Raw genomic sequence first — 72089 nt, 5'->3', positions numbered from 1 at the left:
AGTGAAATCTGTAAGTTGTCACAGCCAGGGAGTTCATGCCCCTCCCTGCCAGACACAATCCCAAGGGAGGAGGGACCATCAGTGCTGGGAACCAGGAGGGAGAACTGCAGTTGCAGCACTGATTAAAAAACTCAGACTGCTGAACAAAAACTCCAACCCTAGATCAACTGAGACCAGACACCAGAGAATCTGAGAGCAGTCAGACCAGTAAAGAGAAGATAGTGCTAGCAAAAAGAGCAAAAACAACAACAAAATAAAAACAGAGACCTTTGGAGGTGGGGTGAATATAATATGGAGAAGGGCCAGGCTCAAACAGATTCAGGCACATATGGAAATCCAGGGAGCCATGGCCCTTCTCTGAAAAGCTGGTTTCTCTGCTTTCTTGGTTGTTCCTTAATCCCCCTCAACTCCTTGTCTTTTAGCATTTGAATAGCCCATAAGAACTTCAAGGACCATAAATAGTCCATACTGGGCCCTTCTTTTTCTTGTCTCTTTTTTCCTTTTTTTTTTTTTATCTTTTTCTCTCTTTTTCTTAAATAACTATCCTAAGACACCCATCACAGAAAGCCTCAAAGACTTGCAATTTGGGCCCAGGCAAAAGCAGAGCTAAGATAGCTTTGGGGGACAAAGCCATAAGACTAGAGGCAGAGAAAATTTGCTAAACACCATAACTTCCCAAGAGAAAGGGGAATGGCACAGCTCCAGGGGCAGGCCTCCTTCAGGGAACACAGACACCAGGGGTTGGAATTCAGAAAACTGCTTCAGCAAGCCACCCTTCTAACAGGGTCAGAGTCACCAGGAGAACTATAGGCTTGATACCTACTCACAATCATACTGATTGGGGAGCTGCAGGATGACATGTGTCACTTGCTGCACAGCATAGGGAAAGAACTGAGTCTAGAGGCCTCACAGGGAGGTCTCATTCCCAAGGAAACTCCATACAGTCCTCCTGAGACCTTGGCCTCTCTGGACAGGTAAAACCTGTCTGGGCTTGACCATACCTGAGAAGACTCTCAGACAAAAAGGCTTCATAAAGGCATGTCAAGAAACAGAAAAAGAAGAGGGAGAAACTCCAGTCAACTAAATAGAACCTAAGCTAGAGGCCTAGAATAAGTTGCATAAAACACCAGAGGTTAGAGAACAAACCCAACCAACAAGAAAACCCTAGATAAAAGAGAGATAGCAAGCTCCAGAATAAACTAATCAAGAAAGTTAGATACCTAGACAGTGCAATATAATGAGCCATACTAGAAAACATGAAAATATGGGCCAGCCAAAGAAACAAACTAATAGTTTAATTGAGATACAGGAGTTGAGACAACTAATGTTAAATCAATTCAATGAATTAAAGGAAGAACTGATTCAGGATATTTTAACAAATCTCTGAAATCAATTAAAAAAACAAGTCAATGACCTAAGGAAGACATAGTAAAACAGATAAAGGATATAAGGAAGACACTGGATGACCATAAAGAAGAACTCATAAACATGATAACACAAATGGCATGAAATAATGGAGGAGATGAAAAATACAAAACAGGGATACAAGAGTAGTTTTGAGCAAGTAGAAGAAAGGATCAGTGAATTGGAAGACCAGACATTTGAATTCATACACACAAAAGAACAGATGGTAAAGAGAATGAAAAAATATGAGCAGGATCTTAGGGAGCTGAGTGACAACATGAAGTGCACTAATATATGTGTTATGGGTGTCCCAGAGGGAGAAGAGAGGAGAAAAGGGGCAAAAGAATAATAGAAGAAATAATCACTGAAAATTTCCCAACTCTTATGAAAGGCAGAAAATTACAGATTGAGGAAGTACAGCAAACACCAAATAGAAAAGACCCCAATAGACCTACCCAAAGACATTTACTGATCAGATTGTCCAAGGTGAAAGACAAAGAAAGAATTCCAAAAGCAGCTAGAGGAAAGCAATCCATCAAAAATAAGGGAAGTTCAATAAGACCATGTACAGATTTCTCTTCAGAAATCATGGGGGTGGGGAGACAGTGGTATGAGATATTTAAGATACTGAAAGAGAAGAACTGCCAACCAAGAATTCTATATATGGCAAAACTACCCTTCAAAAATGAGGGGGAGATTAAAATATTTTCAGACAAACAGACATTGATAGACTTTTTAAATAAGAGATGGGTGACCCAAGAAATACTAAATGGAGTGCTACAGGATGTTATGAAATGACAGGAGAAAGAGGTCTGGAGAAGAGTGTAGAAATGAAGATTATCAGGAAGGGTAAACAGAGAGAGGGGAAAAAATAAGACATGACATATAAAATCCAAAAGACAAGCTGATAGAAGAGAGTATTGCTCTTACAGTAATAACACTAAATGTTAATGGATTAAACTCTCAAATAAAAACACACAGACTGGCAGAATGCATTAGAAAACATGATCCATCATTATGCTGTCTACAAGAAACTCCCCTTAGACACAAGGATAAAAATAGGCTGAAAATTAAAGTTTGTAAAAAGATATTTCTAACAAACAGCAACCAGATAAAAGCAGGAGTAGCTATATTAATATCAGACACAGTAGAATTCAAAAGTAAAACAAATAAAAGAGACAAAGAAGGACATTATATATTAATAAAAGGGTCAATTAATCAAGAAAATGTAACAATCATAAATATTTGTGCACCAAGCCAGAGTGCCCCAAAATTCATGAGACAAACACGGAGAACACTGAAGGGAGATCTATATAACTCCAATTAATAGTTGAAGACTTCAATACACTGCTTTAATCAATGGATAGAACTAGATAAAGGATCAATATGGAAACAGATGTTGAATTGTATGATAAATGAACAAGACTTGACAGATATTTATAGAACATTACATCACAAAAGAGCAGGATACACATTTCTCTCCAGTGTTCATGGAACATTCTCTAGGATAGACCATATGTTGGGTCACAAAGCAAGACTCAACAAATTTAAAAATATTGATATTATAAAAAATACTTTCTCAGATCAAATAGAATGAAGTTGGAAATAAATAACAGCAGAAGATTGTAAAATTCACAAATATATGGAGGCTAAACAACACAGTCTTAGAAAACCAGTGGGTAAAGGAAGAAATTACAAGAGAAATAAGTAAATACCTTGAGGCAAATGACAATGTTAACACAACAAATCAAAAATTATGGGATGCAGCAAAGGCAGTGCTATTAGGGAAATTTATTGTCATAAATGCTTATAGTAACAGAGAAGAGAGAGCAAATTTGAGGAATTTATTGTCCACATGGAGGAACTAGAGAAAGAACAGCAAACAAACTCCAAAATGAATGGAAGGAAAGAAATGAAGATTAGAGCAGAAATAAATGAAATTGAGAGCAGGAAAACAATAGAGAGAATCAACAAACAGAGGCTGGTTCTTTAAGAAAATCAACCAAATTGAGGGACCATGAACTAGGCTAACAAGAAAAAAGTAAACAGATGCAAATAAATGTAATCAGAAATGGGAAAGAAAACATAACTACATAAGTAATGACCCTTCAGAAATAAAGGAGATAATGAGAAAATACTATGAACAACTATATGCTAACAAACTAGACAACTTATGTGAAATAGACCATTTCCTAGAAAACATAAACAACAAACATTGACCTGAGAAGAAATATACAACCACAACAAACAAATCACAAGTAAAGTAATAGTTATCAAAATGCTCCCAGAAAAGAAAAGCCCGTGACCAGATGGGTTCACATGTGAATTCTACCAAGCATTCCAGAAAGAATTAATATGAATCCTGCTCAAACTCTTCAAAAAAATTGAAGAGGAGGGAAAACTAGCTAACTCATTCTATGACGCCAACCTCATCCTAAACCAAAACAAGACAAAGATACTATAAAAAAAGAAAATTATACACCAATCTCTTTAATGAATATAGATGCAAAAATCCTCAACAAAATACTTGCAAGCTGAATCCAGTGACATGTTAAAAGAATTACACACCATGACCAAGTGGGGTTTATTCCAGGTAAGAAAGTCTGTTTCAACACAAGAAAATCAATTAATGTAATATACCACATCAACAAATCAAGGCAAAAGAAACACATGATTGATGCAGAAAAGGAATTTTACAAAATTCCAATTCCTTTCCTGAAGGAAACACTTCAAAGGCTAGGAATAGAAGGGAATTTTCTCAATATGATAAAGACAATATATGAAAAGCCTGCAGCTAATGTACTCAGTGTGGAGAGACTGAAAGCTTTCCCTGTAAGATCAGGAACAAGACAGGGATGCCCACTGTCACCATTGTTATTCAACATTGTGCTGGAAGATCCAGCTAGAACAATTATGCAAGAAGAAGAAATAAAAGGCATCCAAACTGACAGGAAGAAGTAAAACTTTCAATGTTTGCAGATGACATAATTCTATATGTAGAAAACCCAGAAAAATCTTCAGCAAAGCTATTAGAGCAAATCAATGAATACAGCAACGTTGAAGGCTAAAAGATAAACATGCAAAAATCTGTAGTGTTCTTATACACAAGTAATGTGCAACAAGAGGAAGAAATAAAACAAAAAATCCCATTTACAATAGTAACCAAAGGAATCAAGTGTTTAGAAATAAACTTAATGAAGGCCCAAAAAACATATATAAAGAAAACTACAAGAAATTATAAAAGAAAATGAACAAGCCATAAAAAAAAAAAATGGGAGAACATACCATGTTCATAGATTGGAAGACTAAATATAATTAAGATGTCAACTCTACTTAAACTGATTTATAGATTCAATGAAATACAAATCAAAATCCCAAAAACTAACTTTGCAGAAATAGAAAAACCAATAACAAAATTTATTTGGAAGGGCAAGGTGCCCTGAATAGCCAAAGGTATTTTGAGGAAGAGGAACAAAGTGGGAATTCTCACACTGCCTGACTTTGAAGCATATTACAAAGCTACAGTGCTCAAAACAGCATGGTACTCCATAAGGACAAATATACTGACCAATGGAATCAAATTGAGTGTTCAGAAATAGATCCTTGCATATACAGGCAATTGATCTTTGATAAGGGTGTCAAGCCAAAGCAACTGGAACAGAGCAGCCTCTTCAGTAAATTGTGGATAACTGGATATCCATTTCCAAAAGAATTAAAGAGGACCCCTATATCACACCTTATACAAAATTAACTTAAAATTGATCAAAGACCTAAACATAAGCACTAAGACCATAAAACTCTTAGAGGAAAATGTAGGCAATATCTTAAAGATCTTGTGATAAGAGTTGTTTTCCTAGACCTTACACCCAAAGCATGAGCAACCAAAGAACAAATAGAGAAATGGGATCTACTCAAAATCAAACAATTTTTTACATAAAAGGACTTTGTTAACAAAGTAAAAAGGCAGCCTACACAATGGGAGACAATGTTTGGAAACCACATGGCAGATAAGAGTTTAATATCTGAAATACATAAAGTGATCCTACACCTCAACAACAGGAAGACAACCAAATTACATAATGGGCAAAAGGTATGGACAGACACTTTTCTGAAGAGGAATTGCAAATGGCTTTAAAACATGAAGAAATGCTCAACTTCACTGGATATTAGGGATATGCAAATAAAAACCACAGTGAGATATCATCTCATACCTACCAGACTGGCTGTTATCCAAAAAACAGAAAACTACAAGTGCTGGAGAGGATGTGAAGAAAGAGGACAACTATACATTGTTGGTGGGAATGTAGAAATGTGCAACCACTCTGGAAGACAGTGTGGAAGTTCCTCAGGAAGCCAAGTGTAGATTTGCCATATGATCCACCTATTCCATTTCTAGGTATATACTCAAAGGAACTGAAAGTTAAGACACAAATGGACATTTGTAAATCTGTTTATTGTAGTGTTATTCATGATTTACAAGAGACGGAAGTATCCCAAATGTTCATCAGTAGAAGAGTGGATAAACACACTGTGGTATATACAAGTGATGGAATATTATGCAGCTGTAATGCAGAACAAAGAGATCAAACATATAATAACATGGATGAATCTTGAGAACATTATGTTGAGTGATGTTAGCCAGAAACAAAAGGACAAATACTGTATGGTCTCACTAATATGAACTAACATTAATGAGCAAGCTTTGAGAATTAAAAGCTGATAACACAGGCTGCCAGGACATAGAAAGAAGGTAGAGATCAGGCATTTGATGCTGAAGGACTACAGAATGTTCAACAGGATTCATTGTATAGATCCAGAAACAGCATAATATTGTATGATGATAGCACCATATTGTAAGTACACTGAACATAGATGACTGTGAATAACACTGAAAGTGGTGGTATAGGGGAATATATGCGACTAGAGATAAAGATTGATGATGAATACTGGGACTGTGTAACTTGGCAAAATCTGGAGTGGCCAATGACTCTTACTAAATGTACAAATATAAAAATATTCTCACATGTGGGAGAACAAATGAATGTCAACCATGCAGAGTGTTTTAAAAGGGATGGTATTTGGGGAAGGCATAATCAAAGCAACCTGGGGTCTATGGTCAAAAGTAACATTGTCATATGCTTCCATTAAATGTAACAAAGGCAATATACCAAAATTAAATGTTCATAAGAAGGGGATATAAGGGAGGGATATGGGATTCTTGGTAGTGGTGTTGTTTTGGTCTTTTCTATTATATTGTATGGTATCACATTTTATTTTTCTTTTATCTTTTTTATTATTCACCAATTTTTTTCATAGTAATCAATATGTTCAAGTGCTATGTTGATAAATACATAACTGTATGATGATACCATGAACAACTGATTGTACACTCTGGATAATTATATGGTATGTGAATATATTTCTTGTAAATTGTAGGAAAAAATTATAAATAAGTTTAAAAGTGCTGGAGCAAACATGGAGAGAGTGATGTACCTATTTACTGTTGATTTGGAGGCAGAATGGTTTAGCCTTTCTGGAGGTCAGTGTTGTGGTCCCAAAAGAATCTATGTATGTGGGGGCCATAAGGTTCTGCAACATTATGGGGTATGTACCTGGAAGATCTAAGAGCAGAGACATGAATGGAAATTTGCACATTGTTGTTTATTGAGGCATTATTGAAGATTTGCAGTGGGTGGAGGTGACCTAAGGGTACATGGACTGAAGAACAGAATGGTGAACTGTGTTGTATGCATACAATGGAATCTTGAGCAACTATGAGGAGTGAAGTGTGAGACATGCAATGAGGTGAATGGATCCTGTAGACCACATTTTAAGTGAAGTAAGACAGAAACAAAGGCAAACAATATAACATCTCAACAATATGTAATTACTACAATGTGTAAACTCAGAATTGAATCTTAGAGCACAGCCTAACAGGGAAATGATTATTGTAATGTTCCCTAGATTGAAAGCTCTTACAGCAGCAAAATCTATTCCTGAATTGTAATGGCTGTCTCCAAACTCTGAGATGTTGATCCCTTTGTGTATAACCTGATTTTTCTCTGGAACGTTGGATATCTGTGTGATGCCTGAAACTCAGAGCTATTGCTTGGCAGATATGAATGTCAGCATTAATGCATACAGCAACTGTTAAAAAAATAAAAGCTGATAAAGAACCCAGACTTCTATTAGAGATATGAATGAAGCACATCTCTTTAAGACTAGGGCAAATGGGGCCAAAGGATAAAGATTGAACTAACAGTGTGTTAAAAGTTCAACTTCCATATGAGACAAAGGGAAGAGATGTTTATCTGGTGTAGGATCTATATTTTCTGAACAATGTAACTTCTACAATTTGTTCAAACAGAAAAGTTACATGGAACTTTGAATAGGTAGTGAGATATGGTAGATCTGTAAAAGATTGAAATAGCAGCACATCCCAAAGTAATTTGGGCAGAGAACAAAAATATATATGTGGACATTCTTCTATATTTTTATTTTTTCTTCTTATTCTGATTCTTTCTGGTATAAGGAAAATGTTCAAAAATAGATTAGGGTGATGAATGCACAACTATATGGTACTGTGAACAGTTATTGTACTCCATGGATGATTTTATGATACATTAATATATCTAAAAAAACTGAATATATATATATATAAATATATATATATGTATACACACACACACACACACACACACACACACACACACACCTGAGGAGTTGGGGGTGTTATGGTGCCTGTGAGTTAAAGTACGAGACAGCCAAACCGAATTTAAAGAGCCTTTATTAGCCAGCCGGTGACTGCTCACTGTCACTCCACGCAGGGAGTTCAGTAAGCAGCCCTGACCTGAGTGTGCTTGAGACTTATATAGGCAGAAACCACATCCTGAAAATGCAAGCAAGCTATTTTGACAGAAGCAGAGTTGGCAGTTAGTTATTGATTGCTTAAGATCTTTAGCAAGGTTGAGAAATTTTCTCAAGGTTGGCACAATGGTTGATTGTTGAAACAGTTACGCTTGGCTAATGCGTACAATCGTAAGTCTCACTCCCTAAAATGGTACAGTTTCACTCCCTTCTTCTCAGGGCTTAATGCTTACACAACATTTTTTACTTTGCAGTCACTGCCGTTTGAGGGGGAGGGGACCTTCCTCTTAACAGATTAAGGGGAGGGGGCCCACTTCATTCCCCACTGGTTTTTAGGGAGAATCAAATCATTGTTTCTTTTGAAGGTAAGTGTTGATTTTATGCTTTGAATGCACCATTGGACAAATTTAACTAAACTTTTTATAACACAGGGGCTTATGATTAAGGCTAACATGAGAAGAGCCAGGGGTCTGACAATTGCTGATATTAAGGTAGTTAACTATGGAGATTGAGAAAATATACTTTCAAAACAATTTGCCTCCTTTTTCCTTTGCTTTTTTCTATTCTGTAGTTTTTTTTGGAGTTGGCTTCATGCTTTGCCTAAGGCTAAACAGAGCCCTCCCTGCTTTAAGAATAGAAGGTAGAGTCCCCTCTGATTCTGGAGCACTACTTCTGCTTAAGAGCTTAAGGACCCTTAAATTTAATAATGTTCTTTTTTAAGGTTTTTAGATTCTGGTTAATTTGGGCACTAAGGGTTTGAAAATGCTGATTTCCTGTAATGAGCGCCATGGTTCCTACTGTGGCTACTCCGACCACCCTAAGTTTGATGAGCACCGGTACTAACACAGGTTCTTCTTGCTTGACTCATTTGAGGTTAGTCAGCCTGAGATGTTTCCTACCTCCCTCACCAGAGTAGTAGTATACCTGGAGAAGGGCATGAGTGAGAATGCACAGCCCTGGAGCTTTAGGTTGCATAAGTGTGGGGGGGGGTATAAGCATGGAGTTAACCTCATTGTACAGGCAAAACATGTTTCTTTAGGTACTGCTAAGTAGTGTTTGTAATGACTAGAAGAGCTGTCACTGAAAATGGTTACAGAGGCACAAGAATTAACTTAAGGAGAAGTAGATAGAGGGAATTGAGGGGACTGGTTTGAATAATGAATAACACTTCAGGGTTGTATCCTGACACATATAGGTGCAATCCCCATGTTTTTCCCCCCAACCATTGGGAATTTTCCCAAAACTGCTGTGGTTCAAAAGTAACAGGGTTACAGTTTCTAATTACACAACTCTTAATAGGAGCTTTTGGCCTTTTATTCCTTGTGACACTTAGCAGATGGTCTACATTTTTTCATGGGCTATAGTTTCACAACTCCACCTTTTACAGAAGTACTCACCCTCCTCCCCACATGGTGAGGTACCTTTCTCTGTGGTACCTTCCTGTGGGCAGATATAATATTGGCTATGCAGCAGCCCCTCTTCTAGGGATAACTCACCACAGCCATAGACTGTCACCTCTGGTGGTTCCCCCTCCCTCCCTTTTGGCAACATCCAGGTTTTTTTAAAGAGATTACATAGGTTAAAGACAAATTTAGGGCTGCCGGGGGTGCTGACCTGGCTGACTATTGTTCCATTAATGGTACAAGTTAACTGCCATCTATAATTAGTGGCTTGATGGGGTTTTTTGGCAGCTAATATTGACACCAGAGTTAGTATTATGGTGTACTTTGTAGCTGAAGCTTTAGGGGATTTGAGGTCTTCTGGATGGATCATCCTCTATTCTGGTCAGAGTCTGCCTTTTAACTTGTGAGTGATGTATTTAAAATCTTTTACCTGTGACCTTCATGGCAGTTGGTGTGCTTAGGATTACTTGATAAGTTCCAGCCTAGCGTGCCTCGAGGGAGGAGGGATTCCTTTTCCTGATCCACACTAAATCACCAGGTTCAGCAGTAGGGGTTTCTTCTTTCATGGTGTCAGGTTTTGGGTGGTGGGCATGGATGGCGTGATGGATGTTTTTGGAGTTGTAGTGTAAGGCCTGTAGGGACTTGAGAAGTTTAGAGTTAGACAGGGAGGTGAGCTGCTCCTCCCCTAACTTGGGGAGGAGCGGGGGTGGCCTGCTGAACATGGCTTCATATGGAGTAATACCTTTTACATAAGGGGTACACCTAGCTTTAAGTAAGACAAACGGAAGGAGGCTCACCCAGTTTCTGCCAGTCTCCAATTTAAGTTTGGTGAGGGTTTCCTTAAGCATCCAATTCATCCTTTCTACCTGCCCTGAGCTTTGTGGTTTGTATATGCAGTGTGATTTCCATTTGATTCTCAAAGACTTTACCAAGTTTTGGATAACTTGGGCTATAAAAGCCAGACCATTGCCAGTCCCCATTGCTACCAGTAGGCCAAACCGAGTGACAATTTTAGCCAATAATTTCTTAGCTACTACCTGAGCTGACTCTGACCAAGTTGAGTAGGCCTCAACCCATCCTGAGAAGGTGTTCACCAGCACAAGTAAGTACTTGTATCCCCCTGGTCCTGGAGACAGTTTCATAAAGTCTATTTCCCATTGCTCTCCTGGGAGCTGACCACTTAGGCGGTGACCAGGGGTAGCAGGGCTACTTACATGACTTGGGTTGACTTGAGCACAGACGTGACATTTTCTGCTTACCTCTTTTGCTACCTGAAAAAGCTTAGGTATGTAAAAGTTAGTTCTTAGCAATTCAGCTAGTTTTGTCCCTCCCAGGTGTTTACTTTGATGTGTTTGTAAAATTAAGTCTCTTTTTAATGCCTCTGCTAGGAGGATTTTAGAGTTGGGGAGGACTTTTCACCCCTTTGGATCATTTTTATCTTGGAGTTTTTGACCTAGATGGACATCAGAGTCTGAGTAAGTTGGAGCAGCTTTTAGTACCCGGGGTTGTAGGAGGGGCAAGACTTGAAGGGGCCCCACTGGTTTTAGGGCCGCTTCTTTGGCTGTTTGGTCAGCAAACACATTTCCCTTGGCTTTGGGTGTACTGCTCTGGGAAGCCAAAAGGCTGTTAAAAGCTCTTGTATTTCTGAGGTATTTTTTCTTGGCCCCTCAGAGAGCTTGGGTGAGGGCTATTAGCTCAGCTTTTTGTGCAGACATACCTTAGAGGCTGTTACTACTGCCGCTACAGTGACCCGAGTCCTGCCTTGAATGAAACTGCTCCTGTCAGTATAGAGAGTTTTGTCTGGGTTTTGAAGTGGCAGATTAGTTAGGTCTTCATGCAGGTTGGTGGTTGCTGCTAAGGTTTTGACACAGTCATGAAAGGGTTGGCTGGGATTATTCTTTGGCAGCAAAGTAGCTGGGTTTAAAGCTGAGGTTTGAAGAAACTTTATTCTGGCTGGATTAAGAAGGACTTGATATTGAGTAATTTTTGTGTTAGAGAGCCACCTGTCCGGGGGGCTTTTAAGGAGGGTTTTTACCATGTGGGGGGTGATGTTTTGCAGTTCTTGCCCAAAGGTGACTTTAGAGGCTTCTTTAACTAGCAAGGTGGTGGCCACAATGGCTCAGAGGCAGTTAGGCCAACCTGCCACAACTGGATTGAGGTACTTTGAAAGATAAGCCATGACCCATTTCCATGGCTCTAAGTGCTGTGTTAACACTTTCTTTGCTGTCCCTTGCACCTCGGCTACATGCAGATGGAAAGGTTTTCTGAGATCTGGGAGTGCTAAGGCTGGGGCTTGAGTAAGTGCTTTTTTAAGAGTCTGGAAGGCTCCTTCCTCCTTATCAGTTCAAGTTAGCTGTGCGTCCTTCCCCCTGGTACTGGCATAAAGAGGGCAGGCTATCTCAGCAACCCCAAGAATCCATAGCCAGCAATACCCAACCACTCCTAAAAACTCCCAGACTTGCTGCTTTCTCCAGGGTGCTGGAATTTGGAGGATGGCTTGAATGCATTTATCAGACAACATTCTTTTTCCTTCAGTTATATTGTACCCAAGATAAGAGGCTTGTGAAATGCAAAGCTGTGCCTTTTTTTTTTTTTTAAGTCTTTGGAACTTTCCCCATTATTGAAGACTCATTGAGCAACCTTCACCAACTCACTCAGCACTTTTCCCTTAAAGCCTTCTAACTTTTGTAACTTTTTTCTTATATCTGGGGCTGACTAGGTGATGAAGGTAATATTAATTGCTCATCTGTTTTCTGGTGCCTCTGGATCTATAGGGGTGTATAATTGGTATGCCTCCTGGAGGTGCTCTAGAAAAGCAGTGGGGGACTCATTGGCCCCCTGAGTCACCTCAGTTACTTTGGACAGATTTGTAGGCCTCCACACCACTGCTTGGAGAGCCCCCATTAGAGTCTGGCAGTACTGTTCGAGAGCCTCCTTACCTTGATTTGTGTTAGGGTCCCACTGGGGTCGGGTGAAAGGAAAAGCAGCCTTGAGGTGGTCTACTTCCATGGTTGGTAGACCGTCTGGCCCCATGACTAATTTTCATCCCTGGGCAAGGATTCTCTCTCTCCTCTGATGTGAAAAGGGTTTGCAGAAGTTGTTGGCAGTCATCCCATGTGGGCTGATGGGTAAAGAAAATGGACTCCAACAAAGAGATTAGTCCTTGGGGTTTTGAGAAAAAGAGGGGTTTTGATATTTTTAATTGTACAGGTCACTGGTGGAAAAAGGAACATAGACCATAAAGGGTTTGGGGTCTTCAGGTGGGCCCTGAATGACTTGTCTCAGGGGTAGTTGAGCAGGGACAAGGACCTGACCATGCAGCTTGTATGAACTTCCAGAATGGGTGTGGGGGGGGGGCTGGAGTGAGTTGCCAGGGGTGTAGTGGAATCTGGAGTAGGAATAAGGGGTCCTCCTGAACTCAGGGTAGGGAGCCCTGAACTGGAAGCAACATGCCCTGGGCTAGGAACAGGGTCCTGGACTGGTAGGAGAGGGTTCCAGGCTAAGGGCAGAGGGCCCTGGGCTGGGGGCAGAGGGCTCTGGGCTGGGGGGAGAGGGCTCTACAGAATAAGGTGGGGGCTATGATAAGGGGGGATGGTCCTGTGAGGGGTTGAGGACCAGGGGCCTTTTGGGTGGCCCCTTTAAAACAAGCACACTTCATTCTTTGGATGGTTTAGGTGGTGAGCAAGTTTTAAGCCATTTGGGGTGGTCAGTAAGGACGTCGATCCAGGTTTCAATATAGGGAATCTGATCTGATGTCCGGGTCTTTCATAAATAACTTTTTGATCCTGAAAAGCAATCGGCAAATTTAGGGTACCCTGGGGGGGGGTGGCAATTAGAGTCTGGAAAAGTTGGCCATTCAAGCCCACAAAGGGTCCAAAGAGTTCCTGGGTTGTCCATGGCAAGTGATCCTGCAGCTCATCGGCAGAAGTCCTGAAAATTTTTTAAGAAACACTGCAATGGAGAGCAAGTGGAAGCAGATGGAGACTGACCCATTGTGGGATGGATGGTTGAGAAAACAGAAACAGAAAAGAACAAAGACACTAACAACAAAACACAAAACAGAGACTAGGTCTGTGCTAAGAGACCAATTCCAAACCTGAACCAGAACCTGAACCTGAGGTCACCAGCCACCGTTGTGGTCCAAGGCCTGGTCTCGGAGTTATGGCTGTGTCTAGCCCTCCTAAAGACCCTAAAGGGGTACCCCACCAGACAAGATTAGAGATCTCTTACCATTGTGGGCCCACATCCAGATGGCTCCAGAGGTGGATTTTTGAATTTTGAGGCTTGAACACTCGGTTCTCTGCTGGGGCTGAGGAATGTCTCTCAGCACATGCCCACTGGGTGAGGGCCGGTAGTCAGACCTTATCTTGACTGATGAGCCTTGGTAAATGCCAAGGGTATCTCGCTGGGGCCTCCAAATGTTATGGTGCCCATGAGTTAAAGTACGAGACAGCCAAACAGAATTTAAAGAGCCTTTATTAGCCAGCCAGCAACTGCTCACTGTCACTCCGCACAGGGAGTTCAGTAAGCAGCCCTGACCTGAGTGTGCTTGAGACTTATATAGTCAGAAACCACATCCTGAAAATGCAAGCAAGCTATTTTGACAGAAGCAGAGTTGACAGTTACTTATCGATTGCTTAGGATCTTTAGCAAGGTTGAGAAATTTTCTCAAGGTCGGCACAATGGTTGACTGTTGAAACAGTTACACTTGGCTAATGTGTACAACCGCGAGTCTCACTCCCTAAAATGGTACAGTTTCACTCCCTTCTTCTCAGGGCCTAATGTTTACACAACATTTTTTACTTTGCAGTCATTGCTGGTTGAGGGGAAGGGGACCCTCCTGTTACAGATTAAGGGGAGGGGGCCCACTTCAGGGGAAAGATGCAGAGTTGTTGGACTTCTTTACCTGGATTCATGCTGATGTTCTCACAAACATTGGTGACTGTCAGTTTGATATCCTGAGCCCTCTGTCTTGGGACTTCCCCATATGAAGCTTGTTACTGCAAAGAAGAGGCTAACCTGCTTATAAATGTGCCTGAGTCTCCCCTTGAGTACCTCTTTGTTGCTTAGATGTGATCCTCTCTCTCTAGCTAAGCCATCTCAGCAGATGAACTCACTCAACTCCCTGCTATGTGGTACCTGACCTCCAGGAGTGTAAATCTCCCTAGCAATGCAGGATATGACTCCCAGAGATTAATCTTGATGCAACATGCATGATTGATGGCATCTACTTGGCCAAAAATGGGATGTGAAATGAAATGAAATAAAGCCTCAGTGGCTGAGGGATTTCAAATTGAGTCAAGATGTCACTCTGATGGACATTCTTATGCACTATATAGATAACACTTTTTATGTTCTAATGTATTGGAATAGCTAGAAGTAAATACCTGGAAATATCAAACTGAAATCCAGTATCCTTGACTCTTGAAGATGATTATATAACAATGTAGCTTACAAGGGGTGACAGTGTGATTGTGAAACCCTTGTGGATTACACTCTCTTTATCCAATGTATGGATGGATGAATAGTAAAATGGGGACAGAGAAGTAAATGAAAGTAGTGTAGGATGGGGGAATGATTTGGGTGTTCTTTTTTACTTTTATTTTTTAACCTTATTCTGATTCTTTCTGGTGTAAGAAAAATGATCAAAAATAGATTGGTGTGATGAATGCATAACTAAATGATAGTACTGTGAACAGCTGTTTGTACACCACAGATGATTTTATGATATGTGAATATGTCTCAGTAAAACTGAATTTTAAATAAAAAGCTTATAATACCTCCAAAAGGCAGAGTTTTCAACTCTTACAGATAAAATCCCCCAAGTGCAAACACAATCTATGTTCAAGGCACTCTGCTAAGTGTTAATATTAACACCTCCAAATTACCATGGGGTATACAACAGGGAAAAACATGTACCACAGCAATTTCTAAAAAAGCAGATTATTATAAATCTAAAATGAGGACTTCCAGGGAAGACAAAATATATTATACTGGGGAGATTTGTAGTCTTTTAGCAGAAATGACATGTACAGTAGCAGCTCATACAGTTACTTTTTAGGGGGCCATCTAAACAGACCAGGGGATGACATATATAGAAGTGCTAAAGCAGTCACTTGTCAAAGGCCCTACAGAGGGGCTGTTTACTGAATACTGGCTGAATTACTTCTCTGGACCTCTGTTTTCTGAAGGCATAGAGATAGATTTTACTATTAATCAAAAATGCCATATAGCTTAAAGATTGAAAGATGATTTGTTGCTACATGAGGAAAAAGTAGTCAAGTATAACATAGTGGAACCAATAATTTGGGAAAGTTTATGGTAAGAAGACAACTAAATATGTGGAAGTCACCAAGAGAGGTAGGAGGAGAAAGAAGAGATTGCAATGTCTCCAAAACCAGACATACTAAATAAAGTTTGTCATGTGCCAGGCAGACTTTAAATATTTTCCATATAATGAGTTAAATAAACAGTCATTTCCAAGAAGACTCTGCATTGGACCAAGTAATTTATATCAGATTCTTTAGAACAAAGAATTCACACTATGCCTACAAACTGATAAAACTGTAAACATGGAACACTTAAAGTACACTTAAATAATAACCACTTTGGAAATAGCAGTGATACAATTAAAATCAAGAGCAGAGAGGGGTCAGTTTGGATTGAACAAACAGCATGGCAGAAGAGATGAAAATTGGTCTGATTTAAAAATTTGAGGTTCAAAAAGAAAAAGGAAGTACAGAATCATGGATGTTTAAGCACTATCAGGAAGGGGTTTCAGGTGGAAAATAGCAGGGCTCATGGGGTGAAATTGGAGAGGTGGTAGGGTGGTTCTAGTCCAATAACAGCTGAAGGGCACCTTAGAGAACTGTTATGTGCCAAGTAGGGTGAAACTGAAATTTCTGTGTCTGAAAAATGAGAGATTTTTGACTAAAAATATATTTGACTCAAATATCTGATAATAGGGTGAAACTGTTAAATGTTTGAGTAGGAAAGTTACATGATGAAATCATTACTGAGAAGTTGGCAGTTTTATTCAGGATAGTTCATATGTCAGGCAAAATGATTACCTTTACTGTTTTTTGTGAAGCTACTCTGAACTGTTACCCCTGAACTCATTTTCTTACCCTACTTTGCCTATATCCACTAAACCTGAAATCTTTTGTCTACTCTTATAAATCAGGAAAATATTTGAGGCTTGTTTCTGCTTTCTGCTTTACAGCAACATTTTGTTCAACTTATCTCTTTTCCTTCACCTTATCTCAAGACTTCATTTTAACATATATTTCTCTAGATATCCCCTCACCTGTTCTATTCATCCAAATGATAACCTGTTTCATTAGTGCAATGGAAATGCATCCATTACTTCCTCCCACCAATCCACTGTCAATTCAGGAATATTCAAAGTGGAAAGTTGAACACAAAACAACAAAGTAGAGAATACCCTCACTTTTAAAAATAAATAGCTTTATAATGGAATTTAGGTAACATATTAAAAATCAACTGTCAGGATTTAGTGACGTTGGATTCAAATACTGAGTATCAACATATCTCAAAAATATCACCAAAGATACCATCATTGATAAAACAACAAAAAAACCTCAGGTAGTATTAGATAGATATTCTACATGTATTAGATAAAACTGCAAAATTTCAAGTTCCCAGCTGTCAGAAAGATAGCTACTATTTAGACCCACAGACCTATCTTTCTGTTCAGTCCTGTCAATGTGTGTGGTGACAAAGAGAAATCAAAGAATAGGGTATTGGAACCATTAAGTCCATGTGACTAATGCTAGATAAAAGGAAATGGAGACAAGAAGGAATGGGCAACTACACAAGACCTGCAGTAGCAGAATTGGTGGTGAGAAGACAAGACCTGTAGCTCTAACATACTATGTTCACTATTGCACCATACAATCCACATATGTCAGACATAGATAAACCAATTTTGCTTGAATCACTCAGCCCAGCAGGCTTTCATACACCCATGATAGGAATACTTCCAGGGGAATTCTTTAAAGAATAATCTGTCTATAAAAAACAGTTTGGTTTTTGAGGTTATGATAGCACATGTGAATGGCTTATGGGTTAAGAAAAGGAGAAGGTACCTGAAAAATCAGAAATACAAAAGAAAATATTCAATATATTTTGATCTGCCTCAAAGCATGCAGAAAACCTTCACCCACACTTGGCCACATACAAAGAAGGCAAACCTTGCCTTAAAAATTTCAGATGACAATCCATGTTTCTCTTTTAATCATTCATAGACTTACCACATACCCATTAGTGTGTGAAAATTCCTCATAAGGAATATTGTGTACTTTCTCAAACAACAGCATATTTCCTTTTCTTGTTGAATAAATTCATCATGCCCTTCTAAGATATTACAAGATTCCCCTTTGCTCCCCATGTTTCAAGTTGTATTATACATTTTCCAATAGACCAGTTGCCAGAAAGTGAATGCATTTATTTGTCTTCCTTAATCTTGAAGAGACCATTGCCTCAATCTTTAACAGATAAAGTCATAACATGGTTGACTTTTAATAGAGTTATGCCTAAAGAAAACATCCCCATTTGGGGACATGGTCGACCTGACTTCCATGAAAATCTAAGATCCCACCTCAGAGCAGTTGAGTGAAATGCTTAGTGAAGTTATAGACTTCATAAATACTTGCATATGGAGGTGGGACTAGGCTAATTGGTATTTCCACATCTTCTGGGAGGAATCCCTTGGTAATCAAATAATCCAATTTTTCTGGATTTACCTTATACATTAGAAGGTCAACCAAAACCGTTCTCCTCTGGTTGATGGTGCATTCCTTTCCCAAGTTAAAGGTTATAACCATTTCTTGACATTTCATCATATAACAATTTTGCTAATTCTGAGAGCTCTCCAGAATAATAAACAAGTGATTTGGGGATGAGGGACAGACATTGAACAATATTGAAAATTTCTAACAGGTGTTGTGGGAATGAAGTAAAAGTCTGTGACAAACTGAGCATGTATTTTCTTCCATGTCTTTAGCATCTATTGTCTGGGGAAATATATTAAAAAATATGTATTTGATCCTCAAAGAACTCTCAGACATTATGTATTTTCAAAATTATTCATTGAGTGGGTAATAGAGAAGGAATTAAAAATCAATATGAAAAACAAGAGATATGAGAAAGAGAGGAGAGAAAAAGGAAGTAGAAAATAAAGAAGTAAAGGAAAGAAAAGGGAGGAGGGCAAAGGGAAAGGAAACAGAACAAAATTAAACGATGAAGTAAAACAGAAAGAAGTCACACATTTTCTGAAAATTCTTTTTCATAGGCATATTAAGAGATTCAAATATAAGGGGAAATGAAGTTTCTAACACTTAGATTCATTTTATTTCTCTAAAGATGAAAATAAAGGACAATACTTGGTCACACATCATGTATGGGAAGAAGAGAAACTTACAAAACAACAACAATAATAATGATCAATACAGAATGTTTATCATACACTAGTCATGGTAATGGGCACATAACTTATGAATTCTAATCATCACAATACCAACAGACATAGACCATATGCCTCTTAAATTACAAATGGCAAGAGTACAGATTTCCAACCATTCAGAATGCAATTCAATAACTAATTCTTCATAAAGAATATTTATATGAGGCATCAATAAATTCAAAAATTCTTCTAATATGTATAGAATTAATCTAAGCATGTTTCCATCCAGGATGAAGTGACACATAGGGGTTATAACCAGATTTTGATCCTTTCATTCAAGAATAGACTGATGGAGACTAAGCAGTTGATTTTGCTGTCAGAAGCCACCTCAGCTTACCCCAGTGTGCCATATGACAACGAATTGACTTTGATTTCTGTGTCATGAAAATGTCTTAGATGTGCTTCTATAACAATTAGGTCAGGCTTCTATCATTATTATCAAGTCTGTTAAGGAAAATGCCTCAAATATAAAGATTGTGTGGATCAATCTATGTTCTTGTACATATATCACTATTCTTCTTGTGTTGAACTTAGCCACTTGCAAGAAATGAAAGAGCCTAAATTATGTATAATATCTATATATTGTGTAACTCCTCAATCTGTCTTTCCATGATTCTTGTTCTTTTTCTCTTCTTCCTCTCCTCCTTCTTTATCCTTCAGCTCCTTCAGCCCTTTTTCAATATTTCTCATATAAAGGTAGAAACATACATTACCCCTAAAATCTAAAATGGTAGTTCCCATAGATAGGAGGCTAGAATACCAGTCTTTGGATTGATTTCAAATAATTTGTTTTCATTTTAAATCATTCTGCCATCTGCAACCCAATGAGCTTCCTGATATTCAGAGTAAATAATCCTCACTTGGAAAAGCCTGTTGCTTATCATATTAACATTAAGTTAATTTTTATGAGAAAATACCTACTAAATATCCAACAATTTTAGCTTATTTATCATGTCCTTGGAAGAAAGCAACACATAACAGTGGATAACCAGCTGGAAAATCAGAGTCACCATAATAACATATAAGGACTGTCAGAAAGCTTGGAGAAAACAATATCACTACTGAAAGAATAGTAGATAAAGATGCCTCAAATAATATAGTAAAATCATCTGCTTTGGGGGATTATAAACAAGATCCATGTCAGGAAACTGCTAAGAGATTTACTGCATGTGGGATAATAAAACTGGGTTGCAACAACAGTGAGGTCATTAATGGTGTGCCCTTGGGTATGAGATTTCATTTTTACTGGCTAGTTTTCTATGTTCAATTAGGTTTCACACAGTCATCTCTGTGGTTTCTTCAAGCTCCAATGTTTTATGATATTGAGTTTAAATGATGTTCTCTTTATTGTTGTAATTCTTATGCTTTATTATGATTACTTAATATTCAGGAATCTTTTCACCATTACCAAGGTGGACTTAAAACATTCATTAATATCAAAAATCAAGTGAAGGAAATCATGTTATAGCATTCCTCTTGAGATTATTGAAGTGTCCTGGGATACCACAAAGACTGGGAATCACTAAACTAGGAATCTGTATTCTAAGGCAAATGATGTTGATGTAAACAGCAAAGTAACAGGCATAAACAGAGAGTTGAATCTACCCAAAGCACATGGAAAGTGATCAGATATCTGAGACAGAGACTGTTGTCATGAGTGGAGAATCAGGTATCTGTCCAAAATAGAAAGCAAAACTCTTCTCACTTTTCTCACTCTCTATGGAGCATCATGAATCTCAATATTGGGGGAATGCCATGCTATTTCATATTAAAATTTTTATATCAATATATTAGAAACAAAGTAGGCTCTTGAGCATAATAACAAGGAAGCAGATAATAGATTTTCCTACTTTATGCAAAAACTTCATGGGGCCAGAACCTGAGTAGATGTGTAATTCTGTCCAAGACAAGCAAATCTACCTAGAATAATTTTCTACTACAATTCTCTCTACTTTAGTTCGATCTCCTTTCTCTGTCACACAATTGCCAATAAGCATTAGAAGCCCTGAAATACCCCCTGTTCCTGGATATTCTGATAATTTAGAACAGTTAACCATCCCATGTAGCTCTGGGAACAATAATATCACTGCAAAGCTATCAGTGCTCCTAAAGCATAATCAAAATAACACAAATGTAAGGTGGTGGATAAAATGTAAGTGCAGGGGGGACAAACAGAATACAGAACTGAAAATATGGAAGTAGAAGTTAGGTATATTTAGACAAGAAGGAAAGAGGAACAGAAATCAAGGAAAGATGAAGGGGGAGAAATAAAGGAAACAATGAAAAATGGGGCATAAATTGGGGAATTTAGAGGCCACCTATGGCATATATGTCATATATTTGCTAACACTACTCTAGAAGATAGAGAATGTGCTGATGTTAAATAAATTGGTGTTCCAGAAATTATTTTATTTTATTTATTCAATTATTGTCAACTATGTGTCAGAATCTTGACTACCAAACAAATACAGAGGAGACAAAATGCTTGGACCCATGTGGTGCCTTTTGATTCACTGGATTGGTTGGGGGTGGTGGAGTCAAATTATACAGAACTAGCTGAGGAGTTTCCTTTCAATGTGATGCATTCTTCATGTTATGGAGTTTTGGGATCTTATTTAATAGAGTAAAATCAGTGCCAAGGACATTGTGACACTGCAGCCTCTCTGAAATACTAGAGAGATAATGACTATTTCTTTGTTTAGAAAGGATGGATGATGGCCAAACAGAACAACACCAGTCCTTGAAACACATTCTGTTTTGTCATGAATTCTGATGCTAGGGTTGAAGGACATTGATCCCCTCGGTAGTTTTGTCTCCACAGGAAAAATATTCTATTCTGAGGTCAGAGTCAGGACAGAATACTGCCCCTGGAACATAGGTGGGTGAAGGAGGCAGACTTCACTACTCCCTATCTATGGTGGTGAGTTAGCTATAATAATACTTCAAGACATATGGCACCTTCCAAAGCTGAAATGCTTTTGCACCAGTTATTTTATTTCAAATAACTCTGAGGTGAGAACTGAAAACAACCTAATTTTGTATATCAAGAAATAGGAGTTTGTTAGATCCTTTTGTGAAACATGACAGAATATATTTAATCTATAGTGAGAGCTTAATGGGAGTTATGATTAAGCTTCCCTATAATGAGAATATAACTTTCTTAGTATCATCATTGATTTCTTATCCAGAATCCATTTACAAAGGATACTCACTCTTTGTAAATCAGAAAATAGCAAACACCCCCTTGATCCTGATCTTAGTCATTCCATGTCACAGAGGGAACAAATGCATTTCATGGAAGTTGAGTGATTTGTCTGAAGAATCCTGGGATGTCAGAGCAGGGTGGAGCTTTAAAGTTGACTCTCCAACTCAATTTTGCTGAAGGAAAAAAGTACAGGATGCCTATATTTAAGGATAAGATGCAGGGCCATCATCAACCCTGTGTCCTCTTTGAAGGCACAGAATAAATATTATGTGCCTATAAAAGCTGAAGATTGGAGAAATTACCCCTTTTCTACTGTATAGAATCATTTAATTTAGTGAAAAATATGTTAATTCCCAGCTGACTTGTCTACACATGTTTAAACTACCAAACATTTATAGGTTACAAAAGTGAGCTTATAGATAAGTACACTTTGTTCTTTATATGTAAAATATTTCATTGATAATAAAATATAGGATAATTATGTCCCATGATGTAAAAGTAGGTGAATGTAGTGGAGGAAGATGGCAAATTAGGAGACACAGGTCAAAAAAAGTGTCCATGAAAAATATTAGAGAAAAGACAGATGTGCTGTCTCCACCACCATGAAAAATACTAGAGAAAAACAGATGTGCTCCAACCTGGAGGCCCTTGAAGGTAGGACCACAGCAACACACCCACTGGTCAAGGTCTGCTAAATCCACAGGGACCATGCACTTGGTGAAACCAAGAATCTACATTCTGAAATGTGTGAGTGAGTCTCCTGGGGAACAAGCAGCCATGCCACAGTCTGGAGAAACTGGGGTTGGTGTTTGGAGAGGGATTAGTTTAAAAACCCAAAAGAGACTTCAGAGCCAGCAGTGAGAGCTGCAAAACCCAGCATGGTAGGAAGTCCTTCTTGCAAAATGTGCACTTGCCTCAGTAGCTGGCATGGACAATGGCCTTTTGCACATTCACAGCTAATTGTCCCAGAGCTAGGAAGGTGGAGGTCCATGAAAAAGGGAAATAACCATGCCCATACAGCCATTTTTTTTCAGTTGACTGGTAATGCCCCTGGATGGCCCAGCAGCCAGCACTTCCCTTGCAGACTGCAATAACATGTGATGTTGTGCTGTCTCCCCCCTGCCCAAGGCCCTTGGAGGTGGGACCACAAGGAATTCCCAGGGACCCTACACTGATAACAGGGACTTGTGGGTCCATGGCAGAGACAGAGTGTGGGAAGACTGAACCAAATGTTGGACTCCTTCAACAGCTGTAAATCACAAGGAACAACAGGGAGATTTGATTATTAAAGCTGCCCTCCCTTCCTAATCACTGAGACATACCCCCCTGCACTCAGGGCAGGCAGCACCAACTACACACAGAAATTTTGTGTACCAATTGGACAATCACAAGATACAGACCTCCAGTGACCAAAAAGACAAATTTGGGAAGAACTGACTTGAGGGGAATAGGTGGCTTGTGGACACCACCTGCTGTTTAATCAGAGAAAGTGTACTCCACCAAGCTGTAGCTCTGATAAATTAGAGATATTTTTTCAAAGAAAGCTACATTTCCTAAAAGAACCCTATCAACATAAGCAAATGCAAAGAGGTCAAAACAACAGAAAATTTAAAGCATATTAAGAAATGAGAAAATATGGATAAACCAAACCCAAATACCAAAATCAAAAGATCAGAGGAGACACAATTCTTGGATCAATTAATCAAACAACTAATGACAAACAACCAGATCATGGCAAAGGATATAAAAGACATGAAGGAGACCCTAGCAGAGCATAAAGAAGAATTTTCAAGAGTAAATAAAAAAATAGATGATCATATGGAAATAAAAGAAACTGTCAATCAAATTAAAAAGATCCTGAACACACACAATACTAGCTTGGAGGAAGCGGAACAGTGAATCAGCTAGCTTGAAGAGGATGGAATGGAGAGTGAAAGAACAAAAGAAGGAATGTGGAAAATTGAAAAAATCAAAATGAATCTCAGGGATACGATGGACAATGTAAAATGCACAAATATAAGAAACATTGGTGTTCCAGAAAGGGAAGAGAAGGATAAATTTCTAGGAAGAGTATTCAAATAAATTGCTGGGGAAAAGTTCCCAAACCTTCTAAGAAACCTAAATACACAAACCATAGATGCCCAAAGAACTCCAAAGAGAATAAATCCAAATAAACCCACTCTGAGACATAGTCTGATCAGATTTTCTAAAGTTTAAGTTTGAGCCAGTTCTGAAAGCAGTAAGAGAGAAGAAATTCACCACTTAAAATGGAAACAGCAGAAGACAAAGCAGTGACTACTCAGTGGCCACCATGGAAGCAAGAAGGCAGTGGCATGACATATAAAATTCTGAAAGAGAAAACTTGTCAACCAAGAATACTTTATCCAGCAAAGCTCTCCTTCAAATTTAAGGGAGGGCTTAAATTTTTCACAGACAAAAAAATGCTGAGAGATTTTGCCAATAAAAGACATGCCCTACTTCAGATACTAAAGGGAGCCCTAATGACAGAGAAACAAAGAAAGGAGAGAGAGGCATGGAGAAAGGTTCAGAACTAAAAAAGACTCAGTATGGATATGTTAAAGGACATTAAAAAAAGAGAGGGGAAAATATATCAAACAAGCCAAATGATATGATGACTGATTCAAGAAATGCCTTCAGAGTAAAAGCACTGAATATAAATGGAATAAATTTCCTAATTAAAAGATATACATTGGCAGAATTGATTAAAATATATGAACACCAATTTGTTGCATAGAAGAGACTCATCTTATATACCAGCACACAATGAAATTGAAAGTGAAAGGATGGAAAAAAAGTTTCATGCAAGCTACAGCGAAAAGAAAGCAGGGGTAAAAATATTTATCTCAGATAAAATAGACTTTATATGCAAGGATGTTATGAGAGACAAAGAAGCCTACTACATACTAATAAAAGGGACAATTCAACAAGAATAACAACTGTAAAAGCTTTTTTTTATTCATTTTATTGAGATATATTCACATACCATGCAGTCATACAAAACAAAGCATACATTCAATTGTTTAAAGTACCATTATATAGTTGTGTATTCATCACCAAAATTAATTTTTGGCATTTTCATTACCACACACACAAAAATAATAAGAATAAAAATTAAACTGAAAAAGAACAATTCAAGTGAAAAAGAACACTGGGTGCCTTTTTTTTTTCCTTAACCCATTTTTCTTCTCATCCATAAACTAGATAAAGGGGAGTGTGGTCCATATGCCTTTCCCAATCACATTGTTAACCCTCATAAGCTACATTTTTATATAATCATCTTCAAGATTCAAGGGTTCTGTGTTGTAGTTTGATAGTTTCAGGTATTTGCTGCTAGCTATTCCAATTCATTAGAACCTAAAAAGGGTTGTCTATATTGTGCATGCGTGCCCACCAGAATGATATTTTTGGCTCCTTTTGGAATCTCTCTGCCACTGAAGTTTATTTCATTTCCTTTCACATCTCCCTTTTGGTCAAGAAGATATTCTCCATCCCACGGTGCCAGGTCCAGAATCCTCCCTGGGAGTCATATTCCACTTTGCCAGGGAGATTCACTCTCCTGGGTGTCAGATCCCATGTAGGGGGGAGGGCAGTGATTTCACCTTTCAAGTTGGCTTAGAGAGAGAGGGCCATATCTGAGCAACAAGGAGGCATTCAGGAGGAGGCTCTTAGGCACAATTACAGGGAGGACTAGCATCTCCTTTACAGCAAGTCCTCCCAAAGGCAAGCCTTGTGGTAGAGGGCTCAGCTCATCCAACCACCAGTAACTTATGTCTGTGAGCACATCAGCAACCATCGATGTGGGGAAGCCCAACACCCCTGCATTCTCCATCACCTCCTCAAGGTGGCTCTGCATATTTTTTTCATGTTTTTTAATTAACTCTTTTTTTGAAACAACTATATCAAAAAAATGAAAAAAAATACAAAAAAAAACATTTCAAACGAACCATAAAAAGAGAGTAAGAAAAACACAACTAACCTAAAATAACTACTTTATTCCAACATGTTCCTACTCTACCCCAAGAAAACAACCTAATATAGCAACATTTCTGAGAATTTGTTCCTACCATACCCAACAGAAATTAACATACCTTAGTCATTCCTGGGCATTCCCAGCATGTTAAATTTACCCATGATAGCTTATCTGTTTTTATTGGGTCATCATTCCCCCATTCTTAATTGTTCTCTATCACTAGTTCCCATACCTTCTACATTATAAACCATGTGTTTTACATTTTTCAATGTTCACATTAGTGGTAGCATATAATACTCCTCTTTTCATGCCTGGCTTATTTCACTCAGGATTATGTCTTCAGGGTTCATCCATGTTGTCATATGTCTCAAGACATCATTCCTTCTTACAACTGCATAGTATTCCATTGTGTGTATATACCACATTTTATTTCTCCACTCATCTGTTGAAGGACATTTGGGTTGTTTCCATCTCTTGACCATTGTGAATAATGCTGCTATGAACATTGATGTGCAGACATCTGTTCATGTCACTGCTTTCAGATCTTCCGGGTATATACTGAGAAGTACGATTGCTGGGTTGAAGGCTAACTCTATATCTAGTTTTCTAAGGAACTGCCAGACTCACTTCCAGAGTGGCTGAACCATTATACAGTCCCAACAACAATGAATAAGTGTTCCAATTTCTCCCCCAACATCTCGAGCATTTGTAATTTCCTATTTGTTTAAAGACAGCCATTCTAATTGATGTCAGATTGTATTTCATCATGGCCTTAATTTGCATCTCTCTAGCAGCTAGTGAAGCTGAACATTTTTTCATGTGTGTCTTGGTCATTTGTATTTCCTCTTCAGAGAACTCTCTTTTCATATCTTTTGCCCATTTTATGATTGGGCTATCTGTACTATTGTCATTGAGTTGTAGGATTTCTTCATATATGCAAGATATCAGTCTTTTGTCGGATACATGATTTTCAAAAGTTTTCCCAATGAGTTAGCTGCCTCTTCAGCTTTTTGACAAATTCCTTCGAGGTACAGAAACTTCTAAGCTTGAGGAGTTCCCATTTATCTATTTTTTATTTTGTTGCTTGTGCTTTGGGTGTAAAGTCTAGGAAGTGGCCACCTAATACAAGGTCTTAAAGATGTTTCCCTACATTACCTACAGGAGTTTTATGGTATTGTCTTTTATATTGACATCTTTGATCCACTTTGTATTAATTTTTGTGTAGGATGTGAGGTAGGGGTCCTCTTTCATTTTTTGGATGTGGATATCCAACTCTCCCAGCCCCATTTGTTGAAAAGACCATTATGACCCAGTTCAGTGGCTTTGGGGGCCTTATCAAAGATCAGTCATCTGTAGATCTGGGGGTCTATTCCTGAGTGCTCAATTTGATTCCCTTGATCAATATGTCTATCTTTGTGCCTGTGCCATGCTGTTTTGACAACTGTGGCTTTATACTAAGCTTCAAAGTCAGGAAGTGTAAGTCCTCCCACTTTGTTTTCCCTTTTTATAGTGTCTTTAGCAATTTGAGGCATCTTCCCTTTCCAAATAAATTTGATAACTAGCTTTTCCAAGTCTGCAAAGTAGGTTGTTGGAATTTTGATTGGGATTGCATTGACTCTGTAGATGAGTTTGTGTAGAATTGACATCTTAATGACATTTAGCCTTCTTATCCATGAACATGTAATATTTTTCCGTCTTTTAAGGTCTCCTATTTCTTTTAGAAGAGTTATGTAGCTTTCTTTTCATAGGTCTTTTATATCTTTGGTTAAGTTTATTTCAAGGTAATATATTTTTTTAATTGCTATTGAAAATGCTATCTTTTTCTTGAGTGTCTCTTTACTTTGTTCATTTCTAGCATATAGAAACATTACTGACTTATGTGCACTAATCTTGCATCTGGCTACTGTGGTAAATTTGTTTATTAGCTCTAGTAGCTGTATCATCAATTTCTCAGGGTTTTCCAGATATAAGATCATATCATCTGAAAATAATGACAATTTTACATCTTCCTTTCCAATTTGGATGCTTTTCATTGGTTTGTCTTGCCAGCTTGCCCTGGCTGGCACTTCCAGCACAATGTTGAATAACAGTGATGACAGTAGGCATCCTTGTCTTGTTCCTGATCTTAGAGGGAAGGCATTCTGTCTCTCACCATTAAGTACTATGCTGGCTATGGATTTTTCATATATGCTCTTTATTATATTGAGGAAGTTTCGTTCAATTCCTAACTTTTGAAATGTGTTTATCAAAAAGGGATGTTGGATTTTGATAAATGTTTTTCAGTATCTATGGAGATGATCATATGGTTTTTCTCCTTTGATTTGTTAATGTGTTGTAATGCATTCATTTTTTTGTCTTAAGTTGAACGTTCCTTGCTTGCCTGGAATGAACCCTATTTGGTCATGGTGTAGGATTTTCTTTAATGTGTCTGGATTCAATTTGCAAGTATTTTGTAAAGAATTTTTGTGTCTTTATTCATTAGGCTGATAGCCTTGTAGATTTCTTTTTGGAGCATCTTTGCCTAGTTTTGGTATTAGATTGATGTTAGCTTCATAAAATCAGTTAAGTAGTGTTCCATTTTCTTCAATTTTTTGAAAGGGTTTAAGTAAGATTGGTGTCAGTTCTTTTTGGAAAGTTTGGTAGAATTCCCCTGTGAAGCCATCCGGCCCTGGGCATTTATTTGTGGGTAGCTTTTTGGTGACTGATTAGATCTCCTTGCTTGTGATTTGTTGGTTGAAGTCTTCTATTTCTTCTCTGGTCTGTCTAGGTTGTTCATATGTTTTCAGGAATTGTTCATTTCCTCTACATTATCCAGTTTGTTGCTGTACAGTTGTTCATAATATCCTGTTAAAATTTTTTCTTAATATCTTTGAGATATACAGTAATGTCACATTTCTCACTCATTATTTTGTTTATATGGCTCTTCCCCCTTTTTGATTTTGTCAATCTAGGTAGAGGCTTGTCAATCTTGTTGATTTTCTCAAAGAACCAACTTTTGGTGTTACTTATCTTCTCTGTTGTTTCTTTGTTCTCTATGTCATTTATATCTGCTTTAATCCTTGTTATTTCTTTTCTTCTACTTGGTTTAGGATCAGTTTGCTGTTCATTTTCTAGCTTCTTTAGTTGCTCCATTAGTTCTCTGATTTTGTTTCTTTCTTCCTTTTTAATGTATGCATTTAGTGCTAAAAATTTCCCCCTCAGTACCACTTTTGCTTCATCCCACAGGTTTTTGTAAGTTTTGTTCTCATGCTCATTCATGTCTATATATTTAGCAATTTCTTTTGCTATTTCTTCTTTAACCCACTGATTGTTTAGGAGCATGTTGTTTAACCTCCAGCATTTTTTAGTTTTCTAAGTCTCTGATGGTTATTGACTTCTAGTTGTATGCCATTGTGGTCAGAGTATGTGCTTTGAATAATTTATTTTTTTTTTTTTAATTTATTGAGGCTTGTTTTGTGTTCCAGCATATGATCTATTCTGGAGAAAGTTCCATGAGCATGGGAGAAAAATGTGTATCCTGGTGATTTGTGACGTAATGTTCTATATATGACTGTTAAATCTAATTAATTTATCAGATTGTTTAGGTTTTCAATTTCCTTACTGGTCTTCTGTCTGGTTGATCTATTTATATGAGAGAGTGATGTGTTGAAGTCTCCCACAATTACTGTGGAAACTTCAATTGCTTCCTTTAGTTTTGCTAGTGTTTGTCTCCTGTATTTTGTGGCACCTTGATTTGGTGCATAAACATTTATGATTCTTATTTCTTCTTGTTGAATTGCTCCTTTTATTAGTATGTAGTAGGCTTCTTTGTCTCTCATAACATCCTTGCATTTAAAATCCATTTTATCTGAGATTAATATTGCTACTCCTGCTTTCTTTCAGCTGTAGGTTGCATGAAATATGCTTTTCCATCCTTTCACTTTCAATTTTTTTGTGTCCCTGTGTCTGAGTCTCTTGTATGCAACATATTGATGGTTCATTTGTTTTTTATCCATCCTGCCAATCTATATCTTTTTATTGGTGAGTTTATTCCATTTACATTCAATGTTATTACTCTGAAGGCATTTCTTGAATCAGCAATTTTTCCTTTGTTTTATGCTTGTTAGGTACACTTTTTCCCTCTCTTTCTTAATGTCCTTTAATACACCCATACTGGATCTCTTTAGTACTGAACCTTTCTCCATCTCTGTCTCTCATTTCTTTGTTTTTCTGTCGGTAGGGCCCTCTTTAGTATATCCAGTAGGGCAGGTCTCTTGTTAGCAAATTCTCTCAGTATTTGTTTGTCTGTGAAAAATTTAAGCTTTCCCTCAAATTTGAAGGAGAGATTTGCTGGATAAAGAATTCTTGGTTGACAATTTTTCTCTCTCAGAATTTTAAATATGTCATGCCACTGCCTTCTTGCCTTCATGTTGGCTGCTAAGTAGTCATTACTTAGTCTTGCGCTGTTTCCTTTGTATATGGTGAATAGTTTTTCTCTTGCTGCTTTCATAACTTGCTCCTTCTCTGCTGTAATTGAGAGTGTCATCAGAATATGTCTCAGAGTGGGTTTATTTGGATTTGTTCTATTTGGATTTCACTGGGCATTCATGATTTGTGTATTTATGATGTTTAGTAGATTTTTGAAGTTTTCCCCAACAATTTCTTTGAATACTCTTCCTAGACCTTTACCCTTCTCTTCCCCTTCTGGAACACCAATGAATCTTATATTTGGAAGTTTTATATTTTATATCATATCCCTGAGGTCCATTCAATTTTTTTTCCCTGTTCTTTCTTTTGTGCTTTCATTTTCCATTCTTTCATCCTCCAGGTCACTGATTCACTGTTCAGCTTCCTCTAGTCTTGTCCTATGAGTATCCAGAATCTTTTTAGTTTGGTCAACAGTTTCTTTTATTTCCATAAGATCATCTTTTTTTTTAATTTAGTGTTGCAAGTTCTTCTTTATGCTCTTCTAGGATCTCCTTTATGTCCTTTATATACTGTGCCATGCCCTTCTTTTTTTAATTCAGTTTTATTGAAACAGATTCACATACCATACAATCATCCATGGTACACAATCAACTGTACACAGTATAATCATATAGTTATGCATTCATCACCACAATCTATTTCTGAACATTTTCTTTACATCAGAAAGGATCAGAATAAGAATAAAACTTAAAAGTAAAAAAAGAACACCCAAACCATCCCCCATACCACTTTATTTGTCATTTAGTTTAATCCCCATTTTTCTACTCATCCATCCATACACTATATACACTAGGTAAAGGGAGTGTGAGCCACAAAGTTTTCACAATCACACTGTCACCCCTTGTAATCTACATTATTATATATTTGTCTTCAGAAGTCCAGACTACTGGGTTGGAGTTTGGTAGTTTCAGGTATTTACTTTAAGCTATTCCAATACATTAAAACCTAAGAGGTGTTATCTATATGGTGCATAAGAATGTCCATGAGAGTGACTTCTCAACTCCATTTGAAATCTTTCAGTCACTGAAACTATGTCATCTCATTTTGCATCCCCATTTTGGTCAGGAAGATATTCTCAGTCCCAGAATACCAGGTCCAGATTCATCCCCAGGAGTCATATCCTGCATTTCCAGGGAGATTTACACCCCTGGGAGTTGGGTCCCATGTAGGGGGGAGGGAAAGTGAGTTCACCTGCTGAGGTGGCTCAGTTAGAGAGAGAGAGTGCTACATGTGAGCAACAAATGGGTACTCAGAGGGAGACTCTTAGTCACAATTATATGCAAGTTTAGCCTCTCCTTTGCAGTATTAAGCTTCATAAAGGCAAGTCCCACGATCAAGGCTCATTGTGCTAGGCTATTCTTCATGTCTTTTATATCCTGTGCAATGCTCTCATTGTTCATCTTTAGTTCTTTGATTAATTGTTCCAAGTACTGTGCCTCCTCTGATTTTTTGATTTGGGTGTTTGGGCTTGGGTTATCCATATCATCTGATTTTTTCATGTGCTTTAATATTTTCTGTTGTTTTGGGCCTCTTGGCATTTTCTTAAATTGATAGGGTTCTTTTAGGATATGTGGACCAATTCAAACCCTTTTCTCTAGTTTTCAGATCTATAGCTTCATGGAGTACACATTAACTAACCAGCAATTGGCATCTGTGAGCCACCTATTCCCCTCAAGCCAGTTTTCCCCCACTTTTTCTTTGTGGTGAGTGGGGGTGTGAGTCTTGTGGGGTCCAATTTTTGCACCAAGTTTACATGTGCAGTTGTGTTTACAGCCCTGCATTTTAGGCACATGTCTGAGTAGTTAGGGAGGGGACCAGCTTTAATAATCAAACCTCCAAGGTGTTCTTGGAAATTTAAATCTGTTTCAGTAGTCTAATTCTTCAGTTCAGTCTTGTCACAGTTTATCTCTGCCACTGACCCACAAGCCCTTGGTATGGTATATGGTCCCTGGGACTTGTGAGTGGGTCACTCTTCCAAGCTGTGCACTCCTAATTCCTCTGCTGAGAGACAACTGTGCTACATCAAGGGGAGTTCCAGCCCCAAAAGAAAGTTCTGGTCTGCAAGGGCTTTGTAGGGGCATTCCCAGTCTGCTGAAAGGATGTCTGAATGGGGCATATTAACTTCCCTGTTTTCACACAGCTCCACCTTCCCAGCTCCAGTACAATTAGCTGTGAGGGCAGTGAAGACTATTGTCCATGCCTGAATTTGTGGTGTGTGTGTGTTGTTGGAAACACTTCCCATCATGCTGGGTTGTTTGGGGCAGCTCTGGGCTGTAGCACTGGCACTGGGCAGGAGCATTCCCAGCCCACTACAGATGGCTGTAAGAGGACACACCCCTTTTCTTGGGAAGTTTTGGTGTTTAGCAAATTTTCTCAGTCACTGGACTTATTAACTCATGTCTCAGAGCTCTCTTAGTTCTGCTCTTTTCTGGGCCCAAACTGCAAGTCTTTGAAACTTTCTGTAATGGGCTTCTTAGAATAATCATCTTGGAAAAAGAGAAAAAGATAAAGAAAAGAAAGAAAAAGAAGACCCTCCTTGCAGATCTAATGGGCTATTAAAATGCTAAGAGACAAGGTGTTCATGGCCATTTAGGAACAATCAAGAAAGCAGAGAAACTAGCTCTTCTGACAAGGAAAATCCCCTACTGGATTTGCATATAAGCCTATGTTTGAACCCTGCCCTTCTCCATTCTATGTTCACCAGAACTCCAAGAAGTCTCTGTTATTTTTGGGTTTTCTTTTTTTTTTTTTTTTTTGCTGTTTTTGCTAACCTTATCTCCTCTCCCCTGGGCTGACTGCTCCCAGATTCTCTGGTGTCTGGTTTCATTCTGCCTATGTTTGGAGTTTCAATCAGCTTACTGAGGTTTCAATAAGAGCCACAACTGAAGTTCTCCCTCCTCATTCCCAGCACTGACAGCCCCTTCTCCCAGGGACTGAGCCTGGCAGAGAGGGCCATGTGTCTCCTAGCCATGAGAACTTACATATTTCACTGATCTCAGCTGTTCCACACATTCATGAGGGTTGTATGAAGTATGCCCAAAGTCAAATTGCTCTCTGGTCCATAAATGTTTATGCACCCAATAAAGGTGCCCAAAAATACATGAGACAAACATGGACAAATGTAAAGGAAGTAATAGATGTTTCCACAAAAATTGTGGGAGAATTCAATACATCACTCTTCCCTGTATATTGATTAACCAGACAGAAGACCAATAAAAAAATTGAAAACTAAACAATCTAATAAGTGAAGTTGAATTAACAGACATATTATAGAACATTACATCCAAAATCATCAGGATACACATTCTTCTCTAGTGCTCATGGAGCTTCCTCCAGAATAGATCATATGCTGGGTCATAAATCAAGACTCAAAAAATTTTAAAATAAATTGAAATTATTCAAAGCACATTCACTGATAACAGTGGAATACAAGTGTATGTCAATAACCATCAGAGATTTAGAAAATTAAAAAATACCTTGAGGTTAAACAACACACCTAAACAATCAGTGGGTTAAAGAAGAAAGAGCCAGAGAAATTGATAGACATATAGAGATGAAAGAAAATGAGAACAAAACATTTAAAAACCAATGGCATGCACCAAAACAGTACTGAGGGGGATGTTTATAGCATTAAAAGCATACATCAAAAAGGAAGAGCTAAAATCAAAGATCTAATGGAGCAACTGAAGAAGCTAGGAAATGAACAGCAGACAAATCCTAAAACAAGTAGAAGGAAAGAAATAACAAGGTTTAAAGCAGAAATAAATGAAATAGAGAACAAAAACAAAAACAATAGAATAAATAATGCCAAAATTTGTTCTCTGAGAAGATCAACAAGTTTGACAAGTCCCTAGCTAGATTGACAAAATCAAAAAGAGAGAAAAACTATTTAAACAAAATAATGAATGAGAAAGGTGACATTACTGCAGATCTCAAAGGAATTAAAAACTTGAAAGAGGACACTATGAACAACTCTATGGCAACAAACTGGATAATATGGAGGTAAAGGACAATTTCCTGGAAACATATGGACAACTTATACTGGCCACAGAAGGAATAGAAGACCTCAACCAACCAATCACAACCAAAGAGATCCAATCAGTCATCAAAAGCTTCCAAAAATATATGCTCATGTCCAGATGGCCATACAGGGAAATTCTACCAAACTTTCCGAAAAGAACTGACACCAATCTTAAACTCTTTCAAAACATCAAAGAAAATGGGATAGGAGAGGCGGGGCAAGATGGTGGACTGGTGAGCTGTATGTTTTAGTTACTCCTCCAGTAAAGTAGGTAGAAAGCCAGGAACTGCGTGGACTGGACACCACAGAGCAATCTGACTTTGGGCATACTTCATACAACACTCATGAAAATGTGGAACTGCTGAGATCAGCGAAATCTGTAAGTTTTTGCGGCCAGGGGATCCACGCCCCTCCCTGCCAGGCTCAGTCCTGTGGGAGGAGGGGCTGTCAGCTCCGGGAAGGAGAAGGGAGAACTGCAGTGGCAGCTCTTATCGGAAACTCATTCTACTGATCCAAACTCCAACCACAGATAGACTGAGACCAGACACCAGAGAATCTGAGAGCAGCCAACCCAGCAGAGAGGAGACAGGCATAGAAAAAAAACAGCATGAAAAACTCCAAAATAAAAGTGGAGGATTTTTGGAGTTCTCGTGAACATAGAAAGGGGAAGGGCAGAGCTCAAGCCCTGAGGCTTATATGCAAATCCCGAAGAAAAGCTGATCTCTCTTCCCTGTGGACCTTTCCTTAAGGGACCTAATTGCTTTGTCTCTTAGCATTTCAATAACCGATTAGATCTGTGAGGAGGGCCCTTTTTTTTTTTTTTAATACTCTTTTCATTTTCTAAAACAATTACTCTAAGAAGCCTAATACAGAAAGCTTCAAAGACTTGCAATTTGGGCAGGTCAAGACAAGAGCAGAACTAAGAGAGCTCTGAGACAAAAGGCAATAATGCAGTGGCTGAGAAAATTCACTAAACACCACAACTTCCCAAGAAAAGGGGGGTGTCTGCTCACAGTCGTCATCCTGGTGGACATAAAACACTCCTGCCCATCGCCAGCCCCATAGCCCAGAGCTGCCCCAGACAACCCAGTGTGACGGAAGTGCTTCAAATAACAGGCACACACCACAAAACTGGGCGTGGACATTAGCCTTCCCTGCAACTTCAGTTGATTGTCCCAGAGTTGGGAAGGTGGAGCAGTGTGAATTAACAAAGCCCCATTCAGCCTTCAGTTCAGCAGACTGGGAGCGTCCTTACACAGCCCAGGAGCCCAGAACCACCCTGGGGGGACGGCACTCACCTGTGACATAGCACAGTCATCCCTCAACAGAGGACCAGGGGGTGCACGGCCTGGAAGAGGGACCCAATTGCAAGTCTCAGGAGCCATACTCCAATACCAAGGACTTGTGGGTCAGTGGCAGAGACAAACTGTGGCAGGACTGAATTGATGGATTGGACTATTGCAGCAGGTTTAAAACTCCAGGATCACCAGGGAGATGTGATTGTTAGAGCCACCCCCATCCCTGACTACCCAGAAACACATCCCATATACAGGGCAGGCAACACCAACTACACACGCAGGGTTGGTACAGCAATTGGACCTCACAAGACTCACTCCCCTACTCACCACAAAGGCAAAGCAGGGGAGAACTGGCTTGTGGAGAACAGGTGGCTCGTGGACGCCACCTGCTGGTTAGTTAGAGAAAGTGTACTCCACGAAGCTGTAGATCTGATAAATTAGAGATAACGACTTCAATTGGTCTACAAATCCTAAAAGAACCCTATCAAGTTCAGCAAATGCCAAGAGGCCAAAAACAACAGAAAATTATAAAGCATATGAAAAAACCAGACGATATGGATAGCCCAAGCCCAAACACCCAAGTCAAAAGATCAGAAGACACACAGCACCTAGAGCAGCTACTCAAAGAACTAAAGATGAGCAATGAGACCATAGTACGGGATACAAAGGAAATCAAGAAGACCCTAGACAAGCATAAAGAAGACATTGCAAGACTAAATAAAAAAATGGATGATCTTATGGAAATTAAAGAAACTGTTGACCAAATTAAAAAGATTCTGGAACTCATAGTACAAGACTAGAGGAAGTTGAACAACGAATCAGTGACCTGGAAGATGACAGAATGGAAAATGAAAGCATAAAAGAAAGAATGGGGAAAAAAATTGAACAAACCGAAATGGACCTCAGGGATATGACAGTTAATATAAAACGTCCAAATATAAGACTCATTGGTGTTCCAGAAGGGGAAGAAAAGGGTAAAGGTCTAGGAAGAGTATTCAAAGAAATTGTTGGGGAAAACTTCCCAAACCTTCTAAACAACATAAATACACAAATCATAAATGCTCAGCGAACTCTAAATAGAATAAATCCAAATAAACCCATCCCGAGACATATTCTGATCACACTGTCAAACACGGAAGAGAAGGAGCAACTTCTGAAAGCAGCAAGAGAAAAGCAATTCACCACATACAAAGGAAACAGCATAAGACTAAGTAGTGACTACTCAGCAGCCACCATGGAGGCAAGAAGGCAGTGGCATGATATATTTAAAATTCTGAGAGAGAAAAATTTCCAACCAAGAATTCTTTATCCAGCAAAGCTCTCCTTCAAATTTGAGGAAGAGCTTAAATTTTTCACAGACAAACAAATGCTGACAGAATTTGCTAACAAGAGACCTGTCCTACTGGAGATACTAAAGGGAGCCCTACAGACAGAGAAACAAAGAAAGGACAGAGAGACTTGGAGAAAGGTTGAGTACTAAAGAGATTCAGTATGGGTACAATAGAGGATATTAATAGAGAGAGGGGAAAAATATATATGACAAACATAAACCAAAAGATAAGATGGCTGATTCAAGAAATGCCTTCACGGTTATAACGTTGAATGTAAATGGATTAAACTCCCCAATTAAAAGATATAAATTCGCAGAATGGATCAAAAAAAAAATGAACCATCAATATGTTGCATACAAGAGACTCATCTTAGACACAGGGACACAAAGAAATTGAAAGTGAAAGGATGGAAAAAATATTTCATGCAAGCAACAGCCAAAAGAAAGCAGGTGTAGCAATATTGATCTCAGATAAAATAGACTTTAAATGCAGGGATGTTTTGAGAGACAAAGAAGGCCAATACATACTAATAAAAGGGTCAATTCAACAAGAAGAAATAACAATCATAAATGTCTATGCACCCAATCAAGGTGCCACAAAATACATGAGAGAAACACTGGCAAAACTAAAGGAAGCAATTGATGTTTCCACAATAATTGTGGGAGACTTCAACACATCACTCTCTCCTATAGATAGATCAACCAGACAGAGGACCAATAAGGAAATTGAAAACCTAAACAATCTGAAAAATGAATTAGATTTAACAGACATATACAGAACAGCACATCCCAAATCACCAGGATATACATACTTCTCTAGTGCTCACGGAACTTTCTCCAGAATAGATCATATGTTAGGACATAAAACAAGCCTCAATAAATTTAAAAAGATTGAAATTATTCAAAGCACATTCTCTGACCACAATGGAACACAATTGGAAGTCAATAACCATCAGAGACATAGAAAATTCACAAACACCTGGAGGTTAAACAACACACTCCTAAACAATCAGTGGGTTAAAGAATAAATTGCAAGAGAAATTGCTAAATATATAGAGATGAATGAAAATGAGAACAAAACATACCAAAACTTATGGGATGCAGCAAAAGCAGTGCTGAGGGGGAAATTTATAGCACTAAACGCATATATTAAAAATGAAGAAAGAGCCAAAATCAAAGAACTAATGGATCATCTGCAGAAGCTAGAAAATGAACAGCAAACCAATCCTAAACCAAGTAGAAGGAAAGAAATAACAAGGATTAAAGCAGAAATAAATGACATAGAGAACAAAAAAACAATAGAGAGGATAAATATCACCAAAAGTTGGTTGTTTGAGAAGATCAACAAGATTGACAAGCCCCTAGCTAGACTGACAAAATCAAAATGAGAGAACACCCATATAAACAAAATAATGAATGAAAAAGGTGACAAAACTGCAGATCCTGAAGAAATTTAAAAAATTATAAAAGGATACTATCAACAACAATATGGCAACAAACTGGATAATGTAGAGGAAATGGACAACTTCCTGGAAACATATGAACAACCTAGACTGCCCAGAGAAGAAATAGAAGACCACAATCAACCCATCACAAGCAAAGAGATCCAATGAGTCATCAAAAATCTTCCCACAAATAAATGCCCAGGGCCAGGTGGCTTCACAGGGGAATTCTACCAAACTTTCCAGAAAGAACTGACACCAATCTTACTCAAACTCTTTCAAAACATTGAAGAAAATGGAATACTACCTAACTCATTTTATGAAGCTAACATCAATCTAATACCAAAACCAGGCAAAGATGCTACAAAAAAGGAAAACTTCCGGCCAATCTCCCTAATGAATATAGATGCAAAAATCCTCAACAAAATACTTGCAAATCGAATCCAAAGACACATTAAAAAAAATCATACACCATGACCAAGTGGGGTTCATTCCAGGCATGCAAGGATGGTTCAACATAAGAAAAACAATCAATGTATTACAACACATTAAAAACTCAAAAGGGAGAAATCAAATGATCATCTCAATAGATGCTGAAAAAGCATTTGACAAAATCCAACATCCGTTTTTGCTAAAAACACTTCAAAAGGTAGGAATTGAAGGAAACTTCCTCAATATGATAAAGAGCATATATGAAAGACCCACAGCCAGCATTGTACTCAATGCTGAGGGACTGAAAGCCTTCCCTCTAAGATCAGGAACAAGACAAGGATGCCCACTGTCACCACTGTTATTCAACATTGTGCTGGAAGTGCTAGCCAGGGCAATCCGGCAAGACGAAAAATAAAAGGCATCCAAATTGGAAAAGAAGAAGTAAAACTGTCATTGTTTGCAGATGATATGATCTTATATCTGGAAAACCCTGAGAAATCGACGATACAGCTACTAGAGCTAATCAACAAATTTAGCAAAGTAGCAGGATACAAGATTAATGCACATAAGTCAGTAATGTTTCTATATGCTAGAAATGAACAAACTGAAGAGATACTCAAGAAAAAGATACCATTTTCAATAGCAACTAAAAAAATCAAGTACCTAGGAATAAACTTAACCAAAGATGTAAAAGACCTATACAAAGAAAACTACGTAACTCTACTAAAAGAAATAGAAGGGGACCTTAAAAGATGGAAAAATATTCCATGTTCATGGATAGGAAGGCTAAATGTTATTAAGATGTCAATTCTACCCAAACTCATCTACAGATTCAATGCAATCCCAATCAAAATTCCAACAACCTACTTTGCAGACTTGGAAAAGCTAGTTATCAAATTTATTTGGAAAGGGAAGTTGCCTCGAATTGCTAAAGACACTCTAAAAAAGAAAAATAAAGTGGGAGGACTTACACTCCCTGACTTTGAAGCTTATTATAAAGCCACAGTTGTCAAAACAGCATGGTACTGGCACAAAGATAGACATATAGATCAATGGAATCGAATTGAGAATTCGGAGATAGACCCCTAGATCTATGGCCGACTGATCTTTGATAAGGCCCCCAAAGTCACTGAACTGAGTCATAATGGTCTTTTCAACAAATGGGGCTGGGAGAGTTGGATATCCATATCCAAAAGAATGAAAGAGGACCCCTACCTCACACCCTACACAAAAATTAGCTCAAAATGGATAAAAGATCTCAATATTAAAGAAAGTACCATAAAACTCCTAGAAGATAATGTAGGAAAACATCTTCAAGACCTTGTATTAGGTGGCCACTTCCTAGACTTTACACCCAAAGCACAAGCAACAAAAGAAAAAATAGTAAATGGGAACTCCTCAAACTTAGAAGTTTCTGCACCTCAAAGGAATTTCTCAAAAGGTAAAGAGGCAGCCAACTCAATGGGAAAAAATTTTTGGAAACCATGTATCTGACAAAAGACTGATATCTTGCATATATAAAGAAATCCTACAACTCAATGTCAATAGTACAGACAACCCAATTATAAAATGGGCAAAAGATATGAAAAGACAGTTCTCTGAAGAGGAAATACAAATGGCCAAGAAACACATGAAAAAATGTTCAGCTTTACTAGCTATTAGAGAGATGCAAATTAAGACCACAATGAGATACCATCTCACACCGATTAGAGTGGCTGCCATTAAACAAACAGGAAACTACAAATACTAGAGAGGATGTGGAGAAATTGGAACTCTTATTCATTGTTGGTGGGACTGTATAATGGTTCAGCCACTCTGGAAGTCAGTCTGGCAGTTCCTTAGAAAACTAGATGTAGAGCTACCATTCGATCCAGCGATTGCACTTCTCGGTATATACCCGGAAGATCAGAAAGCAGTGACACGAACAGATATCCACACGCCAATGTTCATAGCAGCATCATTCACAATTGCCAAGAGATGGAAACAACCCAAATGTCCTTCAACAGATGAGCGGATAAATAAAATGTGGTATATACACACAATGGAATACTACACGGCAGTAAGAAGGAACAATCTCGTGATACATATGACAACATGGATGATCCTTGAGGACATAATGCTGAGTGAAATAAGCCAGGCACAAAACGAGAAATATTATATGCTACCACTAATGTGAACTTTGAAAAATGTAAAACAAATGGTTTATAATGTAGAATGTAGGGGAACTAGCGATAGAGAGCAATTAAGGAAGGGGGAACAATAATCAAAGAAGTACAGATAAGCTATTTAATATTCTGGGGATGCCCAGGAATGACTATGGTCTGTTAATTTCTGATGGATATAGTAGGAACAAGTTCACAGAAATGTTGCTATATTATGTAACTTTCTTGGGTTAAAGTAGGAACAGGTTGGAAGTAAAGCAGTTATCTTAGGTTAGTTGTCTTTTTCTTACTCCCTTGTTATGGTCTCTTTGAAATGTTCTTTTATTGTTGTTTTTTTTTTGTTTTTTGTTTTGTTTTTTTTCCATACAGTTGATTTAAAAAAGAAAAAAAAAAAAGTTAAAAAAAAAAGGGGAAAAAAAATATGTAGTGCCCCCGTGAGGAGCCTGCGGAGAATGCAGGGGTATTTACCTACCCCACCTCGATGATTGCTAACATAACCACAGACGTAGGGGACTGGTGGTTTGATGGGTTGAGCCCTCTACCATAGGTTTTACCCTTGGGAAGACAGTTGCTGTAAAGGAGAGGCTAGGTCTGCCTATAGTTGTGCCTAAGAGTCTCCTCCTGAATGCCTCTTTGTTGCTCAGATGTGGCCCTCTCTCTCTAGCTAAGCCAACTCGAAAGGTGAAATCACTGCTCTCCCCACTACGTGGGATCAGACACCCAGGGGAGTGAATCTCCCTGGCAACGTGGAATATGACTCCCGGGGAGGAATGTAGACCTGGCATCGTGGGACGGAGAACATCTTCTTGACCAAAAGCGGGACGTGAAAGGAAATGAAATAAGCTTGAGTGGCAGAGAGATTCCAAAAGGAGCCGAGAGGTCACTCTGGTGGGCACTCTTATGCACAATTTAGATAACCCTTTTTTGGTTCTAAAGAATTGGGGTAGCTGGTGGTGGATACCTGAAACTATCAAACTACAACCCAGAACCCATGAATCTCGAAGACAATTGTATAAAAATGTAGCTTATGAGGGGTGACAATGTGATTGGGAAAGCCATAAGGACCACACTCCACTTTGTCTAGTTTATGGATGGATGAGTAGAAAAATAGGGGAAGGAAACAAATAGACAAAGGTACCCAGTGTTCTTTTTTACTTTAATTGTTTTCATTTTAATTATTATTCTTTTTATTTTTGTGTGTGTGCTAATGAACGTGTCAGGGATTGATTTAGGTGATGAATGTACAACTGTGTAATGGTACTGTGAACAATTGAATGTATGATTTGTTTTGTATGACTGCATGGTATGTGAATATATCTCAATAAAATGAAGATTAAAAAAAAATGGGATACTACCTAACACATTTTATGACACTGACATCATTCTAATATGAAAACCAGGCAAAGGTGCCATGAAGACAAAAACTACAGGACCATCTCCCTAAATACAGATGCAAAATTTCTCAAAAAATACTTGCAAATTGAATCCAAAGACATATTAAAAAATCATAAACCATGACCAAGTGGGGTTCATTCCAGGCATGCAGGGATGTTTCAACATAAGAAAACCAATGTATTACAGCAGACTAACAAATCAAAAGAGAAAAATCAAATGATTATCTCAATAGATGCTGAAAAAGATTTGTCAAAATCAAACATCCCTTTTTGATAAAAAACAATTCAAAAGGTAAGAATTGAAGGAAACATCCTCAACAGGATAAAGATCATATATGAAAAACCCATAGCCAGCATAGCACTCAATGGTATGAGATTGAAATCCTTCTCTCTAAGATCAGGAATGAGATAAGGATGCCAGCTATCACCATTGTTATTCAATGTTGAGCTAAAAGTGGTAGCCATGGCAGTCTTGCAAGACAAAAAATTAAAAGGCATCCAAATTGGAAAGGAAGATATAAAACTCTCATTATTTTCACATGATATGATCTATATCTGGAAAACCTTGAGGAATCAATGATACCACTAAAATAGTGAATAAACAAAGTTACCAAAGTAGCAGGATACAAGATTAATGCACATAAGTCAGTAATGTTTCTATATGCTAGAAATGAACAAAGTAAAGAGACACTTAAGAAAAAGATAACATTTACAATAGCAAATAAAAAAATCAAGTACCTAGTTATAAACTTAACCAAAGTTGTAAAAGACCTAAACAAAGGAAACTACATAACTCTACTAAAAGAAATAGAAAGGGAACTTAAATATGGAAAAAAAATATTCCATGTTCATGGATAAGAAAGCTAAATGTCATTAAGATATCAATTCTACACAAACTCATCTACAGAGTCAATGCAATCCCAATCAAAACTCCAACAACCTACTTGGCAGACTTGGAAAAGCTAGTTATCAAATTTATTTGGAAAGGGAAGATGCCATGAATTGCTAAAGACACTCTAAAAAAGAAAAACAAAGTGGGAGGACATACAATCCCTGACTTTGAAGCTTATTATAAAGCCACAGTAGTGAAAACAGCATGGTACTGGCACAAAGGTAGATAAACTGATGAATGGAATTGAACTGAGAATTTGGATATAGACCCCCAGATCTACAGCTGACTGAACTTTAATAAGGCCCCCAAAGTCACTGAACAGATATTTTCAACAAATGTGGCTGGGAGATTTGGATATCCATATCCAAAAGAATGAAAGCTGACAACTACCTCACACCCAACACAAAAATTAACTCAAAGTGGATCAAAGACCTCAATATAAAAGACAATACCATAAAATTCCTAGAAGGTAATGTAGGGAAATATCTTCAAGACTTGTATGAGGTGGCCACTTGCTAGACCTTACACCCAAAGCACAAGCAACCAAAAAAAAAAAAAAAAAAAAAAAAAAAAAAAAGGCAAGTGGGAACTCCTAAAGCTTAGAAGTTTCTGTACCTCAAAGGATTTTGTCAAAAAGGTGAAGAGGCAGCCAACTCAATGGGAAAAAATTTTTGGAAAACATGTATCTGACAAAAGACTGATATCTTGCATATATAAAGAAATCCTACAACTCAATGACAATAGTACAGACAGCCCAATTATAAAATGGGCAAAAGAAATGAAAAGATATTTTTCTGAAGAGGAAATACAAATAACCAAGAAACACATGAAAAAATGTTCAGCTTCACTAGCTATTAGAGAGATGCAAATTAAGACCACAATGAGATACCAATTAGAATGGTTGCCATTAAACAAACAGGAAGCTACAAATGTTGCAGAGGATGTGGAGAAATTGGAACTCTTAATCATTGTTGGTGGGACTGTATAATGGTTCATCCACTCTAGAAGTCAGTCTGACATTTCCATAGAAAATTAGATATAGAGTTGTCCTTTGTTCCAGCAATTGCCCTTCTTGGTGTATACCCAGAAGACCTGAAATCAGTGACATGAACAGAAATCTGCATGGTAACATTCATAGCAGCATTCACAATTGCCAAGAAATGGAAACAACCCAAATGTCCTTCAACAGATAAGTAGATAAAGAAAATGTGGTATATACACACATGGCGGTATACTACACAGCAGTAAGAAGGAACAATGTCATGAAACATATGACAACATGGATGAACCTTGAAGATGTAATGCTGAGTGAAATAAGCCAGGCACAAAAAAAAGAAATATTAATTGCTACCACTAATGTGAACATTGAAAATTGTACAATAAATGGTTTTTAATGTAGAATGTAGGGGAACTAGTGATAGAGAGCAATTAATGAAGGGGGAATGATTACCCAGTAAGGACAGATAAGCTATTGTGGGTAAATTTAACATTCTGTGAATGCCCAGGAACAACTATGGTATGTTTATTTCTGGCATGTATGGTAGGAACAATTTCACAGAAATGTTGCTATATTAGGGTATTTTCTTGGAATAGAGTAGGAACCTGCTGGAAGTAAGGTACTTATTTTAGTTCAGTTATCTTTTTCTTACTCCCTTGTTATGGACTGTTTGAAATGTTTTTTATTGTATTTTTTGAATTTTTTGATTTAGTTAACAGTTAAATTTTTTAAAAAAGTAGTTATCTAAAAAAAAAAACAAAAACAATGAAAAAAATATACAGAATCCCCCTGAGGAGCCGGTGGAAAATGCAGGGGTGTTGGGCTTCCCCACCTCAATGATGACTGATTTGCTGCCAGACCTAGGGGACCAGTGGTTTGATAGGTTAAGCCCTCTACCTTGGGACTTGCCCTTGGGAAGACTGTTGCTGTCAAGGAGAGCTTAGTTCTGCCTATAATTCTACCTAAGGATCTACCCCTGAATGCTCTTTGTTGCTCAGATATGGCCCTCTCTCTCCCTGGCTAAGCTAGCCTGGCAGGTAAAATCACTGCCCTCTCCCCTATGTGGGATTTGATGCCCAGGGAGTAAATTTCCCAGGCAACATGGAATATGACTCCCAGGGAGGAATATAGACCCAGCATCATGGGGTGGAGAACATCTACTTGACCAAAAGGGGGATGTGAAAAGAAATGAAATAAGCTTCAGTGGCAGAGAGATTCCAAAAGGACCTGAGAGGTCACTCTGTTGGACATTCTTATGCACAATATAGGCAACCATTTTTAGGTTTTAATGAAATGGAATAGTTAGCAGTAAATACCTGAAGCTATCAAGCAACAACCCAGAACCCTTGAATCTTGAAGAGAATTATATAAAAATGTAGCTTATGAGGGGTGACAATGTGATTGGGAAAGTCATATGGATCACACTCCCCTTTCTCCAGTGTGTGGATAGATGAGCAGAAACGTCGGGGCAAAAAGTTACCCAGTGCTTTTTCCTTTGTTTTTTTTTTTTTTTTTTTTTCACTTTGGCTTTCATTCTTGTTATTTGTGTGTGTGTGGTAATGCAAATGTTTGAGGATAGATTTTGGTGATGAATGCACAGATATGTGATGGGACTGTGAACAACTGAATGTTCATTTTGTATGATTGCATGGTATGTGAATATATCTTAATAAACTTGAATTAAAAAATAAAGAACAAGAAAAATTGCTAAATATATAGAGATGAATGAAAATGAGGACACAGCATATCAAAACCTATGGGATGCAGCAAAAACAGTACTGAGGAGGAAATTTAAAGTTCTAAATGCATACATTAAAAAGGAAGAAAGCTAAAATTGAAGAACTACTAGGGCAACTGAAGAAGTTAGAAAGCAAAAAGCAAACTAATTCTAAACTAACTAGAATAAAAGAAATAACAAGGATTAAAGCAGAAATAAATGACAGAGAGAATCAAAAAAAAATAGAGAGAATAAATAAAACCAAAAGATTTTCTTCCATATCAACAAATTTGACAAGCCTCTAGCTAGACTGACAAAATCCAGAAGAAAGGAGACCCAAATAAACAAATAATGAATGAGAGAGGTGACATTACTGCAGATCAAAATGAAACAAAAAAAGAACATTTATAAGGATACTATGAACATCTGTATGCCAACAAACTAGATAATGTAGAGGAAATGGGCAATTTCCTGGAAACACATGAACAACCCAGACTGATGAGAGAAGAAATCAAAGACCTCAACTAACCAATCACAAGCAATGTGATCCAATCAGTTTTCAAAAAGCTTACCACAAATAAATGCCCTGGATCAAATGGCTTCAGAGGTGAATTCTGCCACACTTTCTAAAAAGAACTGACACCAATCTTACTTAAACTCTTTCAAAACTTTGAGGAAAATGGAACATTACCTAACACATTTTATGAAACTAACATCAATCTAATACCAAAACCAGGTAAAGATGCTAGAAGAAAGGAAAACTACTACCTAATCTCCCTAATGAATATAGATGCAAAAATTCTCAACAAAATACTTGCAAATCAAATCTAAAGACACTTTAAAAAAATCATGCACCATGACCAAGTGGTGTTCATTCCAGGCATGCAAGGATGGTTCAACATAAGAAAATCAATGCATTACAATGCATTAACAAATGAAAAGGGAAAAATCAAATGATCATGTCAATAGATGCTGAAAAAGCATTGGACAAAACCCGATGTCTCTTCTAGATAAAAAACACTTCAAATGGTAGGAATTGAAGGAAACTTCCTCAATATGATAAGGAGTGTATATGTAAAACCCACAGCCAGCATAGTACTCAATGGCAAGAGATGGAAAGACTTCTCTCTGAGATCAGGAATGATGCTCAGGGGCCAATATCACCACTGTTATTGTTTTGATAGAAGTGCTAGCCAGGGCAGTCCAGCAAGACAAAGAAATAAAAGTCATCCAAATTGGAAAGGAAGAAGTAAACTGTCATTATTTGCAGATGATATGATCTTATATATGGAAAACCCTAAGAAATTGAGTACAGAGCTTCTAGAGCTAATAAACAAATTTAGCAAATTAGAAGAATACAAGATTAGTGCACAAAAGTCAGTAATGGTCCTGTACACTAGAAATGACCAAACTGAAGGGTCACTCAAGAAAAAGATAACATTTTCAATAGCAACTAAAAAAAAAACAAGTTCCTAAGAATAAACTTAACCAAAGATGTAAAAGACCTATACAAAGAAAACTACATAACTCTACTAAAAGAAATAGAAAGGGACCTGAAAAGATGGAAAATATTCCATGTTCATGGATAGGAAGGCTAAATGTCATTAAGATGTCAATTCTACCCAAACTCATTTACAGATTAAATGCAATCCCTATCAAAATTCCAACAACCCACTTTGTAGACTTGGAGAAGCTAGTTATCACATTTATCTGGAGGGGGAAGATGCCTCAAATTGCTAAAACTATACTCTAAAATAAAAATGAAATGGTAGGTCATACACTTCCTGACTTTGGGGCTTATTATAAAGCCACAGCAGTGAAGACAACATGGTACTGGCACAAAGATAGATATATTGATCACTGGAATTCAATTGAGAATTCAGAGATAAACCTCTGGATGTACAGCCAACTGATCTTTGATAAGTTCCCCAAAACCACTGAACTGCGACATAAGTGTCTTTTCAAAAATAGTGCTCAGAGAGCTAGATATCCTTTTCCAAAAGAGTGAGAGAGGATCCTTACCTCAGACCTTATACAAAAATTAACTCAAAATGGATTAAAGACCTCAACATAAAAGACAATATGCTAAAACTCTTAGAAGTTAATTCAGGGAAACATCTTCAGGACCTTGTATTATGTCACTTCCTAGACCTTACACCAAAGCACAAGCAACAAAAGAAAAATATATATATAAATGCAAACTCCTCATACTTAAAATCTTCTGTACCTCAAAGGAATTTGTCAAAAAGGTGAAGAGGCAGCCAACTCAATCAGAAAAAAATATTTGGAAACCATGTTTCAGAAAAAAGACTGTATCTTGCATATATAAAGAAATCCTACAACTCAATGACTATAGTACAGAGAGCCCATTTATAAAATAGGTAAAAGATATGAAAAGAAAGTTCTCTGAAGAGGAAATACAAATGGCCAAAACCACATGAAAAAATGTTCAGATTCACTAGATATTAAGGAAATGCAAATTAGTACCAAAATGAGATACCGTCTCAACAAAATTAGAGTGGCTGCCATTAAACAAATATGTAACTACAAATGCTGTAGATAATGTGGAGAGACTGGAACTCTTATTCGTTGTTAGTGGAACTGTATAATGGTACAGCCACTCTGGAAGACAGTCTGGCTGTGCCTTATAAGACTGGATATACAGTTACCCTTCAATACAGCAATTTCACTTCTTGGAATACATCTGGAATATCTCAAAGCAGAGACATGAACAGATATCTGCATGCCAATGTTCCTAGCAGCAATAATCACAATTGCCAAGAGATGGAAACAACCCAAATATCCTTCAACAGATGAATGGATAAATAAAATGTGGTGCATTCACACAATGGAATACTATATGGCTGTAAGAAGGAATGATGTCATAAAACATATGACAACATGGGTGAACCTTGAAGACACAATGCTGAGCAAAATAAGCCAGGCAGAAAAAGGGAAATTATATTTCATCACTAATGTGAACACTGAAAAATGTAAAATAAATGGTTTATAATGTAGAGTGTAGGGGACATAGGATATATATCAATTAGTGAAAGGCAGATGATAATCTAATAAGAACAGATAAGTTATTGTGGGTAAATTTAACTTTCTGGGAAGCCTCAGGAATGACTATGGTTTGTTAATTTCTGATAGGTATGGTAGGAACAAGTTCACATAAATTTAGTTACCTTAGGTTATCTGTTATCCTTATTTGTTTCCTGGGTTATAGTCTGAATATTTTCTTGAAGTAGAATAAGAATAGGTTGGAAGTAATTCTAGGATAGTTGTTATTCTAGAATATCTGTTTTATCTTATTCCTTTGTTTTGGTTTTGTAATTCTAGGATATTTGTTATTCTAGGATATTTTTTCTCTAATTCCTTTGTTTTGGTTTTGTTTTAAATGGTTTTTCATCTTTTTTAATTTTTTGAGAAAGTTAATTTAAAAAAGAAACAATGAAAAAATATATGCAGGGCCTCCCTGAGGAGCTGGTGGAAAAGGCAGAGGCATTGGGCTTCCTCATCTAGATAGCTGCTGATGTTATCATGAACATTCAGGATTGGCATGTTGATGTGCCAAACTCTCTATCATGGGACTTGCCTTTAAAAATCCTGTTACTGCAAATGAGAAGTTAGGCCTACTTATAATTTTGCCTAAGCTTCCCCCCTGATTTCCTCTTTGTTGCTCAGATGCTGCCCACTGTCTCTCTAACTAAGCCACCTTAGCAAATGGTCTCACTGCCCTCCCCACTATGTGGGACTGAACTCTGAGGGTGTAAATCTCCCTAGAAATGCAGGATTTGACTCCCAGGGATGGACCTGGACCTGGCATCATGGGATTTAGAACATCTTCTTGAACAAAAGGGGGATGTGAAATGAAATAGAATAAAGCTTCAGTGGCTGAGAGAATTCAAATGGAGTTGAGAGGTCTCTCTGGTGGACATTCTTACACACTATCTAGATAACACTTTTTAGGTTTTAATGTATTGGAATATCTAGAAGTACATACCTGAAACTATCAAACCCCAATCCAGTGGCCTTTATTCTTGAAGATGATTTATGACAATGTAGCTTACAAGGGGTTACAGAATGATTTTGAAAACTTTGTGGATCACACTCCTTTTATCCAGTATATGGATAGATGAGTAGAAAATAGGGGGAAAAACTAAAGGAAATAAAGGAGGGGGGATGATTTGGGTGCTCTTTTTTCACTGTTTCTTAATTTTTATTATCACTTTTTCTGGTACAAGGAAAATGTTGAAAAAATAGATCAGGGTGATCAATGCACAACTATATGATGGTAATGTGGTCAATTGATTGTATATTTTGGATGACTGTATGGTGTGTGAATTAATCTTAATAAAAAATTAAACAGAGATACAACAATGTTCTTAGAGCTAATTAACAAATTCAACAAAGTGGCTGGGTACAAGATCAACATGCAGAAATCAGTAGCATTTTTATACACTAGTAATGAACAATGTGAATAGGAAATCAAGAAAAGAATTCTATTTACAGTAGCAACTAAAAGAATCACATAATTGAGAATAAATCTAACCAAAGATGTAAAGAACTTATACACAGAAAACTACAAAGTATTGCTAAAAGTAATCAAATGAGACAAAAATCAATGGAAGGACATTCCACATTCATGGATTAGAAGACTAAATATTTTTAAGATGTCAACTCTACCCAAAATGTATTACAGATTCAATGTCGTTCCAGTCCAAATTCCAACAGGCTTCTTTGCAGAGATGGAGAAGCCACTCATCAAATTTCTATGGAAGGGTAAGTCACCCTGAATAGTCAAAACCACCTTGGAAAAGAGGAAGGGATTTGGAGGACTCAACCTTTCCAATCTTAAAAATTATTACAGGTCCTCACCTGCTACATGGGGAGCAGCAGAGCATGTGTGTGCTGCTGTTGCATCTCTGCCTCCCCAGGAACCTGACAGGTGCTTGCTTCTCCCCTGTCAGGTGATGAGGCCAGCAGCTATGGTGAGGTGGCAGATGAGGGGAAGGGCAGCAGAAGATGAGCCAGGCTCCCCTTTCAGAGGCTGGAGATCTCTGGCTCTGTGGGGGTCACCATTGGGCAGGGGGCTGGGGCCATGGCATCATTGTGGACCAAGTACAGGGCAACATCTCCACTGGTCTCTTGCTCTACTTGGTGATGTCCATCTGCATAGTGTTCCTCAATAAATGGCTCTATGTCCACCATGGCTTCCCCAAGAGGAGCCCCACCTTCATGCACCTTGTGGTCACCTGGCTGGGCTTGTACATCTGCCTGAAGCTGGACAGATTTGCTTCCCAAAGTCTGTTGCCCTCTAAGAACTCTTCCTGGCTTCTGTGGCTTCATGGGCTTCATCAACCTCTCTCTGTGGAACAGCACCCCAGGAATCTATCAGCTGGTCAAGGCCATGTCCACTAATTGTAGCTTTCCAGACACTCTGTTCCACTGGACTACAGCTCACATGGGTTAGGAACCACATGGAATGAATCACAAGTATGCTCCATTGCAGCTGCTATACTAGCAGGCATTGATGTTACTGTCCATACTTCTGGTTTCTGTGCCCTTCTTCAAGCCTGTGTTTTGAGAAGGAGGAATATTTGACCCCTGGTGAGACTTTACTTTGCTTAAGATGTTGCTATGTGGGGTAATAGCTGTCTTGGTGAATTCATCAATTTACTCTATCATTGGGAATATTTTACTAGCTATCTACAAGTTGTTTAGAACAGTTAATTTCTGCATTACTCTTTTTTGGAGGATGTGTTTTATCAGTGATCTACTATCAATTAGCCATGTCTTGACATTTTATGTACTTTATTATGCATTCTTGCATCTATCCATTTTAAACTCAGTGAACAGGAAGGAAGTAAAAGTAAATTGGAGCAATATCCTTACTTGGGATTTTCTGGAGGAAAGAAAGTTGCCCCAAGAAGGTAAAAAATGTTAAATGTGCAAACTACTTTCAAAGACACAAATATATTTATAGTGCAAAACTCAAATGATGGCTTGCAAGAAGTAACACATGGAAATTTTATTCATAGATGTAACTTTCTTTTTTAGAGTACCTTTAAAAACAGTTCTCTAAAACAAAAATTGTTCATGCTTCTTTTCAAAGGTGATTGTTATGAAGTTTAGAGGATGGATTGTTTATACTATATCAAGTACATGAAAATTAATGTTTTAAAACAATGATAAAAAAGTAGGTGAATGCAATAGTGTTGACACAAAAGAGAATTTTAGTATAGTGGGGAAAGGATGTAAAAGAGAAGAGATTAAAGTATGTTTTTCTAATTAATTGGAACAGAACAGGTTAATATGCAACAAAATATTAACATGATTAAATTCAATAAGGTAAAGTAGAATGTAATGTAAAATAGAAAAAGTGAGGAATGCAAGTTAATAAGCAAAAGAAAAAAAATCATTCTTTTATCCTCAAAATATTCCCATTCATTTTCATGAAGATATTCCAAAATCAAACTTGGTAAGCCATCAGACAATTTAAATATAATGTAAAATATATGATTTGAAGCTGTCATGTTGCCCCTAGGAAATAATATCCTTAAGAGATCAGAGCCAATAAGGCATAGCATATGTAGGAATCATCTATGTTTACCAATCCCTCCACCACATTTTTAAATATTGAATTCATTTTGGGGGGATGATTTTAATAAAATTTTACAAGAAAATAAACAATCTATGTTATAGGTTCCTCCAAAATTTGACCTGTTCTATTGTGTCCTTAAGCCATGTAGAATGAATTCATTTGTGAAAATTAATTGAATTCAGACTAATTACTTACCAACAAATAATTGTGCCATTACTAGATCAATTGAATTAAGTGTGTTGTTCTATGGAAGATCAAAGAGTCACTTATAGAAAAGTCAGTTAGACATTGCAATAAAATTTGACATAACATGAAAATAATATTTAATATGTAGATTTCAATGAATTGGCTAGACTGCACTAAGGTTAGAAGTAATGGGAATACCTAAAGACAAAATTTCCTTTTCTTGACTAAATATATCTGAAAACACAGAGTACCAGAGTGCGCTGCATGGTTTCCAATGGATTGCTTGCTCTGTCAAAAGATGAATTGACTGCTAAAACCCGAACTTTATTCCCACTCTCTCCAAAATTGCCCATTGTTTCAAAACTGAAGCAAGTCCCATGTTTGCTAGCATGTGGGTGACTTCTTAAACTTGTAGGAAGAAAATACTTAAATCCAAATGTGATGCTAAAGTTCTGTTTCCTTATTTTCAAGCCTCTTTTAGCAGATATGTTCCTTAAAAATCATTTACCCTTCCTGTTAAGAAAAACCTCCCAGAGAATTTTGTGCTCCTCTGGCATCCTTGTTCCTGAGGCTGTAGATGAGTTGGTAGAGGATGGAGTGAGGATGGTGTATAAGGAAGATACAGCCTTGTCTTACTCAGGAGTGTGGAAAGAGTAAGGCAGCACATACATATACATGGTGGCCATATAGAAGAGGAAGACAATTACCCTGCGTGAGGAGGTGACCTCCATCTTCTGCCTCTCCTCCACCTCATTCATCCTGTAAACAGTGTAGAAAATCCTTGTGTACAGGACACATGTGAGAGAAAATGATAAGGTGCATAATGAAGCAGCAGACATACATAGACACCTCATAAGCCAATGTGTCTTTATAGAAGACCTTCAGAAGTATAGGAACCTTGCAGAAGAAGTGACTGACTACTTGAGACATAGAAGGGGAGCATTATGGGGACCATGGTGAGCAAGAAATCATCTATAGCATCTCCCAGACAGGCTGCCACCACAATCAATTAGCAGACCCTGTGGCTTATGAGGCAAGTGCAGAGGGTTGCAGATGGCCAGCTAGCATCATAGCATGTAAGTCCTAATAGGAAGAACTCAGCCCCTGACAATTCAGTTAGAGGAAGTGCTGGACAGTACAACCTCCCAAGGAAATGGTGTGCTGGCACACTAACCCAGCATCTTGGCACAATGGTATGAATGTAAAGGATGTCCATGAGAGAGATTTGGCTATGCAGGAATATGGGGGTGAGGGCATAGAAATCCACTTGGATAGGAATGATCCTGATGGTGTTGCTATTGAAGGAGATCAGAATTATGAGAATGATGAAGATAAAAAGGTTCCAGAAGAAGCAGGTGTTTCTTAGCAAGTCAAAATGGACAAAGTAAGCATATCTGAAATAACCGTCCCACTCCATAACTCTGAACATAAAAGAGAATTGGTATTATGGGGGGGTTGGAAAAAAAATGCCCCAGAAAAACACATTCATAAATTTACTCAATTCCTACAGTGTGAATCCATTGTATGTAGGACTTTATATGAGGTTATTCAGGTTAAGAAAGTGTGACCCACCTCAATCAGATTGGCCTTAATCCTATTATTGGAATTCTTTATAAGTAGAATGAAGTTCAGATGAATAGGAAAAAAGTGACAGGAAGCAAGAGGCTGGACAGCATCATAATCCAGAAGAGAAGGGACAGACCAAGCCATGCTGCAATGTGCTAGAGGAGCCAAAGATTATGAGCAACAACCCCCAAGATGCCACAGTCTTTGGGGAGAAAGCATCAACTTGAAGGCATTTTCATTTGGACTTCTATTAGTCTCAAAACCACAAGTTAACAAATTCTCATTGTTTATCCTGATGCATTTTATGGTATTTGCTTGAGGAGATAGGAAAATAAAACATGTAAGTTTAGGACTAAAGAAAATTATTGGGTTTGCTGAAAGATTTATGATGTGATCATAGGCATATAATCATCCAAAAAGTAATCATGTCTCATATAATTCCCTTCTTTTAAACTCTCCCTTGGGTTGATTTTAGTTCATGGGTTGCTTTAAGAAATTAATCTTACTTTTAAGCCCTAAGCACCACTCACATTCATAAAACTCATAATGTTCAATTTCCTGGAAGAACAGCCCAAGCAGGATTCTCTTGTGTCATATTACACCATCATCCCATGTTGTATGATATGCTTGACTTGTTGAGTATTATTTCTTAGAGTTTATAAACAATTTTATGTCCTTTCATTCTTTGACATTAAAATATTTTTAACATGAACTCTTATGTCAGCAAAAACTTACACTAAGGACAATATACATAAAGTCATAAGAACAGAACCAGGCTGATTGATTTGTGATGGGGTGATGGGTATGTATGGTGTGCCGGTTTGAGTGTATTGTGTCCCCCAAATGCCATTATCTTTGTAGTCTTGTGTGGGGCAGAAGTTTTGGTGTTGGTTAGATTTGCTTGGAGTGTGCCCCACCCAGCTGTGGGAGATAATTTTGATGAGATGTTCCCATGGAGGCATGGCCCCACCCATTCGGGGTGGGCCTTGATTGGTGGAGCTATATAAATGAGCTGACTCAAAGAGAGAAGAGAGAGTGCAGCTGGGAGTGATGTTTTGAAGGCGAGCAAGCTTGCTAGAGAGGAACGTCCTGGGAGAAAGCCGTTTTGAGGCCGGAGCTTTGGAGCAGATGCCAGCTGCCTTCCTAGCTAACAGAGGTTTTCCGGAGGCCATTGGCCATCCTCCAGTGAGGGTACCCAATTGCTGATGTGTTACCTTGGACGCTTTGTGGCCTTAAGACTGTAATTGTGTAGTGAAATAAACCCCCATTTTATAAAAGCTTATCCATCTCTGGTGTTTTGCATTCTGCAGCATTAGCAAACTAGAACATATGGGAAGAATGGGCCAAACTTATCCTGTTGGATTTCCATGGGCCTCTAGTTCTCACATATGGGGTCATTTGGAAAAACCACTTGTGAACAAGGCAGGGTAACATTTTACATAACTCACAGATGATACTGGGTCATTTGTACATTTGTAAAAATTGAGTGCTTAACATATTTATTAGGTGTTGGATTTTTGAAAGTATTGATCTCATGCTAGAGAATTAACCATTAGAGCTCTGAGCTCTGAGAAACAATCCAATAAGTACTAGCAAGAAAACAACCAAGAGAAAAATAGTGTTTAGAGTCAAGTAACATTTATTTTCTTTCATTTAGGAAAAAAATGGAAAACATGCTACTAAATAACATGATTAAGTGAGAAAGGATAATTGATTAATAAATAATAAAAGTAAAAAAGGAGTGAAAAAATGTGTACATATTTAAATAAATCTAGAGGATATTTTCTCCCCATAGACTTTAGTCTTTAAGCCCAAAGTTATATTAGGCATTTAAATTTAACTAGTTAAATGATATTTTACCATTCTTATCAACATGTAATAATTTGAATGAGCACCTTCTATTGGAATACTATGGACCCACTCTCTCCAATATGGTAGCCATAAGATGGATATTCATCACCTGAAAAGTAGGTAGACTAAATTGAATTGTCCTATATTTCAGTTTGCTAAAGCTGCTGTAATGCAATATACGAAAAATGGGTTGGCTTTTTCAATGGGGATTTATTAGATTACAAATTTACAATTCTAAGACCATGAATACGTTAAAAAGAAAGCATCAATAGGAAGATACTTTCTCTGATAATATGTGGTTGACATCTGGTGTTCCTTTGTCTCATGGGAAGGCACATGATGACATCTGCTGGTCCTTCTCTCCTGGACTCTGGTTTCAATGGCTTTTTCTCTTAGCCACAGTGCATCCTTGCTTATTTCTCCTGGGGCATTTCTTTCTTAGCTCTCTGAGCTTTTAATGTCTTTTAGCCTCTTCACAGAGGAATCCAGTAAAAGATGTATCTATAGTTATGTAAAACAATTTTGACAGATTTTTTACTGAGGAGAAATTAATTACATTCTTATGTATTTTTCAGCTTTCTCATTCTGAACATATTACTTAATTTACCACAGTGCTTTTCACCATCTGTTTTCTTGATGAATCTTTGTTCACACTGTGATTAATCACATGAAAAATTAAAAGAAAGCATTTAGCATCAATCCATGCTATGAATACAGAGGGAAAAGCCCACCAGCCCTGCCCCTCGCTAGTTTTTTTAATTTTTCATTTTATTGAGATATATTCACATAACATGCAGTCATACAAAACAAATTGTACATTCAATTGTTTGCAGTACCATTACATAGTTGTACATTCATCACCTAAACCAACCCCTGACACCTTCATTAGCACACACACAAAAATAACAAGAATAATAATTAGTGAAAAAGAGCAATTAAAGTAAAAAAGAACACTGGGTACCTTTCTCTGTTTGTTTCCTTCCCCTATTTTTCTACTAATCCATCCATAAACTAGGCAAAGGGGAGTGTGGTCCTTATGGCTTTCCCAATCCCATTGTCACCCAATATAAGCTACATTTTTATACAAGTGTCTTCGAGATTCATGGGTTCTGGGTTGTAGTTTGATAATTTCAGGTATCTATCACCAGCTACCCCAATTCTTTAGAACCTAAAAAGGGTTGTCTAAACTGTGCGTAAGAATGCCCACCAGAGTGAAATCTCAGCTCCTTTTGGAATCTCTCCACCACTGAAGCTTATTTCATTTCCTTTCACATCCCCCTTTTGGTCAAGAAGATGTTCTCTATCCCATGATGCTGGGTCTACATTCCTACCCAGGAGTCATATTCCACATTGCCAGGGAGATTCACTCCCTTGGGTGTCTGATCCCACATAGGGGGGAGGGCATTGATTTCACCTTTCAAGTTGCCTTAAGTAGAGAGAGAGGGCCACATCTGAACAACAAAGAGGCATTCAGGAGGAGGCTCTTAGGCACAATTTTAGGGAGGCCTAGCCTCTCCTTTGCAGCACCAGTCTTCCCAAGGGTAAATCCTGTGGTAGAGGGCTCAACGCATCAAGCCACCAGTCCGCTATGTCTGTGGTCATGTTAGCAAACATCAAGGTGGGGTAGGCCAGTAGCCCTGCATTCTCCACAGGCTCCTCAAGGGGGCTCTAGATATTTCTTTCATTGTTTTTTTTTAACTTTTTTTTAAATCAAGTGTAAGAAAAATAAAAAAATAAAAAAAAATAATTAAAAGATACAATAAAAGAACATTTCAAAGAGACCATAACAAGGGAGTAAGAAAAAGACAACTAACCTAAGATAACTACTTTACTTCCAACATGTTCCTACTCTACCCCAAGAAAGTAATCTAATATAGCAACATTTCTGTCAAATTGTTCCTACTATACCCATCAGAAATTCACAGACCATAGTCGTTCCTGGGCATTCCCAGAACACTAAATTTACCCATGATCACTTATCTGTTCTTGGATTATTGTTCCCCCTTCCTTAATTGCTCTCTATTGCTAGTTCCCCTACATTCTACACTATAAACCATTTGTTTTACAATTTTCAAAGTTCACATTATTGGTAGCATATAATATTTCTCTTTTTGTGCCTGGCTTATTTCGCTCAGCATTATGTCTTCAAGGTTCATCCATGTTGTCATATGCTTCACGAGACCATTCCTTCCTACTATCGTGTAGTATCCCATTGTGTGTATATACCACATTTTATTTATCCCCTTATCTGTTGAAGGACATTTGGGTTGTTTCCAACTCTTGACAATTGTGAATAATGCTGCTATGAACATTGGCATGCAGATATCTGTTGGTGTCACTGCTTTCCAATCTTCCGGCTATATACCAAGAAGTGCAATCACTGGATCGAATGGTAACTCTGTATCTAGTTTTCTAAGGAACTGCCAGACTGACTTCCAGAGTGGCTGAACCATTATACAGCCCCACCAACAATGAATAAGAGTTCCAATTTCTCCACATCCCCTCCAGCATTTGTAGTTTCCTGTTTGTTTAATGGCAGCTATTCTAATTGGTGTGAGATGGTATCACATTGTGGTCTTAATTTGCATCTCTCTAATAGCTAGTGAAGCTGAACATTTTTTCTGTGTTTCTTGGTCATTTGTATTTCCTCTTCAGAGAAATGTCTTTTCATATCTTTTGCCCATTTTGTAATTGGGCTGTCTGTACTATTGCCATTGAGTTGTACGATTTCTTTATATATGCAAGATATCAGTCTTTTGTCAGATACATGGTTTCCAAAAAATTTTCCCATTGAGTTGGCTGCCTCTTTACCTTTTTGAGAAATTCCTTTGAGGTACAGAAACTTCTAAGCTTGAAGAGATCCGATTTATCTGTTTTTTCTTTTGTTGCTCATGCTTTGGGTGTAAAGGTTAGGAAGTGGCGACATAACACAAGGTCTTGAAGACGTTTTCCTACATTACCTTCTAGGAGTTTTATGGTACTTTCTTTTATATTGAGATCTTTGGTCCATTCTGAGTTAATTTTTGTGTAGGGTGTGAGGTAGGGGTCCTCTTTCATTCTTTTGGATATGGATATCCAACTCTCCCAGCCCCATTTGTTGAAAAGACCATTATGACTCAGTTCAGTGACTTTGGGGGCCTTATCAAAGATCAGTCAGCCATAGATCTGGGGGTCTATCTCTGAATTCTCAATAAGATTCCATTGATCTATATGTCTATCTTTGTGCCAGTACCATGCTGTTTTGACAACTGTGGCTTTATAATAAGCTTCAAAGTCAGGAGTGTAAGTCCTCCCACTTTATTTTTCTTTTTTACAGTGTCTTTAGTAATTCGAGGCATATTCCCTTTCCAAATAAATTTGGTAACTAGCTTTTCCAAGTCTGCAAAGTAGGTTGTTGGAATTTTCATTGGGATTGCATTGAATCTGTAGATGAGTTTGGGTAGAATTGACATCTTAATGACATTTAGCCATCCTATCCATGAACACGGAATATTTTTCCATCTTTTGAGGTCCTCTTCTATTTCTTTTAGTAGAGTTATGTAGTTTTCTTTGTATAGGTCTCTCACATCTTTGGTTAAGTTTATTCCTAGGTACTTGATTTTTTAGTTGCTATTGAAAACGGTATCTTTTTCTTGAATGTCTCTTCAGTTTGTTCATTTCTAGCATATAGAAACTTTACTGATTTATGTGCATTAATCTTGTATTCCAATACTTTGCTAAATTTGTTTATTAGCTCTAGTACTTGTGTCATCAGTTTCTCAGGGTTTTCCAGATATAACATCATATCATCTGCAAACAATGACAGTTTTACTTCTTTTCCAATTTGGATGCCTTTTATTTCCTTGTCTTGCTGGATTGCCCTAGCTAGCACTTCCAGAACAATGTTGAATAACAGTGGTGAGAGCAGGCATCCTTGTCTTTTTCCTGATCTTAGAGGGAAGGCTTTCAGTCTCTCAACATTGAGTACTATGCTGGCTGTGGGTTTTTCACATATGCTCTTTATCATACTGAAGAAATTTCCTTCAATTCCTACCTTTTGAAGTGTTTTTATCAAAAACGGATGTTGGATTTTGTCAAATGTTTTTTCAGCATCTACTGAGATGATCATTTGATTATTCCCTTTGGAATTGTTAATGTGTTGTAACACATTGTTTTTCTTATGTTGAAGCATCCTTGTATGCCTGGAATGAACCCCACTTGGTCATGGTTTATGATTTTTTTAATGTGTCTTTGGATTCAATTTGCAGGTATTTTGTTGAGGATTTTTGCATCTATATTCATTAGGGAGATTGGCCAGTAGTTTTCCTTTTTTGTAGCATCTTTGTCTGGTTTTGGTATAGATTGATGTTAGCTTCATAAAATGAGTTAGGTAGTGTTCCATTTTCTTCAATGTTTTGAAAGATTTTGAGTATGATTGGTGTCAGTTCTTTCTGGAAAGCTTGGTAAAATTCCCCTGTGAAGCCATCTGGCCCTGGGCATTTATTTGTGGGAAGATTTTAGATGACTGATTGGATCTCTTTGCTTGTGATGGGTTGACTGAGGTCTTCTATTTCTTCTCTGGTCAGTCTAGGTTGTTCAGATGTTTCCAGGTAATGGTCCATTTCCTCTACATTATCCAGTTTGTTGCCATACAGTTCATAGTATCCTCTTATAATTTTTTTTTAATTTCCTTGGGATCTGCAGTAATGTCACCTTTCTCATTCATTATTTTGTTTATATGGGTCTTCTCTCGTTTTGATTTTGTCAGTCTAGCTAGGGGCTTGTCAATCTTGTTGATCTTCTCAAAGAACCAATTTTTGGTGATATTTATCCTCTCTATTGTTTTTTTGTTCTCTATGTCATTTATTTCTGCTTTAATCCTTGTTATTTCTTTTCTTCTAGTTGGTTTAGAATTGGCTTGCTGTTTTGTTTCTAGCTTTTTCAGTTGATCCATTAGTTCTTTGACTTCGGCTCTTTCTTCTTTTTTAATATATGCATTTAGTGCTATAAATTTCCCCATTAGTACTGCTTTTGCTGCATCCCATATGTTTTGGTGTGTTGTGTTCTCATTTTCATTCGTCTCTATATATTTAGCAATTTCTCTTGCTATTTCTTCTTTAACCCACTGATTGTTTTGGAGTGTGTTGTTTAACCTCCAGGTATTTGTGAATTTTCTATTTCTCTGATGGTTATTGACTTCTAATTGTATTCCATTGTGGTCAGAAAATGTGCTTTGAATAATTTCAATCTTTTTAAATTTATTGAGCCTTGTTTTATGTCCCAGCATATGATCTATTCTGGAGAAAGTTCCATGAGCACTAGAGAAGAATGTGTATCCTGATGATTTGAGATGTAATGTTGTATATATGTCTGTTAAATCTAATTCATTTATCAGATTGTTTAGGTTTTCAATTTCCTTATTGGTCTTCTGTCTGTTTGTTCTATCTATAGGAGAGAGTGATGTGTTGAAGTCTCCCACAATTATTGTGGAAACATCAATTGTTTCCTTCAGCTTTGCCAGTGTTTCTCATGTATTTTGTGGAAACTTGATTGGGTGCATAAAGAATTATGATTGTTATTTCTTCTTGTTGAATTGCCCCTTTTATTAGTATGTAGTGGCCTTCTTTATCTCTCAAAATATCCCTGCATTTAAAGTCTATTTTATCTGAGATTAATATTCCTACACCTCCTTTCTTTTGGCTGTAGCTTGCATGAAATACTTTTTTCAATCCTTTCAATTTCAATTTCTTTGTGTCTCTGTGTCTAAGATGAGTCTCTTGTATGCAACATATTGATGGTTCTTTTTTTTAAATCCATTCTGCAAATCTATATCTTTTAATTGGGGAGTTTAATCCATTTACATTCAACATTATAACTGTGAAGGCATTTCTTGAATCAGCCATCTTATCCTCTGGGTTATGTTTGTCATATAGATCCCCCCCCCCGCCTCTATTAATATCCTTTAATGAACCGATACTGAATCTCTTTAGTACTGAACCTTTCTCCAAGTCTCTCTCTCCTTTCTTTGTTTCTCTGTCTGTAGGGCTCCCTTATTATCTCCAGTAGGGCAGGTCTCTTGTTAGCAAATTCTCAGCATTTGTTTTTCTGTGAAAAATTTAAGCTCTCCCTCAAATTTGAAGGAGAGTTTTGCTGGATAAAGTATTCTTGGTTGGAAATTTTTCTCACTCAGAATTTTAAATATATCATGCCACTGCCTTCTTGCCTCCATGGTGGCTGCTGAGTAGTCACTACTTACTCTTATACTGTTTCCTTTGTATGTGGTGAATTGCTTTTCTCTTGCTGCTTTCAGAACTTGCTCCTTCTCTTCTGTGTTTGACAGTGTGATCAGAATATGTCTTGGAGTGGGTTTATTTGGATTTATTCTATTTGTAGTTCACTGGGCATTTATGATTTGTGTATTTATGGTGTTTAGAAGATTTGGGAAGTTTTCCACAATTTCTTTGAATACTCTTCCTAGACCTTTACCCTGTGTCTTCCCCTTCTGGAACACCATTGAGTCTTATATTTGGACGTTTTATATTATCTGTCATATCCCTGAGGTCCATTTTGATTTTTTCAATTTTTTCCCCATTCTTTCTTTTGTGCTTACATTTTCCATTCTGTCATCTTCCAGGTCACTGATTCATTGTTCAACTTCCTCTAGTCTTGTACTATGAGTATCCAGAATCTTTTTAATTTGGTCAAGAGTTTCTTTAATTTCCATAAGATCACCTATTTTTTTATTTAGTCTTGCAATGTCTTCTTTATGCTCTTCCAGAGTCTTCTTGATGTCCTTTGTATCCCATACTATGGTCTCATTGTTCATCTTTAGTTCTTTGTTGAGTTGCTCTAGGTACTGTGTCTCTTCTGATCTTTTGATTTGAGTGCTTGGGCTTGGGTTATCCATATCATCTGGTTTTTTTATATGCTTTATAATTTTCTGTTGTTTTTGGCCTCGTGGCATTTGTTGAACTTGATAGGGTTCTTTAAGTGTTTGTAGACCAATTGAAGTCCTTATCTCTAATTTATCAGATCTTCAGCTTTGTGGAGTAGACTTTCTCTAACTAACCAACAGGTGGTGTCCACGAGCCACCTGTTCTCCGCAAACCAGTTCTCTCCTGCTTTGCCTTTGTGGTGAGTGGAGGAGTGAGTCTTGTGGGGTCCAATTGGTGTACCAAGCTTGCATGTGTAGTTGTTGTTTCCTGCCCTGTATATGGAGCATGTGACTGGGCGCTCAGGGAGGGGTGATGGCTCTAACAATCAAATCTCCCTGGTGTTCCTGGAGTTTTAAAGCTGCTGCAATAGTCTAATCCTTCAGTTCAGTCCTGCCACAGTTTGTCTCTGGCACTGACCCACCCAGAAGTCCTTGGTATTGGCGTATGGCTCCTGAGACTTGCAAGTGGGTCCGTCTTCCAGGCCATGCACCCCCTGGTCCTCTGTTGAGGGATTACTGTGCAATGTCACAGGTGAGTGCCATCCCCCCAGGGTGGTTCTGGGCTGTTGGACTGTGTAGGGAGGCTCCCAGTCTGCTGAAATGATGGCTGAATGGGGCTTTGTTAATTCACACTGCTCCACCTACCCAACTCTGAGACAAGCTGAGGGTGCAGGGAAGACTAATGTTCACACACAGTTTTGTGGTGTTTATGTGTTATTTGAAGCACTTCCATCACACTGGCTTGTCTGGGGCAGCTCTGGGCTATGGGGCTGGTGATGTGCAGGAGTGTTTCCTGTCCACCAAGATGATGGCTGTGAGCAGACACCCCCTTTTTCTTGAGAAGTTGTGGTTTTTAGTGAATTTTCTCAGCCAGTGGATTATTGCCTTCTGTCTCAGAGCTCTCTTAGTTCTGTTCTTGTCTTGATCTGCCCAAATTGCACGTCTTTGAGGCTTCCTGTATTGGGCTTCTTAGAGTAATTGTTTTAGAAACAGAAAAAAAAAGATTAAAAAAAAGCCCTCCTTGCAGATCTAATGGGGTATTGAAATGCTAAGAGACAAAGCAATTAGGGCCATTAAGGAAAGATACAGGGGGCAGAGAGATCAGTTTTTCTTTGGGATTTGCAAATGAGACTCAGGGCCTGAGCTCTGCCCTTCCCCTTTCTATGTTCACCAGAACTCCTAAAATCCCCCTCTCTTATTTTGGCATTTTTCTTGCTGTTTTTTGCTCTGCCTGTCTCCTCTCTGCTGGGCTGGCTGCTCTCAGATTCTCTGGTGTCTGGTCTCAGTCTATCTATGTTCAGAGTTTGGATCAGTAGAATGAGTTTCTGACAAGAGCTGCCACTACAGTTCTCCCTTCTCCTTCCCAGCACTGATGGCACCACCTGCCACAGGACTGAGCCTGGCACAGAGGAGTGTGGGTCCCCTGGCTGCAAAAACTTACAGATTTCACTGATCTCAGCAGTTTGATGTGTTCATGAGTGTTGTACGAAGTATGCCCAAAGTTGAATTGCTCTGTGGTGTCCAGTCCATGCAGTTTCTGGCTTTCTACCTACTTTCCTGGAGGAGTAACTAAAACATACAGCTCACCAATCTGCCATCTTGTCCCACCTCCTCCCCTCACTAGTTTTTAATAATATCAAGCTCCTCCAAGGACTCTGCTCAGCATTTTATTATAAATACAAAGAATTATAGATAACTGGCAATGATCTGTGGGGAAAATTGGAGCCCAACAGGGTAACTTGGCCCCAAATTCTCCCTCTCATGGCATGGGTGTCTCTATTCCTGAACAGGAATATTCCTGGCACTGACTCTCACTTGATGAGATCTTAAGACTTCTCCAGCATTCCTCAAAAAGGGGAAGGGAGATTTGAACAGCTCTGTAATTCCTCTTATTTTAAGAGCATTGTTCTTCCAGTTTCTCACCAAGAACTCATGTCATGTGTTAACAATATTATAAAGCAATATAACAACATTAAAGGATATTTGGACAATGAGAAAGCACAAATGAATCAGCAGGATTACCTCATGTCCATTTAAGGACTATTGCCATGTCAATGCAAAACTTTCAAATTTGGTACACTTTCAGTTTTGTGTCATACAAAACTTTTAAAATTTATTTTTTGTTAATTTTAAATATGGATTACCCTGAGTCCTAAGAAATTTGTAGACACACATAATCATTGTATTTCTATGACTTGTTTGGCTGATTTTTTTTTTTCTGTTCATGAACTGCTCAATGTTATATTGAGGATTACTCAAAAATCTGAAAATTGTCTTTTTTTATAAAGATGTTTTGCACATGTAAGATATTAATTGCAACTATTTTCCCCCAATCTGGTGGTTGCAATTACAGTTTGATTATGCAAAATCTTTCTCTATTTGTTTAAGGCACTTCTTTTGACCTTTGTATTCTCTGTTTAATTTGTAAAGTCATTCTTCACTTAGGTCTCAATTAATATGCAAATTTATTTTGGTCTAGTTATGATTTTTAAAATTGTACTATTTTGAAACATCTATTTTGCTCTTTTGTGAGAATATCAGGATAATTTTAGATCATGTCAATTAAGCCTAGTTTCTTTTTTGTGTTTTTTGAAAAATGGATTGTGCTGTGAATGAGAGATAGGATGAAGGTCTTACTGGAGTGCATCACTTCTCTATCTGTTGATCTGGGGAAGATATCACCTTGGGTGAATTCAATATTCAACTATGTGGCATGTATTACATTTTGATAAAATGCGTAGATAGAAAAAAAAGAGATGACCTGGGTTATTCTCAGTAAAAATTGTAATAGAAGTAACATTTAGCTTTTGGAACTTCACCTGTTCTTTCTAATCTTTTCTCTCCAATAATAGAAGGTCCAATAGCAGGTAGCCAGAGAGTTTGGCTGTTGTTTCTTTTATACTGTGATTCCCTTGTCTAACTCTTCTCTGTGCCAAGGAGCAGCTAAAAAAGGTATTGATGAGCTAACTGGGAATATGTTTAAGAGTGCCAAGGGTCTAAACTGGACAGGACAGTGGACAATTAGCATGAACAGAGGCTTTCCCAGGCAACAAGGAGAAAAGGTACCCTTAATATAAGCCATTTATCTTCTATATAAAATAATCCAAAATGTTTCCCACTCTGTGATGTTTGCCTTTGAAGCATCACCTCTTATTGAATAAATGACAATTTCTGAAGTGAAATCACTTGTAGAATCTTTAAAATGGTAGAAATAATTTTGATAAAAGCAAAGGATTTGGAGAAACTAAGATGGTAGCTAGGAGAGATGGCAAAAAAAAAAAAAACACCTACATGAAAAATACTAGATAAAACCAGAAAGAAACCCAGAACACCAGTTCCAGCAATGCACCAGCTGGACAAGGTCTGCTGAATCCACAGGGACCATGCACTTGTTGAAACCAGGAGTCTGCATTCTGAATCAAGTAAGCTGCTGAATATCCAGCAGCCATGTTGCAGTGTGGGGAAACTGAGGGTTGGCATTTGGAGGCAGACTAGTTCTTTAAAAAAAAAAAAACAATAGCAACAGCAGATATGGCAGTGAGAACCACACAGTGAAGCATGGCAGGAATGGGCTGTGCAAATTCCTCAATATCTGGCATGGAAGATAGTCTTTCACACAACTGCTGCTAATTGTGTCAGAGTGAGGAAGGCAGAGGTTAGCCAAAATGGGAAAAAAAACATGACCCTTGGAACCATCTTCCCAGCAGGCTGGGGGTGCTCCTGCACTGCACCAGAGCCACAGCCCAGAGCCACACAAAAAATCCCACTGTGACAAGAAGTGTTTCCAGCAGCACATGTACATGCCACAATATTGGACATGGACAATAGACTTTTGTGCACCCACAGCTAATTGTCCCAGAGCTGGGAAGGCAGAGCTGTGTGAAAAGGGGGAAATTAACATGCCCCATTCAGCCATTCTTTCAGCAGGCTGGGAAAGCCCCTACATGGTCCAGTGGCTCAGAAGTACCCTTGAGGGATATGGTGTGCACTTGTGATGTAGCACAACATTCCCTCAACAGAGGCCCTAGAAGGGCATGGCTTGGAAGTGGGACTCACTCAGAAATCCCAGGGACCATAGGCCAATACCAAAGGCTGGCGGGTCAGCAGCAGAGACAATCTGTGGTGAGAGTGAAATGAAGGTTCAGACTCTTAGAACAGCCTTAAATCTCCAGGAACAACTGGGAGGTTTGACTGTTAAAGGTTCCCTCCCTCCTTAACTGCTCAGACACACACCCCACATTCAGGGCAGACAGCAACAACAACACAACCAAACTTTGTCCACCAATTGGACCCCACAAGAATCAGACACCCACACACAACAAAGACAAAGGTGGGGAGAACTGGCTTGAGGGGAACAGGTGACTCATGGAGGCCATCTGCTGGTCAGTTAGAGAAAGTGTACACCACCAAGCTGTAGATCTGACATTTTAGAGATTTGTCTTTGAAAAATCCTACATATACTAAAAGAACCCTATCAAATAAAGCAAATGCCAAGAGGCCAAAAACAACAGAAAATTATAAAGAATATGATAAAACCAGATGGTATGGATAACCCAAAACCAAACACCCAAATCAAAAGATCAGAGGAAACACAGTACTTGGAGCAATTAATCAAATAGCTAAAGGCAAACAATGAGAGCATGGCACAGGATATAAAGGACATGAAGAAGAACATGGCACAGGATATAAAGGACATGAAGAAAACTTTAGAAGAGCATAAAGAAGAAATTGCAAGAGTAAATAAAAAATAGATGATCTTATGGAAATAAAAGAAACTGTTGACCAAATTAAAAGATTCTGTATACTCATAGTACAAGACTAGTGGAAGGTGAAAATGAATCAGTGAATTTGAGGACCACATAATGAAAAAAAATGAAACAACAAAAGAAAGAATGGGGAAAAAATTGAAAATTGAAATGGACCTCAGGTTTATGATAGATAAAATAAAACATCCAAATATGACTCGTTGGTTTCCCAGAAGGGGAAGAGAAGGGCAAAGGTCTAGAAAGTGTATCCAAAGAAATTGTTGGGGAAAAATTCCCAAATCTTCTACACAATATAAATATACAAAGCATAAATGCCCAGCAAACTCCAAATAGAATAAATCCAAATAAACCCACTCCAAGGCATAATCTGATCAGACTGTCAAATACTGTAGAGAAGGAGCAAGTTCTGAAAGCAGCAAGAGAAAAGCAAGTCAGGACACCCAGAGGAAACAAGACTAAGTAGTAACTACTCAGTGGCCACCATGGAGGCAAGAAGGCAGTGGCATGACATATTTAAAATTCTGAGAGGGAAAAATTTCCAACCAAGAATACTTTATCCAGCAAATGTCTCCTTCAAATTTGAGGGGGAGCTTAAATTTTTCACAGACAAACAAATGCTGGGAAAATTTGCTAATAAAAAACCTGCCCTACTTCAGATACTAAAGGAGCCTTACTGACCGAGAAACAAAGAAAGAAGAGAGAGAGATGGAGAAAGGTTCAGTACTAAAGAGATTCAATATTGTTTTATTAAAGGGCATTAAGAGAGAGAGGGAAAAATATACGTGACAAACATAAACCAAAGAATAGGATGGCTGATACAAGAAATGCCTTCAAAGTAATAACATTTATGTAAATAGATTAAACCCCCCAATTAAAAGATACAGATTGGCAGAATGGATAAAAAAATATGAACCATCAGTATGTTGCATACAAGAGACTCACCTTAGACACAGAGACACAAAGAAATTGAAAGTGAAAGGATGGAAAAAATATTTCATGCAAACTACAGCCAAAAGAAAGTAGGAATAGCAATATTAATCTCAGATAAAACAGACTTTAAATGCAATGATATTATGAGAGACAAAGAAGGCCACTACATACTAATAAAAGGTGCAATTCAACAAGAAGAACTAACAATCATAAATGTCTATATACCCAATCATGGTGTCACAAAATACATGAGACAAACACTGGAAAAACTAAAGGATGCAATGGATGTTTCCACAATAATTGTGGGAGCCTTCAACACATCATTCTCTCCTATAGATAGATCAACCAGACAGAAGACCAATAAGGAAATTGAAAACCTATGCAATCTGGTAAGTGAATTTGATTTAACAGACATATATAGAACATCACATCCCAAATCACCAGTATACACATTCTTCTCTGATGATCATGGAACTTTCTCCAGAATAGACCATATTCTGGGACTTAAAACAAGGCTCAATAAATTTAAAGAAATTGAAATTATTCAAAGCACGTTATCTGATTGCAATGGAATACAATTAGAAATCAATAACCATCAGATACTTAAGAAATTCACAAACACCTGGAGGTTAAACAACAGACTCCTAAAATAAATGGTTTATAATGTAGAATGTAGGGAAACTAGTGATAGAGAGCAATTAATGAAGTGGGCACAATAACCAAATAAGAGCAGATAAGCTGTCATGGGTAAATTTAATGTTCTGGGAATGTCCAGTAATGACTATGGTTTGTTAGTTTCTCATGGGTATGGTCAGAACAAGGTCACAGAAATGTTGCTATATTTGATTATTTTCTTGGGGTAGAGTAGGAACATGTTGGAAGTAGTTATTTTAGGTTAGTTTTCTTTCTCTTGCTCCCTTGTTATGGTTTGTTTGAAATGTTTTTTTATTGTATATCTTTTAAAAAATTTTTATATAGTTAATTTAAAAAAAGAGTTAATTAAGAGTGAATGACAATGCAATATATGATACTGGAGTGGATCTAAGAATGGAGGAGAAAAGCTCAATGGGTGCATAAGGAAAAATTGGAATATAGAATTTAAGCTTTATATCCATATTAATTTTCTTGAATTAACTGCAGTTAAGTTAATGACATAAGTGAATATCCTTGTTCATAGGAAATATATATGGAAGTGTTATGAGTTCAAGGAGGCAACCTGCTCTCAAATGGCAACCTGCTCTCAAATGTTCAGAAGATAATAAATGGGTAGGTAGATAATTGATAGAAAGATAATAGATACGGTTGAAAGAAAGAAAGAGGGCAGATGGAGGGAGGGAGGGAGGCGGAAGGAAGGAAGGAAAGAGAAAGAAAGGTACTCTAAAGGTAGTAAAATGTAAAATTTGTAGATACAGATATCTGGGGGTGGGGGGGTGTTGAAGTTCTCTGTATGGGGTTTGTATTGTATTTGCAGTGGTCCTATATGTTTGAAATTATTTCAAAATACAAATAAAAAAAAAAAGCATAGGTATCTTGTTTCTTCCTGAAAGTGGAGCAAGGGCCTGGTCACCTTCCCAGTTATGTCCCAAGAGAAGCTGAACTGAGAGCTCTTCTCTTGTCTCATCTCATCCTTGGGATACTTTCTTCATTGGCATTTTGTACATAGTGTTGTGACACATTGCTCAACTTTGGGAATCAGAAAACCTGGTTTCACATCCTACATTTATCAATTGCAAGCTTCTGACTAACTAGCAAGCCACTCACATTTACAGTACTATTTGCCTCACAAGAATTTCTAAGAATTAAATAGAAAAGTAAGGGTACAGAAATTTCTTAGCTCAGAATATGGAGCATTTTCCTAACTAATCCTCCTTAGATATTTTGAAGTGCCCAAGGAGATGGAATAGTATGAAAATTTTGACTTAGCTCCTGGCCCTACATACATTTCTAAATCATACAACTGAATACTCTGCTAACAATGAGACCTTTGTGGAATCTTCCACTGAAACAAACTTTCTCACACATATCAACATCAGTATTCCCCAATATTACCTTGACTTGAACCATCTTCCCAGTAAGTAAATCCAGAATCTGATATTTTAAACACCCTGTGAATGAGAGACATAAATTCCTTTGAGTTACTTACTTCATGCATTAGCCTATGAAATATGATTACCTGATAGTTTAGCAAAAAATGTTACAGAATGAAAGTGTTAAATAGAATTGAAAAGCATTTCATTTTTTCTAATAAGTTTAGGCTGCTGAGAGACATGATCTCAGTCCTTACAAACCTAAGGCTTTTCATATTCTGAAGAGAAGGAGCAAACAATAAGAAGCATAGACAAGAGAAGTAAAGAGAGAGAATGCACAGGCAGGCTATGAATTTAAATTATGGACTGAGAAATAATGCAAGGAAATAAAATTATCTTTTGGGGGTTTAGAATTGCATTTCAGAGAGCACATATTCAGGTAACAACACAAATTGTATCCCGTCTTGGAGATTCCAAGTAAGGGTAATTTCAAAAAAAATATCACATTAGTTGCCTATGATTGGTGGGTATTCTGGACATTCTGGATGTCCTTTGGGTCAGACAGTTTACTGATTTATCTTTTGGTTTTCTTATGATGTCCTGAGGTTCTTAGGATGTTGAGGAACACTGATGCTGAGTTCTTAAATTCCTAATAAAGATGATGAAAGGTAATTTTGCAATACTTTCATTACATAGGCTGCTAAGATCAAAAAGACCAATGGACTTAAGTAGGAGAG

At 37.8% G+C, this 72089-nt stretch overlaps 1 pseudogene; it reads left to right on the top strand.

The window, feature by feature from the left end:
• The first annotated feature begins 51534 nt into the window (after nt 1-51534).
• LOC119525772 lies at nt 51535-52446 on the top strand (annotated as a pseudogene).
• Nucleotides 52447-72089: the final 19643 nt, after the last annotated feature.

This window comes from Choloepus didactylus (assembly GCF_015220235.1).
Source record: "Choloepus didactylus isolate mChoDid1 chromosome 26 unlocalized genomic scaffold, mChoDid1.pri SUPER_26_unloc2, whole genome shotgun sequence".
NCBI classification, from domain to species: Eukaryota; Metazoa; Chordata; class Mammalia; order Pilosa; family Megalonychidae; genus Choloepus; species Choloepus didactylus.
This window is presented reverse-complemented; position numbering and strand designations above follow the sequence as displayed.